The sequence below is a fragment of the Mesocricetus auratus genome, unplaced genomic scaffold, assembly GCF_017639785.1.
Source record: "Mesocricetus auratus isolate SY011 unplaced genomic scaffold, BCM_Maur_2.0 Super-Scaffold_100037, whole genome shotgun sequence".
Classification (NCBI taxonomy): Eukaryota; Metazoa; Chordata; class Mammalia; order Rodentia; family Cricetidae; genus Mesocricetus; species Mesocricetus auratus.
This window is the reverse complement of record NW_024429215.1, coordinates 8,870,742-8,942,830: the sequence shown is the minus strand read 5'-3', so window position 1 is coordinate 8,942,830 and position 72,089 is coordinate 8,870,742. Positions and strand designations below refer to the sequence as shown.

The following is a 72,089-nucleotide window of genomic DNA, read 5'->3' as shown; positions in this document are numbered from 1 at the left end:
CACGGAGAGGCAGTGTTTGGCAGTACACCTGCGCCATCTGCTGGCCATGCGCGGTAACTACAGGTATTTTATTCTGAGACAAATCAAGAGGTAACTTTTCCAATTTAGGAATCACCAATTGGTGGTAGGAACATCTAATTATAACATGGCAGGTAATTTAACACTGCAGGATTTTAGAGATTTCGTTACCAACATTATGGATTATGCAGTAAAAGACAATTATGACATTTTCATATGTATATGTGTGCCATGCTTGTGATTAGTGTATTAATACTTGTAATCACATGGAAGAAACATGAGCTTATGATTCGAAAATTAAAGTCAAAAGTTCAAGAAAAATGTGATTTAGTTACCAAAACAGATAACTTGGAATTTGATCAGAACAATCTTCGAGGCACTTTTAATTCAATGTCTACTGCATTTATGGCTAAGACTGAGTCTAAGCATGTGGAACTTTCCAAATTAGCAGAGTCAGTTCAAAATTTAGAGTAAAAAATTCAGGAACAAGGGGATTTAGTTAAATTTGATCAGGACAATCTTCGAGGCACATTTAATTCAATGTCTACTGCATTTATGGCTAAGACTGAGTCTAACCAGGTGGAACTTTCCAAATTAGCAGAGTCCATTCAAAAATTAGAGTCACAAATTCAGGAAGAAGTGGATTTAGTTAAATTTGATCAGGACAACCTTCGAGACACATTCAATTCAATGTCCACTACATTTATGGCAAAGATGGAGTCTATTCAGGAGGAATATTCAAAATTAGCAGGGTCAGTTCAATCTATGTCTGACAATAATGACTATCTAGCAGACTGAATGTGTTTTCTGGAAGGAAAAATAGATGCCTTTGGGGTTTTTAGGAAGGATGGTATGAAAAGCTTGAAATCACATTTAACTGAGCAGTGCAAAGACCTAAAACAATTTTTAACACAGGAAATCCAAGACCTCAATGAACAATCCAAGGACTTGGAACAAATTTTAATGCAGGAAATCCAAGACCTAAAGGATGACATGGTTGCAAAATTTCAATCTTTAGAGGATACATCCTCTGAAACATCAGATGGTGAGTCAACAGATGCTAAGCTAACAGGAAATAAATGACATATGGCTACTAGACATCTTAGGTGCCCTATCCAGTAGCCATGGTAGAAAGGCCAGCATCGCAGAGAAACCAAACTGGTTCCACTACACATAAATGGGAACCTATTCCCATGAAAGAAATGAAAACTATAAAGCAAGCGATAATGTCCTTTGGGATCCACAGCCCTTATGTAAAACAGTTACTAAGCACATGGGTTACTACCAATAAGATAACTCCCTCAGATTGGAATGATTTAATATATGTAGTGCTGGACCAGTCTTCCCAAATACAGTGGAAAACTTTGTGGAGACAGGAAGCCAAGTCCCTTGAACTTCAAGGTTTGAAGAATGGCTTTGAAGCTTCCAAAAGTAAGTTTATAGGGGGAAGCAATTTTCTGACCCGCAGGTCCAAGCTGGTTATGATGAGCATATATTTGATTTATGCAAAACAGCAGCACTAAATGCTTTGGATAAGGTTGGTGAACCAGAGGAAACAGTTGAAACATATTCAAAAGTGATACAGAGTCTGAGAGAAAGATTCTCTGAATTCTTACAAAGATTATCCAGAGCAGTAGATTTACAAATAACTGATTCTAATATTAGGCTACTTCTTACAGAATCTTTGGCTTATGAGAATGCAAATCCACATTACAAATAGATACTGTGGCCATTAAAGATAAGATCAGCACCATTATAGGAATGGGTCTTTTATACAACTAATGTTGAGTATGACAATCCAGAGGCAGGAACCTGGATAGGAGAAGCCATTTCTAAAGGATTTAGGAAGAATCAGGATGAAAAATGGAATACCCAAGAGGAGATACCAAATTGGGTAGGGGAAGCAATCTTCAGAAGTTTCAAAAGACATCGAAACCTGAGATGTTTTAATTGTGGTAAAATAGGACATCTTAGTAGGAACTGTAGACAAGGCATAACTAGAAATAATGCTTTTACCAGGAATGCATCAAACAGAAGGCCTCAGCCTCCTGGTCTCTGCAGGAGGTGTGGAAAGGTAAATAATTGGACTAACGAATGCTGGTCCACTAGAGATAGAACAAGTAGATCTTTATAGCCGGGAAACGGGAATCGGGACATCAAGCAGGCCCCGGAAAGAAAGATTATCAGGTCAATCCTAGTGACAGTGGAGGACAGCCTCTCCTAGGACAATTAGACGATCCACTGCCCATTGTAAATAATATGGTACTGGATAATACATTAGCTCCAGAGGAAGAATCAATTCTATCAGGAGGAAATACAAAACATATATTTTGTCAAACTTCTATACAATATCATAGACCCAAGTTGCCAGTTAAAGTAAATAATATGGTGATTAATGACATCTTAGACACTGGATGTGACATCACCATCATTAATCAGAAGTCCTGGCCCCCAAATTGGCCTTTAAAAGAGGTTAACATTCAATTCTTAGGGATTGGAATCCTGTCTGAAGTTAAATGGAGCATTAGATGGATTGACTTTATTGGGCCAGAAGGACAGAGAGGAAGGTTAAAGCCATATGTTGCACATATTGCTATAAACCTCTGGGGTCGTGATCTATTACAGCAATGGAATAGGCAGACTAACATTCCTCCTGTATCAGCTAGAAATTATAGACAAGCTCTTAGTGGTAGAAAGAATATAGTAAGGCAGAGCAACCAAAATATCTACCCTTAAAATCGCTGACAGATGAAACTGTCTGGGTGAATCAATGGCCTATGACATCTGAGAAGTTAGAGGCTTTGGAGAAGTTAGTTCAGGAAGAGCTAGATGCTGGACATATGGAGGAATCAACTAATGCATGGAATTCACCGGTTTTTGTTGTCAAAAAGAAGTCTGGTAAGTGGAGAGTGGTTACTGATCTTAGAGCCATCAACAGAGTAATTCAGCCTATGGGGTCTCTACAAACTGGGATGCTGTTACCTTCTTTAATTCCTAAAGATTGGCCAATTATAGTTATAGACTTAAAAGATTGCTTCTTCACCATACCGTTACAAGAAAATGACAGAGAAAAGTTCGCCTTCACGGTACCTACCTATAATAATTCCCGTCCGGTACAGAGATTCCAGTGGAAGGTACTACCTCAAGGTATATTAAACAGCCCAACTTTGTGTCAATATTTTGTGAATAAACCTCTAGAAATAATTCGTAAAAAATTTCCACATTCGTTAATATATCATTATATGGATGACATATTACTGTCTGATTCATATAAGGATACTTTGGAAAAGATGTTTGAAGCAGTAAAGGAAACTTTGCCTCGCTGGGGATTACAAATTGCCTCAGAAAAACATACAAAGAGGAGATTCTATTAACTATTTAGGTTATAAAATAGATGCTCAGAAAATTAGGCCGCAGAAAGTACAGATCAGAAGATATCATTTCCAGACACTTAATGATCTTCAAAAACAATTAGGAGAAATCTCAAAATTACAGACAATTATCACTGTAGATTGGCATGATTTAAAACACCTGAAAATGGCTTTAAAAGGAGATAAAGACTTAAACAGCCCAAGAGTACTATCAGCTGAGGCTGAAAAATAATTAGAAGGGGTACAAAAAATATTGGAAGCACTTGTGGACCGTGTGGATCCAAAGCTGGACTGTATTCTGGTTATTTTACCATCTAGAGAATACCCCTCAGGAATATTAATGCAGAGGGAAGACATCATACTAGAATGGGTATTTCTGCCACATAAACAGAATAAAAAATTGAAAACATATATAGAAAACATCTCCGATTTGATATTAAAAGGTAAGTTAAGGCTTCGACAACTGACTGGGAAAGAACCAGCTGAAATTATTGTACCTTTAACGAATGAGGAAATTTCCTCCTTATGGAAAGATAAGGAGTATTGGCAAATATCTAGCAGTGACTTTTTGGGAACTATTAGTAATAACTATCCCAAAACAGAGAGAGTCAATTTCATAAAGAAAACAATTTGGATTCTTCCGCGTATCGTGAGGCAAACACCTATTTCTGGAGTTCTTACCTTCTACACGGATGCAAACAAATCAGGTAAGGCAGGGTATAAATCAGGAAATATAAGTAAAGTAGTTTAAAGCCCTTACAACTCTGTATAAAAGGCAGAGTTATATGCCATTCTCATGGTACTTAAAGACTTTACAGAGCCTCTCAATAAAGTCACGGATTCTCAGTATGCAGAAAGAGTTGTGTTGCACATTGAGACTGCAGAATTTGTATCTGATAGTACAGAATTAACCTCATCATTTTTACAATTACAGGAAACCATCGCAAACAGGACTCATCCTATATATATAAAACACACATCAGATCCCATACAGGTCTGCCAGGTCCTCTGGCACAAGGCAATGATGAAATTGATAGTTTATTAGTAGGTAATGTGTTGGAAGCTTCAGAATTTCATAAGAAACACCATGTTATCAGCAAAGGTTTAAAGAAGGATTTTTCTATCACCTGGCAACAAGCCAAAGAAATATTAAGAAATTGCACCACGTGCTCATTCTACAATCAAACTCCATTATGAGCAGGATGTAATCCTAAAGGTATTCACAAAAATGAACTTTTGAAAATGGATGTATTTCACTTCCCAGAATTTGGCAGTTTGAAATATGTACACCATACCATAGACACGTTCTCAGGCTTCCAATGGGCTACTGCCCTCAGCTCTGAGAAAGCTGATTCTGTTATTATGCACCTCTCAGAGGTTATGGCTGTTATGGGTATACCTAAAACAATAAAACCTGACAATGCTCCAGCATATATCTCCAGTAAATTGGAATAAATTTTCAAATATTATAATATAAAACATGTAACTGGTATACCTTACAATCCCACAGGACAAGCAGTGATTGAAAGATCTAACTGAACCTTAAAAGAGATACTTCATAAACAGCAGGGAGAAGAAAGACCCCTAACACAGGTTACATAATGCTTTATTAACATTGAATTTTCTTAATGCTGATTGAAAAGGACAAACTGCAGCACAAAGACACTGGACTACAGAGAAGACTTCTGAACTGAACCAACCGGTGTATTTTAAAGATGTTATGACCTCAGTCTGGAAACCAGGATATGTGTTACGTTGGGGAAGGGGTTATGCTTTTGTTTCCACAGGAGAAGAAAAGTTTTGGGTTCCATCAAAATTAAGATTCGATCAGAACAGAAGACATCCCAGGAGGTGGAAGATAACAGCTCATCTACAAATTCATATTCTACCATGGGTAAAGTGACCTCCTAAAAGGAAAGAGAAGTGTTTTGTTTTTTGTCTACACAGGCAAACTCAGCAAAGAATACTGGACATATGGATTCCTGAAGAAAAATGAATAGCTACCCTGACGACCATCAAACAAACAGTAACTCACTGTGTGGTATCAAAGTCTAAATCTCTCTATATTGTTTTCCATAGTACCCTTTTATCTTTGTTTCTTCACATACTTCAGTCCCCATTCATTTAACTGAAGCTGGCTTTGGAGTTGGATTGGCTCTCCTACTCTAAATTCAAGCATATTATTTAAATAAAATTAAGAATTTCTGTATTATATCAAAGAGCCATTGATACAAGACAAAAAAATCGGGACTATCATCTGTGTATATTTGGTTCTTTTCTAAAACTCTTATCTCCTTCATGTGTATTATCTTCCTTAGGGTTGCCTTTCCCAGTATTCATACACATAAAAGTTAAAAATTTCTGTGCTAATATTAATAGTTACGTTTTCCAGACAAAATGGGATTTCTTGACAGCGATCTTCAACTGCTTCAGAAAGAGAATGTAGATTCACTTCCCCGACACTGCCTGATTCAACTGGATACATCTAAACTGCGCCACATCATCGACACCACCTGACAAGCACCATCCTGAAACCAGCTTGGATCTACATCACTTGGCACATCTTCAGGCCAAGGAACTGATACAGTGTATCTTCTACAATCTGATCAGAGCTTCAGACAAGAGCTTCAGTCAAAGTTAGAACTCTAATCCAGAACTTCAGTCAAGCCTCTCCTGCCAGAGACTAATTCACCTACTTAAGACTCTTGTTACTCTAACAATTTCTTCCCACAAGTCCGCATGATTGTCAGTGTCCCACTTCAGCAGGAAGTAAATTTGAGAATTCCACGTCCCTTCTCCCTACTATTGATATTAGAGGATAGTTTACACCTGTTAGTGTTAATTTACAATTATTTTAGGTTTCAGATTTGAAGGAGGTGTTCAGACATCCTTTTCAGATAAGTTTAGAATTTAGGTGGAATGGATATTTTTAGCTTAGGATAAGTAGAGTATAACTTAATTATCACCCTCTATGTAGATGTGTTGTATATGTTTGAGTTTGTATCAAATTTAAATCTTCTATTTAGACTAAAAGGGGAATTGTAGGAGTGAACCCCACAAAGCTATCCACCCGTGAGGGTGGGGACATGTAAACTGACACAGGTAGATATAAAAGGAAGTGAAAGGAAAAGGACCCTTCCCTTTTCTCTTGGAAGCCAGCCATGCTTCTAACTCCTAGCTAGTGTGACTCTCTCTCTGGTAAATAAATATATTGTTTTCCTTATAGCATTGAATATCCTCATTAAAGTAGTCCAATCAAGTGCAGTTTCTTGCCCAAATGACTATTTCTGCCATCTCAAAGGCAGACTCAACACTGAGATTCTTTGATGCACATCTTCCTTCCTGAAATAAATGGTGATGCCAGGAGCAGTTGTGTCTCACCATCACAAAAAATCCTAGAGCATTTTAAATGACATAATCTGAAGGCCTTTGAAAGGTTTGAAAAATATCTGTCCATCTCAAGTATATCTCCGTATATCTAGAAAACTTAACTAACATAATTATAAGTTTTTACTATTATAGGTTACTACAATTTGCAATTAATTATATATTACATTTATTAAAGAGCTGTATAAACAAAATGCCTCAACAAGAGGAAAAGTATCCAAATAACAAATTTGACCTTAAATTTGTATTTATAAACCAACATATATACCAATGCAAATTACTCATTTCTATATCATATTACCATTTTGTCCTTTAGAAGGAGATTTGTTGTGATCATTTACTACTCATAACCATCACCATTTAAATGAAAATAAATATTCCTAAACAATATCAAGGAATTTGGTGTCATTTTCTTTCCAAAATGCTTCCTGCTGTTTTTTTGGGTGGTGCACTGTCACTACCATGTGGTTCTGTGAAAACCAAGAAATCTGGCTATAGCATGGCTGTAGTGATCTGCAAGGTTGCATCACCCCAGCTTTTTTGAATGTTGGATCACATGGGCCAATGTTTGGATGGGGAGCTTCCTTGAATAACCATATTAGTCTTGAATTCACAGCTTTTAGTTTTCTATGAAAACAAAAACAAAGCCTCTTTTCAAAGGAAACTGTACTTAGACTTAAATTTTCAAGTGAAAAAATTTTCAAAAAGTTTTTATTTTATTTTAATTTTCTTAAATTATTTTTTATTTAAATCAGAAACAAACTTGCTTCAATTTTGATTCTAGCTCCCTCTCCCACCTTTCCTCCCCCAACCCATCAAGCCCCCTCAACTCCCCATCCCATATGCTCTCTACTCCCAAGGGATGTTGAGGTCTTCCATGGGTTGATCTTCAAAGTCTGTCATATTATCCCAGGCAGGGTCTAGGCCCTCATCCATGTGTCAAGGCTAAGAAAGGATTCTTCTATGTGGAATGGGCTTCCAAAGTACATTAGCATCTCAAGGATGAATACTGATCTACTACCCAAGCCCCAAAGGCTGCCAAGGCCTCTTCACTGACACACATTTTCAGAGGGTCTGGATGACTCCCATGCTGGTATCTCAGTCACCAAAAATGTGTCCATGAGCTCCCCCTTGTTCAAGTCATTTGCCTCTGTCGATTTCAACAGCCTGGGACTGACTCCTTTGCTCATCTCTCCTCCCTCACTGCAACTGGCTTCCAGGAGTTCAGTTCAGTGCTTAGCTCTGTATGTCTGTGTCTGCTTCCATTATCTACTGGATGAAGGCACCAGGATGGCATATAAGGGAGTCACCAATCTCATTACTGGGGGAGGGTAAGATAGTCATTCCACTATTTCTTAGACTGCCAATTGGTATCATCCTTGCAGATCTCTGAAAATCTCACTAGTGCCAGCTCTGTCCTAAAATCTATAATGACCCCAGACCGACAGTGGGGAGGCCAGCATGGGACTGATCTGGACCCCCCCAAATGTGAGTGTCAGTGAGAAGGCCTGGGCAACCTATGGGGCCCTGAGCTGTGGATCAGTGTCTATCCCTGGTATACAAACTGTCTTCATGTGCCTATAGCACAAAGAGAGATGCTCTCTCAGCCTGGACTCTTAGGGGAGTGCCTGGACCCTACCAAGAGTAAAATGACAGACTCTAGATATCTCCTATGTGGAAGGATTTGGCAATAGGGTGGGAGGGAGGGGGAAGGGGAGTGCGGGAGGATGGGAGGGAGAGGGAACTGGGATTGACATGTAAAACAAGCTATTTAAAATTAAAATAAAAAATGATAAAAAAAATCTATAATGGCTCCCTCTATTATGGTAGGTCATCCTACTCTCCTCTATTCTTTCCCTGAATCAACCTTCTTGGTCCCCCACTTCCTGCTCTCCCTGCCTCTTCTCCTCCTCTCTTTCTCCCAACTCCTTCTCCCCTCACCTCCCCCCATGCTTGCAACCTCCTTAGGAGATCCTGTTCCATTCCCATTCTCTTGAGTACCATATATATCTCTCTTAGGGTCCTACCTGTTTTCCAGACATTCTAGTGGTGGGATTATAGGGTGACAGTCCACTGTTTCATCTCTAAAGTCCATATATGAGTGAGTACATACTATGCTTGTCTTTTTGGGACTGGGTTACCTCATTAAGGATGTGTTCGATCCATTTGAATGTAAATTTCAAGATTCCATTGTTTTTTTCCCACTGAGTAGTACTCCATTGTGTAAATGCACCACATATGCTTTATCAACTCTTCAACTGAGGGGCATCCAGTTGCTTCCAGGGTCTGGTTATTGCAAATAATGCGCTTTAAACATAATCGAAGCGATATCCTTGTATGAATGTGCATCTTTCAGTTAGATGGCCAAAAGTTGAGTTGCTAGATCTTGTGGTAGACTGATTCCCATTTCCCTGAGGTATTTCCATATATATCTGCAAAGTGACTGTAAGAGTTCACACTTCCACAGGCAGTGGGGGAGTGTTCCTCTTTCTCCACATCCTCTAAAATGCCTGAGCGACACTTAAGAAAGTGCTCAACATAATCATCCACTAGGAAGATGCAAATCAAAACAACACTGCGATGCCATCTCATGCCTGTCAGAATGGCTAAAATGGAAAATACCAATGACAGTTTATGCTTCATAATTTAGAAGTTGGATTAATCCAGCATCATTTATAGACAAATTTTTATAGCAGCTATTGCTCTCTCCTCATCAATCAAATAATTTAAAGAATACACATACAGTATCAAGGCTCTCTGTGTACTTTTCATCTTTACTTGGCTTCTTATTTTTAATCTATTTCTTTTACGTTTATTTTTTATTCCTCCAGACATCATTGCTCTGTGTACTTTTGTCTTTCCTCAAATACACCCCATGGACCAGACTTGCCTGAAAATAACAGAGGTGAGTGTGCCTCTGCCTCACAACTGCTGGGATTAAAGGTATGTTCTTGCACATCCCAGCTACTCTATTTCTTTTTTAACCACTTTGTCATTTTTTCCTCCCAAGCTCATATATATCTTTAAAAACATTGTAAACCCTTTACAAATTTTTCTTCACCTGAATCTGTCTTCACTGTATATTTCAATCTTTTCTGGCCACAAATCTTTTATATGCTAAATAGAATGGTTATGATTGAAGCAGATGTTTTAGCTGCTGGCTCTCCAAAATTTTGGTGGTACTTTTACCACCAACATAGGAATTATGCTCACAGGCTCAGTGTATGCAAACTTCAATCAGCATGCTGCTGGCTACTCATAAACACCATTTGTTCAGTAGCATGGCCACTTAAAATAGCCTTGCAATTTTTTCCAATAACTCTGACTCAGGAAAACTCACTTAAAGGAGCCATAAGCCTCTGCTTGTCTCTAGCAAAAAGAGGCCACATCAGAAAATGCTGCTACCAAGAAGCCATGCTTGACTTTGTTCTTTTGTTTAGAATCCCTTTTATAGATTTGTCATATTTTAGGTGGAATATCTCTCTCCTGCAGTGTCACCATTTAGAGACTTCAATTCAATTCCATTCATCTACCTGTCTGTTTTTATGCCAATTCCAAACTATTCTCATCACTGTAGCTCTATAATAGAGCCTGAAGTAAAGGATGGTGATTCATCCAGAAGTTCCTTTATTGGCCAACCATGTAGAGTTGTAAAAATATCCTGGGTTTTTAGTTTTCCCCTGTAAATGTGAGTATTGTTCTTTAAGGATCTGTGAAGTATTGTGCTAGAATTTTGATGGGGATTATATTGCATTTAGTAATATTGCCATTTTTACTATTTTGATCCTATCCATCCAAAGGCATGGGAAATTTTTGCATTTTCTGATGTCTTCATTAATTTTTTTCCTTTATAAACTTGAGGAATTTAATGTTGTGGGGGGTTATTGTGAAGAGTGATGTTTCTCTGATTTTTTTAATTTGGGGGTTTTAGATGACTGCTTCTATTTCTTTAGTGGTTAAAAATCAATTTAAATTGCTTATCTGTTCTTGATTTAATTTTGGTGAGGCATATTCAGAAAACTGTCAGTTTCCTTTAAATTTTCGAATTTTCTGTAGTACAGGTTTTTGATGAAAGACCTGATGGTTCTCTGGATTTCTTCAGTGAGCACAGTTATGTCCTCTTTTGTTTCCACATTTTATTAATTTGCATATTCTTTCTCTGCCCATACATTATTATGGATAAAGATTTGTCTATGTTGTTGAAATTCTCCCAGAACCAACTCTTTGTCTCATGAATTCTTTGTATTGTTTTCTTTGTTTCTACATTTTTTATTTCAGTCCTGAATTTGTTTATTTCCTGGAGTCTACTCATTCTGGGTGACTTTTCTTCTTTATGTTCTGGAGCTTTAGGTGTGTTGTTAATTCTCTATTGTGACTATTCTCCTATTTCTTCATGTGGGAACTTAGTGCTATGAACTTTCCTCTTAGCACTGCTTTCCAAGTTTCCCACAAGTTTGTATATGTCGTGCTTTCATTTTCATTGGATCCGATGAAGTCTTTTTTTGGGGATCTTATAAAGTTCTTTCTTTAATACTTTCTTGACCCAGGAGTGATGCAATTGAGCATTGTTAAGTTTCCATGTGTTTGAAGTCTTTCTGCAATTTGTGTTGTTGCTGAATTCCAACTTTGTACTGTGGTGATCCAATAAGATTATTCCATTTTTTGTATCTGTTGAAGTTTGCTTTGTTGCTGAGTATGTGGACCATTTTAGAGAAGGTTCTATGTGGTTATTAGAAGTTATATTCTTTTGTATGACATATATATATCACATGATATACCAAATTGAGTCATAACTTCTGTTAGTTCCTTAATTTCTTTCTTTAGTTTCTGTCTGGTAGTCCTGTCCAGTGGTGAAAATAGGATGTTGAAGTATCCTACAAGCATGTGGGGTTCCTGTATGATTTAATTTCTAGAACTGTTTCTGATATGTATGTGAGTGACTTTGTGTTTGGGACCTAGATGTTCAGAATTGAGACTTAACCTTGATAGATTTTTCCTGGCATGAATATGAAATTTCCTTCTTCATCTCTCTTGATTAACTTTAGTTTGCAGTCTAACTCTTTGAATATTAGGATAGTTACACCTGCTTTGTTCTTAGGACCATTGAATCTGAAAATCTTTTTACAACCCTTTACTGTGATGTAACATGTTTCTTCACAGTTGAGGTGTGTTTCTTGTATGCAACAGAAAGGTGGATTTTGTCTTTGTATCGAATATGTTATCATGTGTCTTTTTATGTGCAAATTAAGACCAATGATATTAAGTGACATTAATGTCCATTGATTGCTTGTTCTTGTTAGTTTTGGATTTGTTGGTGGTGGAATTGTGTGTGTTTTCCCTCGATTTGGATTTTGGTAACATTGGATTATCTACCTTTTGTCAATACATTTGGGGCAGGGCCTAGGCCCTCCCCTGTGCATCAAGGCTAAGAGAACATCTTCCATGGGAAATATGCTCCCAAAGTCTGTTCATGAATTAAGGATGCATGTGCCAGCGGCCCCATAGACTGCACAGTCCTCCTAACAGGCACCCATGTTCAGGGGCCCTGGTTTGGTCCTATGTTGTTTTCCCAGATCTCAAACTGGGGTCCATGAGTTCCCACTTGCTCATGTCAGGTGTTTGCGTGGATTTTCCTAGAGTAGTATTGTCTCCTTTGTTTGTAACAACTCCCTCTCTGAAACTGGAATTCTGGGGCTTTGGCTCAGTGATTGGCTGTGGATCTCGGGTCCTGCTTCCATCAGCTACTAGATCAAGGCTCTAGGATGGCATCTAAGGAAGTCATCATTCTCATTATAGGGCACAGGCATTTAAGGTAGCCTCTCCACTTGCTTAGGGTTGTAGTTGGGGTCATCCTTTTGGATCTCTGAATAATTCTCTAGTACAAGATTTCTCTTTAAACCTTTAGTGGCTCTCTCTTTTTATGTGTCTCTTTTCTTGCTCGCCTCTATTCCATTCCCACTAAATCTTTCTGATTCCTCATGTTCTTCTCCCCTACTCTTTCTCCTTCCTTCCTGCTCCCTAACACCATACTGTTTAATTGTTCAGAGGCTCTTCTCCCTTTCTGCATCAATTGGGGAACCCTGTGTTTCTCTCTTATGGTCCTCCTTGTTCCTAGCTTCTCTGGAAATGTGGACTGTCGGCTGGTAATTCTTTTCACTAACTCTATAATCAATATATGAGTGATTATATACCATGTTTGTCATTCTGTGACTGAGTTACCTCATTTAGCAGGGGTTCTTCTAGTTCCATCCATTTGCCTGCATATTTCAAGATTCCATTGTTTTCTTTCCCACTGAGTAGTACTGCATTGTATAAATGTACCATATTTTCTCTATCCATTCTTTGGTTGAGAGCTATCTAGGTTTTTCCAGGTTCTAGCTATTAAAATAATGGTGCTTTGAACATAGTTGAACAGATGTCTTTGTTGCACATGTGCCTATGAGTGTAATTGATGGATCTTAAGTTATACTGGTTCCCATTTTCAGAAGTAACCACCATACTGATTTGCAATGTGGCTGTACAAATTTGTACCCCCCTCCAGCAATGGATAATCATTCCCCTTTTTCCAATCCTCTCCAAAATAAACTGTCCTTGGTTGATTTGATTTTACCCATTTTGAGAGGTTTAAGTCTATATATATATATATATATATATATATATATATATATATATATATATGTCCCGCGCTACCGTCTCGCCAGCAAGAATGACGCAGAACACTCGGATCCTTCTGCAGTAAAGCTTTAATGCATCTTGAGAGATAGATGATCAGCTTCTTAGAGGGAGACCCCAAGCTAAGAAACCCAGCCCCTTATATAAGCCTAGGAGCTCCGAGTGAGACGTGTAGAGCCGGGATTGGTGGTTTGCACATCACCCCAGATGACGCCACGGGAGAGGCACAGCTTAAACGGTTAACTCCAACTGACAGCAGATGTCAGCGCCATCTTCTAACGGTTAACTCCAACTGACAGCAGATGTCAGCGCCATCTTCTAACAGCAATAGCGATAGCGAGGGCGGCTCCTCACATCTCCCCCTATTCATTTATTTTTGAAGCAATAGGACACCCACAACTTTGGAGTGGAGATAGAGGTCAAATCCCCATGTGCAAATTCGGAACATGTACAAAGCTCCTCTCCAGGGTCTTATCCCCAGAGAGAGCCCTGACCAGTCCGATGTCATTTTTCTGGGGGAAGGAGATCATGACATAGAACCTTCATGCAAGATGACTTATCTCCCAGGAGAAAGTCGTTATACCGCAGACCTCTCCTGTGCAGTGCTTAGCCTTGCAACTCCTTGGGCTGCTGAAGCCTACCCACTCTATCCCGTGCAATGAGACTAGCCTCGTGGGGTGCAAGAGCCGGGAGGCCAGCGACCTATTGCTTTAACATGGTTAACCAAATGTCAGGGGGAGGCTCCGTGTTCTAAGGCAGCAAGTGCTTGTGCCACCACCACTTTGTCTCTTTTGTTTGGGCTCTGAGCTTACACACCATCCAAAGCATCAACACTATTCCACAGCAGAGAACTAGGCTAAATGATCCTACCCCCACCCATTCCTTAAACTAAGAAAATGCAGATGAAATCCAGGAGGAGAGGCCTTCCATCAGAGAAAGATCCAGATGCGTCGAATTCACTTGCAGGATCGCCATTCTCAACTCACGGAGTGTCTGCTCAAACTCAAAAGTCCAATTTTGGCCTCCATCCTTCTTATTCTGGAGTTGTGAAGGAGCTCTTCGAGTGAGTCTTTCAGGGATCCACAGGGGGTTTTCTTCCTCCTGTGGAAAAACACACACAGCTCCCCTGGATCTTATAAGAATAGGATCCGGGCCTTTCCATTCATTAGTTAGCACATCTTTCCATTTTACAAATTCTTTTGGCCTATCAGGCTCTAAACTGTGGCGATCGGCCGCAGTGTGGCCTTGGGCATCAGAGTTCAAGAAATTAAGGGTAAAAAGTGCCATGGATACAGCAACTCTTGGTACCGAGGGTAGAACATCCTCAATACTCCCCTTTTGTTTAATCAGATATGATTTGAGTGTACGATGGGCACGTTCCACAATGCCCTGTCCTTGAGGGTTATAAGGTAGGCCAGTTAGATGGGTAACATCCATTTGCCGACAAAACTGTCGGAATTTTTGAGAGGTATATGCTGGTCCATTGTCTGTTTTTAAAATTCTGGGTTTTCCCCAAGCACTCCAGGCCTCAAGGCAATGTTGAATCACATATGAGGCCTTTTCCCCTGTTAGGGGTGTGGCGAACATTATGCCAGAACAGGTGTCAACAGAAACATGAACATATTGAAGCCTTCCAAAAGAGGGAATATGAGTAACATCCATCTGCCACATCTGCAATGGTCTAATGCCATGTCAAAATTTTACCCATTTTGAGAGGTTTAAGTCTATATATATATATATATATATATATATATATATATATATATACCTCAGATTTGTTTTTGTTTGCACTTCCCTGATGGCTAAGGATGTGAACTCTTCGTCAAGTGTCTTTCTGCCATATTACATTCCTCTATTGAGAACTGTACCCCAGTTTTTAGTTGAATTATTTGACTAGCTTCTAGATTTCTTTGTATATTTTGGAAATCAGCCCTCTGTCTGATGTGGGGTTGGTGAAGATCTTTTCACTTTCTGTGGGCTACCATACAGTTTTGTTGACTGTGTCTTTGGCCTTAATAAATTTTCTCAGTTACAAAGGGTCCCATTTATTAACTGTGAATCTCAGTGTCTGTGATACTGGTGTTATGTTAAGGAAGTGGTCTCCTGTACCAGTTAACTCAAGAATACCTCCCACTTTCTCTTCTGTGAGTTTCAGTGAGGTTGGATTTGTGTTGAGATCTTTGATTCACTTAGACTCAAGTTTTGTTCATGGTTATAGGTATGGATCTCTTTGCAATCTTATACATGTCAGCATTCAGTTATGTCAGTACCATTTGTTAAAGATGCTTTTTTTAAAAATCCATTGTTTATTTTTAGATTCTTTGTCAAAGATCAATTGTTGATAGGTGTGTGTATTAATACCAGGGTCTTCAATTAGATTTTATTCGTCTACCTATCCATTTTCCTGCCACTAGCAAGTTGTTTTCAGTGCTATAGTTCTATAGTAGAGATTGAAGTCAGGGTTGGTGATGCCCCCTGAGTTTCCCTTATTGTACAGGGATGTTTTGGTAATCATAAGTCTTTTGTTTTTCCTTACAAAATTGAGGATTTTCCTTTCAAGGCCTGTGAAGAATTGTGTTGGGATTTTGATAGGAATTGCATTGACTCTGTAGATTGCTTTTGGTAAAATTGTCATTTTTACTATGTTGATCCTACCTATCCATGAGCATGGGAGTTCTTTCCATTTGCTGGTATATTCTTTGATTTCTTTCTTTAAAGACTCAATATTCTTGTTATACAGGTCTTTTACCTGTTTGGTTAGAGTTACTAAAAATATTTTATGTTGTTTGTGGCTATTGTAAAGGGTGAGGTTTCTCTGTTTTCTTTCCCCTTTATTTTCTATGTATGGTAGAGATACTGATTTTTTAGTTGATTTTTCTCTCCTGACACTTTGCTGAAGGTGTTTATCAGCTGTAGGAGTTCTCTGGTATAATTCTTTGGGCCACTTATATAGACTATCATATCATCTGCAAATAGTGAAAGTTTAACTTCTTTTCCAATTTTTGTCCCCTGGATCTCCTTTCCTTGTCTTATTGCTCTAGCAAGAACTTCAAGTATAATATTGAAGAGATGCATCATTTATTAACCTCCCCCATATAAGTCTCAGGGATTATCGTGAAAGATGGGGTAGACATACCTTAAGAGCTGGGGGGTGGGAAGAAGCACTATGATATTCTGTCTTTTGGACATGATGATTTTATGCATCAATTTACAGTTGAAGCTGAAGTTGCGGGCATAAGACCTTCATTAAAAATTACAGCATGGATATAGAAGTGACTCTGAGATGCAACACCCTGTGGAGGAACTTGTAGTATTTGAGGCTTCTTAATGAGAATGACTCTTAAGATTTGGCTGCTGTCCAGCCCTAGTGGATGACCCGATACACATAGGCATGAGGTCAATAGGACTTACAGTCAGGGAGTTATTAATTGATTAGAGTGTACTTGGGAGTTGTTGTTTGTTAGTGGAGGTTTGAGTAGGTTCAAAACATGCTGTATATATGTATGAAAAATTCAAAGACTAAAATTTATTATTAAAGCTAACTGCTGGGCTAGAGTGATGGCTCATTGGTTAAGAGCACTAGGTGCTCTTCTAGATATCTAGAGTTCAACTAACAAAACACACATGCTGTCTCACAGCTATCTTAATTCAACCACAAGGAATCTAATGCATTCTTCTGGCCTTTGCAGGCAACAGGTAGCCATGTGGTGTATAAAAATACATTCTGAGAAATACACACAAAACATTTTTAAGAAAAATTTGTTATTGAAAATGTGTTTCGCCTTGAGAGACCATTAAAATTACTTACACAAAGTATGCTATGTATATGAATTAATACTTATAAATAATTTTTACCTTTTTATTACCTTTTGTTTTTTCAAAGTGTTTTATGATTTCCATATATTAAATTTCTCTGTGTGTGTGTGTGCGTGTGTGTGCATGTATATCTTATATACTAGGATTGGTATATTTGTGAGAGCATGTACTTATTTTCTATTCTGAGATTAGGTGACCCTTTTGACTATGGTCTAAGTCCACTAATTTTCCACAAATGTTTTGATTACAGTTTTCTTTAGAGATAAATAATAATCTTTTTTGGATTTATAAATGGTGTTTAATACATACACTATTCCAAAGATAAAAGTCATTAACATTAGTGTTTCCATTATGAAAGAATGTTAAATTTTGAAATCCTTAATTTATTCTATTCATTAACATACAAAGCACATCTTTCTTCCCCTTTTCTATTTTCTACTACACAGTTATCTATCTCCCAAAAATTCTTTCCTCAATATATCTTTTTATTCAAATTAGAAACATGAATGCTTCACATGTCAATCCTAGCTCCCTCTCCCACCTATCCTCCCTTGTCCCTCCACCAACCCCTTTAGTGCCCCACCCAATCCCCACATCATTCCCCAGAGAGGGTGAGTTCCTCTTTGGGTGATCTCCAAAATCTGTCATTTCATCCAGGACAGGACCTAGGTCTTTCCCCATGTGTCCAAGATGAGAGAACACCTCTCTATTTGAATGGGCTCCCAATGATCATTCATACACCATGGTCAACACTGATCTACTACCCAACGCAACAGTGATTTCTCTGGCCTCCTCACTGACACTACATTCATGGATGTGGTTCAGTACATAACCTTTCAATAAGCCAATTTTTAAAAGAAAATGTCTGACGATATTTTGAGTAGTCACCCTGAGCAGGGGGTACCCATGAATGAATAGAAATCCTTGGATGGTCTTCAATCTTCTAGAGTACAAAGGTGGCCCTTTATATGACAACTCCTCCACCCAGAGTCAATGGGACTGAGCTTGAGCAAACCACCACAGAAGAGGTTGCTTTGAAGTAACTCTCAATCCTGGGAGACAATGAACTCTCACCCCAGCACCTTCAAGTTACAGTCTCTGTGATTCAATGCCTCACACAGGAGCTCCAGACCATTGGGGCCAAAGGTCATCCAGTCCAGATTCAGGATAGTCAGCGTTTTGAATATGGTGAGAGCCAAGGCTAGGTGTGCACAAGAGCCAGTGGTAAAAACATACACGTCTAACCTGTGACAGGAAAAATACCAGAAAAAGAATGTGGTAATTGGTGACAGTTATAGGTATCAGAGCAAAGAAATCATTAGCTCCAAATCTCGACAGTAAGAAAAAACACTAAACAAATCAAGGTTTCATGGAACTGTATTTATAATTATTTGAGGATTTTATGCATGTATATACTGTGTTTTAATTATATCGGTCTGGTATGAACACTTCCTCTCAGACCTCCCTATTCCATACCCAAAACAATTGCAACATCTTTTTTCTATATTTTTATTTAACTTTTTATGCATGTCACTTTCAGTTCCCTCTCCCTCCCCTTCTTCCCCACCCCCCAGTTCTCCCAACCCTGCTGCTCCTGCTGCGCAGCCTGTGTCTGAGAATCTGCAGAGGGTGTCGGGATTGATGACACAGAGACCTGTTGGTGGCTTCCAGAAGGCTCCTCAAGAAGGCTCTACTTTATTCCTACCCTGCTTGGTTATTATATAACCGGCCACCAGAGGCGGCGGTGGGTGGGTCAGAAAAAGGTGGTTAGTCTTTGGAAAATGTCGACATCAGGAACTTATTGCCCCGGACACTGTATTGTTTTTACTAAACGTGATTTTACTAAACATTGTCTTACAGCTGCCTGCTCCCAGGCTAGTGAGGAAGTGGGCCTCCGTCAAAGGTCTGTTGTTCCCACACAGCCCCTCACTCCATTCCTCCTCCACTCCCCAGGATGGGCAAGGGCTTCCATGAAGGATTTTCAGAGTCTGTCACAGCATCCAGAGAAGGGCCTAGGTTATTCCCCATGTGTCCAGGCTAAGAGAGAGCATCCCTTCACGTGGTATGGGATCCCAGATTCCTTCTGTATGCCAGGAATAAATACTGCTCTACTCTCTAAGTTCCCACAGATTGCCAAGGCCTCCTCTCTGTCACCCAGGTTCATTGGGAAGGATGTCTGGATCAGTCCCATGCTGGCTCCCAGTCATCAGTCTGGGGTCCATGTGTTCCCCCTTGTTTAGGTCAGCTACCTCTTTGGGTTTACCAGCCTGATCTTGGTTCCTTTGGTCATCATTCCTCTTTGCAAATGGGCTCCAGGAGATCAATTTGGTTCACAGCTGTGGGTGTCTGCCTCTGCCTCTCAGCCATTGGATGAGAGTCCTAGGATGGCATATAAGGTAGTCATCATTCTCATTAAGGGAGGGCATTTAGGGTATCCTTAATGCCAGTTAGTATCATTCTTGTAGATCTGTGAAGATCTCACTAGTGTCAGATATCTCCTCTAAAATATACTGGATCCCTCTTTTATGGTATCCCCCATCCTTTTCTCCTCTATTCTTACTCTTGCTCAACATTCGTGCTCTCTCATGTCCTCCTCTCCCCTCCTCTTTTCTCACTTTCTATCTCCCATCTCCTACCCTCCAATTCTCCCCCCCCCCAATCCAATTAGTGATCGCATCCCTGAACGTTTCTCCAGATTAGCATAAATCCTCCCTGTACCCCAGACATTCTGGCGGTGGGATTGTGGGCTGGTGATGCCATGACCCACGTCTAAAATACATATATGTGTGAGTACATACCATGCTTGTCTTTTTGTAACTGTGTTATGTCACTCAGGATGGTTTCTTCTACTGCCATGCATTTGCCTGCAAATTTCAAGATTCCATTTTTTTTTCTGCTGAGTCTGTCACATCATCCAGAGAAGGGCCTAGGTTATTCCCCATGTGTCCTGGCTGAGTAAATGTACCACATTTTCTCTATCCATTCTTCAGTTGAGGAGCATCTAGGTTCTTTCCAGGTTCTGGCTATTACAAATAATTCTGCTAATAACATAGTTGAGCAGATGTCCTGATTGAATGAGGGTACAACATTTGGTTATATGCCTAAGAGTGGAATTGCTGGATCTTGTGGTAGACTGATTTCAATTTTTCTGGGGAATCTCTATACTGATCTCCAAAGTGGCTGCACAAGTTGGCATTCCCACCAGCAGTGGAGGGAGTGTACCCCTTTCTCCACATCCTCTCTAACATAAACTGTAATTAGTGTTTTTAATTTTGGCCATTCTGACAGGAGTGAGATGGTATCTCAGAGTTGTTTTGATTTGCATTTCCCTAATGGCTAAACATATTGAGAACTTTCTCAAGTGTCTCTTGCCAATTTTGGGCTCTTCTATTTGGAATTGTCTATTTAGTTCTATATCCCACTTATAACTTGGTCTTTGGTGTTTTGGAGACTTGTTTTTTTGAGTTCTTTGTAAATTTTGGAGATCATCCCTCTGTCAGATGTGGGGTTAGTGAATATTTTTCCTATTATGTGGGCTGTCATTTTGTCTTGTTGACTATGTCCTTTGTCCTGCAGAACCTCCTAAGTTTCAGGAGGTTCCATTTATTAATTGTGGATCTCAGTTTTTGTGCTACTTGTGTTATGTACAAGAAGCAGTCTCCTGTCCTATTCATTCCAGTGTACTTCGGACTTTCTCCTCTAAGAGATTCAGTGTGGCTGGATTGATGTTGAGGTCTTTGATCCATTTGGACTTAAGTTTTGTGTATGGTGATAGATATGGATCTATATGCACTCTTCTACATGCCAGCATCCAGTTATGCCAGCACCATCTGTGGAAGATGCTTTTTTATCCATTGTTTAGTTTTAGCTTTTTGTCAAAGATCAGGTGTTAAAAGTTTTGTGGATTGATATCAGGGTCTTCGATTCAATTACATTGGTCTATCTCTCTTCTTTTGTGACAATACCAAGCTGGTTTCAGGACTATGGCTCTATAGTAGAGTTTGAAGTCAGGGATGGTGATGCCTCCTGAAGTTCCTTTATTGTACAGGGTTGCCTTGGCTATCCTTGGCCTTTTGTTTTTCCATTTATATTTGAGTTAGTGAAAAATTGTGCTGGTATTTTGATAGGGAATGCATTGAATCTGTAGATTGCTTTTGTTAAGGATGCCATTTTTTCTGTGTTGATCCTACCTATCCAAGAGCATAGATCTTTCCATTTTCTGGTATCTTCTTTAATTTCTTTCTTAAAAGACTCAAAGTTCTTGTTATACATGTCTTTCAACTGTTTTGTTAGAGTTACCCTAATATATTTTATGGTGTTTGTGGCTATTGTAAATGGTGATGTTTCTCTGATTAATTTCTCATTACCTTTATTGTTTATATATTGTAGGGATATTGATTTTTTTAGTTAATTTTGTATTCTGGCACTTTGCTGAATGTGTTTATCAGATGTAGGAGTTTCCTGGAAGAATTCTTTGGGTCACTTACATAGACTAACACATCGTCTGCAAATAGTAAAAGTTTGACTTCTTCCTTTCCAATTTGTATCCCCTTGATCTCTTTTGTTGTCTTATTTCTCTAGCTACAACTTCAAGTACAGTATTGAAGAGACATGGAGAGAGTGGACATCCTTGTTTTGTTCCTGATTTTAACGGAATTGCCTTTAGTTACTCTCCATTAATTTTGATGATGGCATCATCCCTGGGTAAAGGAAGAAATAATGAAAGAAACAAAAGACTTCCTAGAATTCAATGAAAATGAAGGCACAACATACCCAAACTTTTGGGATACTTTGAAAGCAGTTCTAAGGGGGAAAATTAATAGCACTAAGTGCCCACATGAAGAGACTGGAGAATTGCCACATTGAAGAATTAACAGAACGCCGGGCGTTGGTGGCACACGCCTTTAATCCCAGCACTCGGGAGGCAGAGGCAGGCAGATCTCTGTGAGTTCAAGACCAGCCTGGACTACCAAGCGAGTTCCAGGACAGCCTCCAAAGCCACAGAGAAACCCTGCCTCGAAAAAAAAAAGAATTAACAGAACACCTGAAAGATCTAGAACAAAAAGAAGAAAACTCACCCAGGAGGAGTAGATGCCAGGAAATAATCAAATTGAGAGCTGAGATCCATAAAGTAGAAACAAATAAAACAATACAAGGAATCAATGAAACAAAGAATTGGTTCTTTGAGAAAATCAACAAGATAGACAAAGCATTATCAAACCTAACTAAAAGCGAGAGAGAACATGGTAATTAACAAAACCGGAAATGAAAAAGGGGACATAAAAAGAGATACTGGGGAAATACAAAGAATCTTCAGGTCATACTTTGAAAATCTGTATTCCACTAAATTGGAAAATCTAAAGGAAATGGTTGATTTTCTGGATAGATATCACTTACCAAAATTAAATCAAGAACAGAAAAACAATTTAAACATATCTATATCCCCTAAAGAAATAGAAGCAGCCATAAAAAGTCTTCCAACAAAGAAAAGTCCAGGGCCAGATGCTTTCAGTGCAAAATTCTACCAAAAATTCAAGGAAGCGCTAATACCAATACTCTTCAAATTGTTCCACACAATAGAAGCATACGGAATAATGCCAAATTATTTTATAAGGCTACAATTGCATTAGTAGCCAAACCACACAAAGACACAACCAAGATAGGGAATTACAGACCAATCTCCCTCATGAACATTGATGCAAAAATACTCAGTAAAATACTGGCAAATCTAATCCATGAACACATCAGGAAAATCATACACCATAATCAAACCGGCTTCATCCCAGGGATGCAGGGATGGTTCAACATATGGAAATCCATCAATATACTCCATGTACTCCAGCATGTAAACAATCTGAAAAAGAGAAATCATATGATCATCTCAATATTTGAAAAGGCCTTTAACAAAATCCAACACCCCTTCATGATAAAGGTCTTGGAGAGATCAGCGATAACGGAACATACCTAAACGTAATAACAGCAATATACACCAAATCAACAACTTCATAATCTTTTAAACCCACAAAGTTAGTGATGTTCAACCTGTAAGTTACCATCCCTTTCAGGTCAACTGACCCCTACACAGGGGTCACATATCAGAGAGCCTGCAATCAGATATTTACATTGTGATTTATAATAGTATCAAAAGTACAGTTATGAGATAACAACATACAATATCTTATGGATAGGGTCACTGCAACATCAGGAATTATATTGAAAGCTTCACAGCTTTAGAATGTTTGAGAACCACTGCACTAAGTTCAATTAGCATTGCCTTAGGTGCTGGGGTTTAGGATAGTTCACTGAAGCACATATAACCATGGGCAACACCTCTCCTTTCCCAAGCAGCCATGAGCTGCAGATAGCTTCTCAGCTAGGGCTAGGGCTTCTGCAGAGCCTCTGCCTTCCATTTTGTGATTTTCACTGGCTTGACTCATGCCAGGTACTGTAAATTGGTGAAAATCCTGTGGCTGGGAAAGTCTTATGACCTAATGGAGAACTCATTACTACTGCTTTGCTTAATGGACATAACAAATCTACCTTCTAAATCAGTGATTCTTAACCTTCTTAATACTGTGACCATTTAATATAGGTCCTCATATTGTGCTGACACCCCGTCACAAAATTATTTTTATTGCCACTTTATAAATGTAATTTTGCTTCTTATATGAATCATGATCTACATTTTCTGATGATCCAAGTTGACGCCTGTAAAAGGGTCATTTGACCCCCAAGGCAGTCGTAATCCACAGATTGAGAAACACTGTTCTAAATTATTAGCATTATTCCTATTTTAGTTAAGCTTTGAAGCACCATCATAGAAGCATCATTTTGCAACAGACTGGTTAATACAGAGACGCACAATTGGTCAACATTTTGACAGTGATTACAAAGAACTCAGTCTCAAATGGAACATCTTTATTACTCATTAACCCAAAACTCACAAACATCACATAAGAGTGGCCAGAGAGAATAGAAGAACTAGATAATGTGGTGTGAAGAAACATGACAGGACCATTATTCTCAAACCCAAAACAGCTCTGAAAGTTTTGCTTTACATGGCACATGTCATAGAAAATGATTTTCATTATGATAGGTATCTTTCTCCATGTGAAAAATTACTCTGTTTGTGTGTGCTTGTGTGTTGTGTGTGTGCTTCACTGATATGTGTAATTAGGCATACTGCATTAAACACCATATTTTAGTGATGGGATTGTCTGTGCATTTAAGGCCATGGCTTCTACTCATTGCATTCCCACAACACCCTATTTCTATTGGTTTTTGTGACCAACAATAACCTCACCAAACATTTCTAAATGGATCTTTGAGTGTAAAAGTCACACATAGTTGAAAAACCACTGTAATCTCCTCAGCCATGGTATTTTGACAGTTTACAGTTGAAGACCATGTATATCCCCTGTGGAGTAGTCATCATAATCCAATCGAAAAGGTGATTGCCTATTCCTACAACCACAATGCCAGTATTATTCCACTGGTGACATCTTGATCAGTCCGTTTCATATCTCCTAGGAAACACAATCACACAGTCAAGGGCTACCATCCTACTTACAAACACTGCTCCCCCACAAACATTACCCATAAATGTTTACCCCAGCCTAGAGAACTTACTCCATATGTGCAGGTTGATTAGATGAGTGCCTGTGAAGATGTGTGGGTGAACATTCTGTGAGAAAAATTGTTCATGACTCTGCCCTGTTGACTTGGATTCTACACTGGGTCTGTAAAGACTAATGTGTAAGAAAGAATGATATTCTGATACATATATATATATATATTATATATATATATATATATATAATATATATATATAGTGTGTGTGTGTGTGTGTTTATGTATGTGTAGGTATGTCCCTGCCTTCTAGGAGAATCATACCTCCTCTTCATACTTAATACATTCCTCTCATTCATTACTAGGGAATGTGACAAAGACAAGTATTCATAGGGGTAAAGAGAGCAATGATTGCCACCAAATTGTAATGATGATATGGTTCATTCCTGAGCCTGACAACCTGGGATCCACAGAGTGTAAAGAGAGGATGAACTCTCCTGCACTGTCTTCTGACCTTCACATGTGCACTGTAGCATGTGCCTGTATAAATATATAAAATTGGTCTATGTAATAAAGAGAACACATTCCTTTTCAGTCCATACTGGACAAACCTATATTTTATAAGGAATCACAGGTTCCACTGCACGACTTGGAAAAGAAAAATAACCCCAATATTTTGCATTATCCCTTGTTGGGAGCTGCAGAGTAACACATCCATAAGATGACACCAGTTTCCGCATTCTGCCAGCCTGACAGCGAGTGCTCTCAGTAAGTAAACAACTCCTTATTAGGAGTAAGGCCACATATCCTTCTAGATCTGCTTGGTGACAACCTATCCTAGCATGCCACCTGGGTGTAGTTGATTGGCTACCGCTGAGTATATTAAGCACTGACTTCCTGGGGTCGGGGCCACTCCCAGTAAGCAAGTTTCCCAAAAAAACTGTGAGAAGAAGATTCCTCGTTGCCGAGTCATTCTTGCTGGTCGAAGGTATTCTCGACAAAGTGGTGGCCCATACGGGGATGTCAGAACTTCTCACAGTCGGGGCGGTACCAGTAAGTTCCTGAGGTAAGCAGGACAATAAGGACCTCAGTAAAGAGGCAATAAGGACCTCAGTAAAGAGGCAATAAGGTCTCTGGTTAGGAGCAATAATGTCTCCGGTTAGGAGCAATAAGGTCTCCTGTTAGGAGCAAGACAGTTCACAGCTAAGGTGAACTGAAAGTAAAAGACCTCGTGTCTGCTTTAGCTTGCAGAGTGAGAGTAAAGTAAATGGACCCCGCTTATGTGGTGATAATTTGGCTAATGCTTAACATTGTAGTGTAGGCTCTTGTCTTTTGGTGCTGTTATCCAACTTGCACACCTTCAGAGTGCACCAACTAAAAGAGTAGACTTTAAAAAGGCATAATGGGGTCGCCACAATCACACCCAATTTTTCTGGTTCTTCAAGAGCTGCTTCTTTCTAAAAATTTAAACTTAAGCAAAGCCACGTTGCAGAGGTTTTTGAGTGAATGCGATGCCATTGCACCCTGGTTCAAAGTTTCAGGGAACCTCTCTATGGCTAGCTGGGATAAGCTGGGAAAAGACCTGGAGTTTGCTTGGAAGGAAGGAACGCTGAAAACATTTCGGCCAGTATGGAGGCTGATACGCACTTGTCTGGAGGATCAAGAGGGGAATAAAAAGTCTATAGAGAAAGGACAGGTTGCCCTCGAGATGCTCCAGGAAGAAAGATCAGAACAATCGGAAGGTGAGGTTAGGAAGAAGAAACAGAAAGGGAAAAAGAAACAAATCTATCCCTCCTTAAGGGAGCTGAGGATAGAATTAGAAGAATCGGGGGGAGATTCAGAAACAGAGGAGGACCTCGCAGAGGATGAGGAGGAAGAGATTGTCGAGCTAATAGGAAAACATTCTTTAAGAATGCCAGAGACGCAGCACCCTAAAATGGTGACTGCAAAGCAAGAGCACCGCCCTACTGTTCCTCCACCCTACTGTTCACCAGAGGAACTACAAGTTCCTGGTTGCAATACTTTCTGCCCGGAAGTGTGACACACTGTTCGTGCCGAGTTTCAGATTACTCAGCCACTGGCTTATCCAGTTTTCCAGGATGGTAACAAAACAGAAATATCATGAGCTGCTTGACTTTAAAATATCCAAAGCCCTGGCAGAGTTGGTACACACCTGTGGGGTGAGGGCAGCCTTTACAATTGCCCAGGTGGAAGCACGTAATCGCTTCTGCATGGCGATTGGATGAATTTGGTAAGAGCTTGTCTATCGCAAGGACAATATTTAGGTTGGAGAGCTTCCCAAATTGAATTTGCCAATGATTAAGGTGCTGCTAACCACGCAGCTGGTAACCCTTCATGGGATGTAGACATGTTACTTGGTCAGGGTTGTTTTGCGAAACAACAAACAGGATATCCTCCTCAAGTGTATGATCAGGTTAACCAAATAGCCATTAGGGATTGGAGGTCTCTGCCCAATAGAGGTGAAGTCAGTGGAAACCTAACAAAGATATTACAAGGCCCTATGGAACCCTTCTCAGATTTTGTGGCTCGAATGGTAGAAGCTGCAGGAAGAGTGTTTGAGGATCCAGATACTGCTATGCCATTTATTAAGCAGTTGGTTTATGAACAGTGCACAAAGGAATGTAAGGCTGCTATAATCCCATATAAAGGTAAAGGCCTTGAAGTCTGGATGAAGGTCTGTAGAGAGTTAGGAGGTGCACTGACCAATGCAGGCCTAGCAGCTTCAGTGATGCAGCTAACTAAGAAAGGAGGAAATGCAGGGGCCTGTTTCAACTGTGGCAAACAAGGACACCTTAAAAGGCAATGCCCTGAAAGAGGAAGTAGTAACAGAGGCAGTGGTCCACCCAGTGGCCTAAGCTGGGGTTGTACCCTAGGTGCAAGAAAGGAAATCATTGGGCTAGTGCCTGTAGATCAGTGAAAGACATTAATGGACAGCCTTTTGCTCAGGATATAGATAAGCTCGTCCAAAAAATGGACAGCAGGGCCCACGACCCCAGGGCCAACAAATATATGGGGCCATGGAGAATCAAACCCAAGAGCAGAACCCTGAAACATGGCCCTATCTTCGACATCCGAGGGACCGAGGAGAGCCACTTCAGGTTCCACGGGGCTGGACTTATGCACCACCATCAGACTCATATTAACACCCAGGATGGGGGTCCAACTTGTAGACAATGACTTTAAAGGACCCCTTGAGCCTGGTACAGTGGGCCTGCTTCTAGGGAGATCATCTGCAACCATAAAAGGGCTACGAGTACATCCAGGAGTGATAGATCCTGATTACACAGGTGTGGTAAAAATTATGGTAGAATCCCCTAAAGAGACTACAGCCATTTCTCCAGGAGACAGGATAGCACAGCTGCTGCTTCTGCCAAGCCTACATGATAAATTTCCAGCTCAAACCAGGGAGAGGGGAGAAGGAGGTTTTGATTCCATTGGGATCAAACCTGACCTTCCTTGCCCTAGATCTCGACCAGTACCCTACTTTAGAATTACTAGTAGATGGTAAGAGAATTCTAGGTTTATTAGATTCTGGAGATGATAAGAGCATCATAGCCACCAAAGATTGGCCTCCTGGCTGGCCTATACTACTCTCCTCCCAAACTTTACAAGGGTTAGGGTATGCTAAGGCCCCTGACATCATTGACCGACAGTTGTCTTGGAGAGATCAGGAGGGGAACTCTGGGACATTTCAGCCTTATAAATTAGAGTTACCTATTTCACTGTGGGGTAGAGACTTACTAAAAAACATGGGTTTGAAGCTCACCCATGAATATTCCGAGACATCTCAAAACATCATGAAAGAAATAGGATACGTCTCAGGTCGGAGTCTCAGAAAACATCTGCAGGGTCGCACTAGTCCCATTATTCCACAGCAAGGACCAAAGAACCTAGGTTTGGGTTTTTCCTAGGGGCCACTGGGGGAGGTATTCCCATTACCTGGAAAACGGAGGAGCCAGTATGGGTTCCCCAGTGGCCACTGTCCTCTGAAAAGCTGGAGGCTGTCAGAACTCTAGTGCAAGAACAGCTAAATTTGGGACATATAAAGCTCTCTGTGTCTCCATGGAATACTCCCATCTTTGTAATTAAGAAAAGTTCTGGCAAGTGGAGATTGCTTCAGGATCTTAGAGCTATTAATCAGCAGACGCACATGGGCCCAGTACAACGTGGCCTTCCACTTTTAACCTCTTTGCCCACAGCCTGGCCTATTATTTCTATAGATATTAAGGATTGTTTCTTTTCTATACCTTTATGTGCCAAAGATTCAAAGCGCTTTGCATTTACATTCCCTTCATGTAATCATGAGCAGCCCAATTTGAGATACGAATGGGTAATGCTGCCTCAGGGAATGGCCAATAGTCCAACTATGTATCAATTGTTTGTTGAGGAGGCTATTGCCCCTTTAAGGGAGGAGTTTCCAAACATTAGATGTATTAATTATATGGATAACATTCTATTGGCTGTTAAGGATGAAGAAATGCTCAACAAGGCATACTTAGAATTGGTGAAATTACTTGAGATAGGTAACTTAGTCATAGCTTCAGAAAATGTACATAAAACAGTTATTAATTATCTAGCGGCTAAGATTTTCGCTCATACAGTTATTCCACAGAAGATAGAGATTAGAAAAGATAATTTGAGAACCCTTAATGATTTTCAAAAGTTGCTAGGAGATATAAATTGGATCAGGTGTTATTTGGAATCACCTAATTATGAGTTAAAACCATTGTATAACATCCTTAATGGGTACTCAGCTTTAGATTCACCTAGGCCGTTAACCAATGAAGCCCGAGAAGCACTAAAGAAAGTAGAGACAGAATTATAAAATGCCAGCCTTAAACGCTAGCGAGAAATCATGGATATTCTTTTGTGTGTGCTTCCAACATTTTCTCAGCCTTCTGCCTTGCTATGGCAAGATGGACCATTGCTATGGATTCATTCCTGATCCTCCCCGGGAAAAACTGTTGAGCATTTTCCAACAGCGATTGCAGAATTAGCACAAAAGGGAATACAACAATGTCTCCAATACTTTGGGAGGATACCGAGTAAGATTATAATCCCATATAGAGCTCAACAAGTTAGGGTCCTTTGTGGGACAGTAGATGAATGGGCCATTCTATGCTGTGGATATTCAGGAGAAATAGATAATCATTATCCAAAGCATCCTTTAATGTCATTTTTTAAGGAACACCTGGTCATTTTTCCTAAGATGACTGTGACTGCTCCTATTCCTGGAGCCGTAAACATTTTCACTGATGGGTCGAAGACAGGCTGCGGGGCTTATATGATAGAACATCAGGATCCAATACAATTTCAGTATCCACCTGGTTCCCCCCAGATTATTGAGTGTAAAATTGTTCTTAAAGTATTTAGAAATTGCCCGTTTTCCTTTAATCTGATTTCGGATTCAGCATATGTTGTGAATGCCTTTAGAGCCCTAGGGGTTGCAGGGTCTATTAAACCAAACAGTACAGTTTGCAAGCTCCTACTGGAGTTGCAGGGGTTGATATGGCATCGCGATCAGAAATTTTTTATACAGCATATTAGGGCTCATACTAACTTTCCAGGACCTTTATCAAAAGGCAATGAAGCTGTAGATTTGTGAACTAGAAGAGAATATGCGTTTTTGCTTCCCCCGCGGAGCAAGCACAGCAATTTTATAAACAATTTCTTGTATCTGCGAAAACTTTACAGCAAAGATTTCAGCTATCCTGAGCAGAAGCTAGACAGATAGTATTGAATTGTCAACAGTGTGTAACTTTCTTGCACCCCCTTGGTGTGGGAGTTAACCCCAGAGGGTTACTACCCTTGAAGATTTGGCAGATGGATGTCACTCATTTTTCTGGGTGTGGGAATCTTAAATACATTCACATGTCCATAGACACATGTTCAGGCATTATTCACGCTACGCCTATGAGTGGAGAAAAGGCTCGCAATGTCATTGGGCATTGCCTTGAGGCGTGGGCTGCCTGGGGTAAACCTCAGCAATTGAAAATAGATAATGGACCGGCCTACACAGCTCAGTCTTTCCAATCATTTTGTAAACAGATGGAGGTTCAATTAAACCACAGCCTACCCTATAACCCCCAAGGACAAGGAATAGTTGAAAGAGCTCATCGCACATTGAAAGAATGTTTATTAAAACAAAAAGGGGAATAGGCCATGGTAGAACACCAAAGGAACAACTATCCTTAGCTCTCTTTACCTTAAATTTTTTAAATATGGATGCTCAAGGTCTGTCTGCTGCAGATAGGCATCAGAATCAGACCCCTGCGGAGAACAGGTATGTCAAATGGAAAGATGTCTTCACGGGACTATGGCATGGACCAGACCTAGTGTTAGCATGGGCGAGAGGTTCTGCTTGTGTTTTTCCCCAGGATCAACAAGATCCAGTGTGGATCCCAGAGAGACTGATGATGCGGTGCAACAAGCAAGTTGAAGCCTCCAATCATGTTCCTGTTGATGATGATGGCCCTGACGTCCCCGCTGCTGATTCAGGCCAATGAAAAAATGTTGTGGCCATAGCAAAAGCATGGCTAATTCCCTTACCTGTTCATTCTATGTCTAAGGTCTTGCCTGTTTTCTTTTCCACTAGTTGTGAATTAGGATTGCCCTGCGTGGATTTAGATCCCAGCAAGGCTATATATAATGCAACCAATGTTTCTCTCCAAGGAGCCTTATGCTTTTCCCTCATAAATAATTCTAATCCATGCATATGGTTGAAAAATGGCTCGGTTGGCAATTGGCTTGATCCCCTGAGTCAGAATCATATTCCTGTTGCAATGCTCAATGAAGCTTTAAGTCAAGTAAGTGCCGGTGCTTCCTCAGGTTTGGTCAATGGCAGTGGAGGTAGTAATGCTACGAACATTACTACCCTACTAATGCTGATGGAGGGGCTCTGACCCTCGAACTCACGATTTGGACTAGGGAATTCCACCGCCCATCAAGTATTACCCTATTGTGCCCCCAATCTAGAGTACCCTCCTCAATGGACGCCCTGCCATAGCCCAGATCATAAGGATAGGCAGATCGTGCCAGGGTTTGAGTTTTCCCCTCTTTTGGGCAAATATTATTATCAGACTAATCAAAAGACAAGTAAGAAAAATACTTGGCCCTGGTTTCAATAGGTACTATCTAATGAATGGGGAGCCTTCACATCCCTAGAGCCCTTAGCTGTTCTTCAAAATTTGTCTGTTTGGCTCCTTAACATCTCTGCTACTAGAGACCCGAGGGGTGTTTTAAGAATGTTACTATAAATAAAATCATGAACAATTTTAATGTTCCTGCCAGTCCAGTGTGCTTAAAAGCACCATTCTTCTTTTTGCTGGCTAATGTCACCAATGCCACAGGAGACGCGATCTTTTGTAATACATCTGAGGCAACCTGCATCACAAGTCAGTGCTGGAATGGTACTTATAATACAGCTGTGGTAATGAGAGTTCCCACATATGTTCCTATCCCAGTCAAAATAGATACTGGGACTTTCCCAATCTCTCACCTGCTCAGAATGAAAAGAGATTTTGGGATAACGGCGGCCCTAGTCATGGCAATAGCTGTGTCCACCGCAATGGCGATGACAGCTGCGGTTGCCATGGTTGTGACATCTCAGACTGCTGAGACAGTTAATGAAATTGTGGAAAAGACGGCCTCCACATTGACCACTTTAAAATCTATTGATGGTCATTTTAAAGCTGGCATCTTGACAGCAAATCAAAGAGTGGATCTTCTGCAAGAATAGGTGGAAGCCTTGGTAATATTGACCAACTTAGCATGTATTCATTCCCTCTCTTCTTTGTGTATTACCTCCAGGGTGGCTGAGAACTTCACAAAAAATAGTAACCTGAGCTGGCAATTGAGTGAATACCTCTGGGGGAATTGGAGTAAGGAGTTCGAGAACCTGATGGATACCCTGACTAGTCAGATCATTTCCCTGAATGCTACGTGCCTGGAGATACCCACTGTCAATGCTGTTTTAAATATGCTTAATCAAGCTTTTAGTTATATTAAGGAATGGGCTGGCGTGGGTGTTATGATTTCCATGATGTTGTTAGCCATTTTTGTCTGCCTGTGGTGTCTATGCAGGATTAGGAAGTCGCAACAATTCCAAGCTGCCATGTTGGTACAGGCCTTTGCTGCGGTGGAAGCAGCACAATCCCCTCAAGCATGGTTATCCATGCTGACAGACAAATAGACATCTGTCTCGCCTTTGCTGATTGAGTGATATGTATCCGATTCAGTCATGCTCAATGACGGACACCTACCCTTCTTGCAAAACGAAAGTGTTCCCTTCAACCTAAGACATGAGCCTGTGAGGGCAACACAGAGACTCTATGACGGGTAAGATAGGGACACTGGGGTTGAACCTAAGACAGAGATGACTGAAATCTAATAACAGATAGATACGGCTACTCCTCTTATATAAAAGCAAAAAAAGGGGAAACTGTTGGGAACTGCAGAGTACCACGCCCATAAGATGACACTGGTTTCTGCATTCTGCCAGCCCTACGGCGAGTGCTCTCAATAAGTAAACAACTCCTTATTAGGAGTAAGGCCACGTACCCTTCTAGATCTGCTTGGTGACAACCTATCCTAGCGTGCCACCTGGGTGTAGTTGATTGGCTATCGCTGAGTGTATTAAGCCCCGACTTCCTGGGGTCGGGGCCACTCCCAGTAAGCAAGTTTCCCAAAAACACTGTGAGAAGAAGATTCCTCGTTGCCAAGTCATTCTTGCTGGTCGAGGGTGGTCTCGATAATCCCTCGATCAAAGAGGCAAGCAAGAAGACATGTGCTCATCTTGTGTGAAACAGCAAAAATTGTCTTGGAAACAATAGCTTTTCCTTCATCATGTTTTTCCTTTATACACTGTGTCATATTGTACAACTGAGTATTTGATTCCAGGGTTGTTCTTTCAATGTGTCATGCTCCCACACTTTCCCTCACCACTTAGTGATATTTAGGTAGAATCATATTCAACAACTCTAAGCGTGTTTTGAAAACCAGAGTGATTCTTTAATGTCTGTCTCATAGTGTTAGAGGTAGAAATTGAAGAGACCCTTATCCTTTTACAGTTATGGAAAAAATTATGTTTGTGACATGTTTATATATGGTGCCATTCTCAATGTAGCTAACATGTATAATTCATTCTGTGACCCTAAAAGACAAAACATCACAGTTCAGAAACTAGCAAGAGTCAAGATAATCACTGGAATCCATATTAAAGGAGTTAGCCTGTGAAATTAGCATTGCAGGTTATTAAGCATACTCACTGTTTACTAGGATCTCAAAATCCAATGATATGAGTATAGAAGATTATTTCAACTGGTTTATGTAGAAAAGAATAATATTCTACTTAACTCTATATATGGCAATAATTATCTTTTTATTAGTGTGAAATAAATGTTAACATAGTAAACAATGCTAGGTTATTACAACAGTGAAGCATTTATTAATATGTATTGCTTTAAAATGCAATGTTTAGATGTAGAATTTTTAAATAATAAAAATTCCATATATATATATATACACATATGTATATATGTATATATATATATATGAGATAATCTCTGTACCTCCAAATTTAAAATCATGAAGTCATATTTTCTGAAAATGTGATCTGAAAAATTATTAGTCTAATTCCAAAGATCAGACCTAAGATTTGAACTTTATTCCTTCTAAGCGTGGCTGGAAAGTTAACTCTGTTGTTGAAAGTGCCCCCTGCTCTTCAGAAGGCCAGATTTCAAACCACAGCACCTACATTGTGTGGCTTAAAACTGCCTGTAACTCCAGCTCTATAGTGTCTGACAGGCTCTACAGGTTTCCACAGAAATGTATATGCAAGCACACACAGACTAACATATACACAGACACACAAATAAGAAAACACTAAAACTTACAATTTTACACATTAACTGTTAATCACTATTTCATTTGTTGTAAGTCACAAAAAAGAAGTCAGTCCTTTCATACAATGTTTTACATTTTAATAATCAAAAGAAGCAGTTCTCAACTTGTGTGTCACAACCTCAAAGGTGAATACATACCATGTATCCTGCTTATCAGTTATTTGCATTACAATTCATAGCAGTAGGAAAATTGCAGTTATCGAAAAACAGCGAAATAATTTTAATGTTGGGGGTCATCAAATCATGAACCGCATTAATCAGTTGCAGTATTATAGAACTCATGAACCACTGAATAATTAGATTATGTTTTCCTTTTAAGAAAGCATTTACTTCAAGGAGATGCGTGTACCAGGTGTGTCACAGGGCATCATATCTCCTGGAACTGTAGTTATAGGAATCAGACTTGAGTCCCCACCTGGAGCAATTAATACTCTTAATGTCTGAGCTTTTTCTCCAGTCCTCATACTATTTTTCAGTATTACAAGTAAAATACTTTCTAGTTCATTTAAGCTTTTGAAATAGAAATATCTGACTTTTCCCAACCCTAATAATTCAACTTCAACTTAACTGATACAATTAAAATAGCACAGATTATTTCTTAACCTAATGGAATCCCTCCTCTTTAATTTTCTATTAAATTGTTGTATGTGTGCACATGAGAAATGTTGCCTTGGAGGACACCAGAGAGCACGAGATACCTTCGATTTGGAGTTAAAGGCAGCTGTGAGGACCTGGTGTGGGTTCAGGCTAAACCACATCTTCTGCAATAGCCATGGTGCTTTCTACTGCTGACCTGCTGCTATAGCCCCACCTATTTTGAGATCTACCTAGAAAAGTGTTGACAACTCATGATCTTCTAACTATAGAGTTAAATCTCAGGCAGACATGTACTTTTCTCTGTCAAACTTTTTCAATATCAGTGAAATTCATCATTATAGTTTTTTTTCAGTGACAATAAATTGATGTTTTAGTATGAATACCTTGCTTGAATTTCAGGTTTGGAATCTAGGTACAGATGTGTCTACTCTAGACTCTATTAAGTTTTTTAAATACTTATTTTGGTATGAATTTTGTTCTTTGGGTCAACTCAAAATTATGGTATTCTTGTCTTCATTTCATTCCTGTGAGACGTTTTTAGGGGTTTATTCAGGTTATAGGTCATTCATCAGGAAAAACTGAGGAATGAACTGAAATGGAGATCATGGAGGCATGATGCTTACTGGCTTGTTTCCTATGTCCTTCTCCATATGGTTTGCTCAGATTGCTTTTTTCATACCTCCCAGACACACTTTCCCTAAGAATGGCACCACCTTCTGTGGGCAGGGCACTCCTACCAACCAATCTGATAGGGCCATTATCTCAATTGAAATTTCCTGATACCAGATGTGTAATTTGCATCCAAATGACAAGACAAAAAAGCACATATAGATTTTTAAGTGTGAGTAGAGAACAACAAGAGTTCTTAAAACTAACAGAGGGACAGTGGTGGTGAATGTCTTTAATTCCAGCACTCAGGAGGCAGAGGTTGGCAGATCTATTGTTTCAAGGCAAGCCTGCCTAATGTGTGAATTACAGGACAGCCAAGGCTACACCAGGAATCCCTGTTTGGGATGGAGGGGAATCAACAGTCTTCCAACCAGGGGAAGAGACTAGGATCCAGGCTTGACATCTTATCCTGATAGACTTTGTCAAAGGCTTCACTTTGAGCCACAGTGAATTGATTCTTCCAGTCCCCACAAATGCCTGTCAAACACAGAAGGAAAGTTCCAGGAAAGTGAACAAAAATCTTCGATGTGCAGCCAAGTCTGTGACAGTCTCACCTGATCATTCTAGTTAATTTCTAGAATAAAATGAGTCATCCTATATTTTTCTATTCCATACCATCTCTCAATTGTCAAAACTACATTATCACAAATGAACAGAACATGAGCCTATTTCAGTGTGACATCTGTGAGCATCAGAAATGTCATATGGAAGATTCTAGTCTTGAAACTTTGAAGGAAAACTGAGGATGTTCTCAAAACTGAACTTCCATCACACCACCCACCAATGAAAAAAATAACAACCACATGATAGAGTACCAGTTCATAGAATTGGCAACCAAAGTATTCATCTTTAAACTATTCTTCCAACAAAGGTTGTATTAAAGTTAAGGGAATATATACACAATGCTATGATGAGAAAATAAAATCTCCCTAGAGAAATGGATGTGTTCTACCTCACTTTTCTCCATATGAGATGTTTTTAAGCCATTTCCACTGAAATACATAGATAGTCCTCTGTCACAAACACTTCCTACTACTTCAGTCAATATCAGCCATCAAGCACCATCAGCCTGGATACCTGAACATCAGCAAAATATTTTCTGTACCTGCAAGTGTTTTTTTTTATTTAATGAATGTTGTATAATATGACTTTTGTCACTCAGAATCCATCCAAATCGCTACATGTGTCAATAGATTTATTACTGACAAATGTCATTCTATCTATCATGGATGTTTGGGTGTGTCAACTGTTATAGCCCCCCAAAACCCTTTGAATTGGAAAGACTTGTTACTGTGACTCTATCTGAGGTTTCTTACAGACTTGTACAACGTCACTGAGACAGGAATGGTCTAAGTGTGTAGGCAGGACTCATCCATTACAAGGACAGAGCCACAAGGCAGAGGTACCTCTCTTTCCTCCTCTGTTTAACCATGGTTCTAAGGATGTCAATAATGGATTTGTGGGCAGACTCTACTGAAAGAAAATGATGGGACTTGATGCTGGCTTCCAAGCACATCTACTTGATGCCTCATGCTGTATGAAAACATTGAAAACCTATTCATTCCTACAACACAAACTTGATGCTCTATCTTGTCTCACCCTTTCTCATCAATGGCAAAGTGAAGTCAGTCTCATCTTCTGGATTCTTTACCGTCACATTGTTGCACATTGTATTATCCTTCATGACTGAAAAGGATACATTTTTAACAGTAGATCCAAGTTGTTCTGAATTCAGTTGTTTGCCCAAAAATCGACACACTTTTTGTATGTTCCCTCTGAGGTCCTGTGGGTGGAAAGTGGGTGATCATGGGAGTAGAGACTAGCAATGATGCTGACAGAGCCCTTGAGTTCTCATCAAGATGTATATTCCCCTGGTGTTTGAGATAATATTGCATTTCAAACATCCTATATTATGTATTTTACATATAATACATACTAATATATGAATATATAATATATTTATAAATTTATAGTATATATTTATGTTTATTAATTATATTTGATGATGCATGTACTATAGAATGTGTTATGTAGTATGATGTAAAATAGAATTTTATGGTAAATTTATCCTACATAGTGTTTATTATAAATATGGATATGAAGCATGAACATGCAGTACCATCTGAGACAGGAAAATGTCAATGGATCCCTTTGGGTTACAATGAGAGGTGGCTGAGTGGCATGAATTGGGTGCAAGTGATCAAACCCAGGTCCTCTGAGAAGACAGCGTGTACAGTTAACCACATTACCCTTCCTCCAGCCTCCACTTCACCCGCTTTCGTACTCTGTCATACAATGTAAAAGGATAAAGTAGTTGTGCAAAGAAAACTTATTTCTTCATCAATTCTGTCTGCCAGCCCTAGATTGGGATTGGAGAAAATGGTTAGTGTGTGTGTGTGTGTGTGTGTGTGTGTGTGTGTGTGTTTGTAGGTATCCAAAGATGCCAAAAGAGGGTATAAGATTTCCCTGAAGCTATTGTTACAGGCAGTTGTCAACTAAGTGACTTGGGTTTGGGAACCAAAATCAGGTCCTCTAGAAGAGCAGTAAATTCTCTGACCTGCTGAGCTAACTTCAAGTCCATGTATTTTTCTTTTCAAAACATAAATTAACTGTACAAAATGTAAGATTTCTGCATGTCATATATATATATATATCATTGTACTGAGCTCATATTCACTTCATTACCCATCATTCTTTTTATGAATCTCATCCCTTCCTAGGATTCCTTCCCCTCAACTGAGTTGTCCATCTTAGAATTTGCCCTGTGTGCCCAGCACACTGCTAATCTAAATTTCATATAAGAATACATGTAATATTTTCTATTTCTCCCCATGATGATCATCATTATCCTTCAATGCCTACTTTGTATTAGCAAATTTTATTGGAAAAAGCAAGGCTCATGAATCTACAAAATGTGAACTGTGTTGAAATTTGGAGGTGGTAAACAAATAAGCAATTTCTAAAAACACTGTATACCACAAAATAATCAGAATCTCAGCTGCCTCTGGATTACATCAGCTAATAGAAATGTATTCTATTACATTTGAAAAAGGGAAAGAGTTATATGAAAAACCACTACTCTATGGGGCATTGTAATTGCTGCATACAATATGTAATTTACAATGGTGAGGTGCAGGTTGGCCAGTCCTTAGTTCTGAATTGGGACTTGAGCCTGGTACATTCTCTGAAAGTCTATATGAAAGGTCCTTTTCCTAAATTTTGAGTCCAGTAGTCCCTTTGAATGTCTATTGACCCCAGTTTGAAGGTATCAAGGTGACTGTCTTAAAGGTGTTGATGTGGTCAGGTTGTCAGGATTGGATCCACTGTGGTAAATTCCATGCACTAACAACATTGAGCTTGAAACCAGAGCATGTGCCAGGCTAGCAAACTGAAGAAGAGCCACCAGATTCTTACACAACAACTAAAGGAACATTTAGATGAAGCACATGAATTTAATAAGACATGACTAAAACTTATCAACTACACATTGCCATTGGCCATGCCAGAGGAGCAGAGTTGCAATTGAAGGTCCAGGCAATACTCTGATGGGCCAGTCTTCTTTAGGCAAGGTCACAGGACTGCAGAACCTGGAATGTCTTTTGTTTCTGATGTGCCTTAAATGTTTGCTACAGCTCTCTTTCTCTGGTATCTAGGAAGGTGAGAGTGGATGTGGGGAGATCTCCATTGCCTGTAATATAGTGTGTTAATCTCTTGGAAACATTCCATTCTCCTGGACATTTTAAACTGTGAATTGTCAAGAAAATTACACCTCCCTGTGCTGTACTGTCTAATTTAATAATTGTAATGATAGTAAATCCAGAGTTTGGGTGAATAAAAATAAATACAAGGATACTTCTCAAAGCCATGATCTGTGAGTTTTGCCTAATGAGCTGCATGGATTGTAGTTCAGGTTAAGGACATTAACTGAGTCCTAGTATCCCAACTAGTTTAAATTCTTTTAATCTTAATGTTGGGAGATGTGTTCACAGATCTCACAGTGCATCACAGTTGAAACATACCTTTGAAAATAAGAAAGTTAGGCTAAAATTTTAGAAAGGCACATAGTTAAATGTGAAGCATTTAAGGTCAGAGAATAAGGAAAAAAAGTAGCCCCAATTACAATTATTACTGGCTGACAGACTCTCCTTGCTAGGTATGGCTGATGAACAAAGGTGATGATTAATTCCTTATACCCACTTATACCCATCTTTTCACTCAATCTCAGATATATATATATGTATATATGTGTGTGCGTGCATGCGTGCGTGTGTGCGTGTGTGCGTGTGTGTGTGTGTGTGTGTGTGTGTGTGTGTAACCTAAAGGTATAAAGTAGAAGTAGTTGACTATATTTCATTTAAGGTTTCTTATTCTTGCAAGATATCTTATAAGATTAATGCTGTGTCCCAAGCTTCAGGTGAGCTTGGGTCTCCCTGGGAACACTCACCATCCCCCACCCATAACCCATCCCCTCAATCTTTCAGGGACCCACTCCTGGCATACAGAGGACCCGCCCACACAGGAAAAGCATCAGCTCTTCCAGTCCCCAACCTCCAGAGACCCCAGATTCAGGTGAGTTTGAGTCCCCCTGGGACCACCCTACCCCTGCATATCACCCAACCCCTCAATCTTCTGGGGGTTGCTTCTGGCATCTAGAGGACCCACCCACACAGGAAAGGCATCAGTCCTTCCAAACCCCAACCTCCAGAGACCCCAGCTTAAGGTGAGCCTGGGTCTCCCTGATGATACCCCCAACCCTGTCCATCACCCATCCCCTCAATCTTCTGGGCCCTGCTCCTGGCATCCAGAGAACCCACCCACACAACGAAGGTATCAGTCCTTCCAGACCCCAACTTCCAGCGTCCCCAGCTTCAGGTTAGCGTGGGTCTACCTGGGGCCACTCCAATCCCCTGGCCAATACCCATCCCCTCAATCTTCCAGGAGCCTACTCCTGGCATCCAGAGGGCCTGCCCACACAGGAAAGGCATCAGTCCTTTCAGATCCCACACTCTGATGTCCCCAGTTTCAGACCCCACTTTCCAGCATCCACAGCTTCAGCGTCAGGAAAGAAGGAGACCAGTGGAGATAGAAAGACCCCAACTGCACACACTGGAAGAAGAGATGGGAAGAATACGAAATAAGATCTCACTCAGTGATACAAAAAACAATATGACTCCACCAGTATCTAGAGACGAGCAAGACCTGAAAAGCACTACATAGATGAAGCAGAAGAGGCAGGTCTTAAAAGTTATTTTTGAAGATGATAGAGACCCTCAAAGAGGAAACAAGGAAATCCCTTAAACAAATAGAAGAAAAAAACAAACAAAAATACATGAAATGGGGGAAAAGGCGAACCAAATAACTCAAGAAATAAACGAATCTCTCAAAGAATCTAAAGAGTACCAAGAAAAAAAAAGAAACAACCAAATGAAGGAAACAACTCAAACAGTTGAAGGATTAAAAGCTGAAATGGAAACAATGAAGAAAACACAGAATGAAAGGATGCAGGAAATAGAAAAGCTAGGTAAACAATAAAGAACTACAGATGCAAGTATCACCAATTGAATACAAGAGATAGAAGAGAGAATCCCAGGTGTTGAAGACTCATTAGAGGATATACAGTCATCAACCAAAGAAAATCTTAAAACCAACAAATCCCTAATGCAAAATATCCAGGAAATATGGGACACCATGAAGAAGCCGAACCTGAGAATAATAGGTATAGAAGAAGGCAAAGAAATACAGCTCAAGGTTACAGAAAACATATTCAACAAAAACATAGAAGAAAACTTCCCTAACCTAAAGAAGGATATGGCTATGAAAATACAGGAATCTTACAGAACACCAAATAGGCTGGACCAGAAAATAAGTCACATTTCCACATAATAATCAAAACATCAAACCTACAGAATAAAGAGAAAATATTAAGAGCAGCTAAAGAAAAAGGCCAAGTAACATATAAAGGCAGACCTATCAGAATTACACCTGACTTCTCAATGAAAACCATGAAAGCCAGAAGACCCTGGACAGATGTCCTACAAACTCTGAGTAAACAAGTCTTGTAGCCCAAACTAATATATGCAGCAAAGCTTTCAATTACCGGAGAAAACAAAATATTCCATGTCAATTACAGATTTAAACAATACGTATCCAAGAATCATCAATCAATGGTCATTAATATCCCTCAATGTCAACAGTCTCCACATGCCTATAAAAAGACACAAACTAGCAGAATGGATACAAAAACAGAACCCATCCTTCTGCTGCATACAAGAAACACATCTGAATGTCAAAGACAGACATTACCTCAGAGTAAAGGGTTCGAAAAAGAATTTCCAATCAACCAGAACAAAGAAACAAGCGGGTGTAGCAATCCTAATATCTAAAAAACTAGATTTCAAATTAAAATCAATCAAAAGAGGTCAAGAAGGACATTACATATTCATCAAAGGAAAAGTCCATCAAGATGAAGTCTCAGTTTTGAACATCTATGCCCCAAATACAAAGGCACACACATTTGTGAAAGAAACATTACTAAAGTTCAAATAACACATAAAGTCTCACACACTAGTACTGGGAGATTTCGACACTCCACTCTCACTGCTAGACAGGAACTCCAGACAGAAACTGAACAAAATAAACAAAAGAACTAATAGAAGTCTGTTAAACTAGGTTTAACAGACATCTATAAAACATTCACCCAAACACAAAGGGACATTCCTTCTTCTCAGCGCCACATGGGGCTTTCTCTAAAATTGACCACATAAGAGGAAACATAGCAAAAATCCACAGATACAAAAAATTGGAATAACCCCCTATATCTTATCAGACCACCATGCATTAAAATTTGAATTCAACAATAAAACAAATCGCAGAAACCCTACGAACACATGAAAATTGAACAATGAAAAAATGAACCATCCCTGGGTAAAGGAAGAAAGAAAAAACTTAAAGACTTCCTGGAATACAATGAGAATGAATACACAACATAACCAAACTTATGGGACACTCTGAAAACAGTGCTAAGAGGGAAGTTCACAGCATTAAGTGCCCACATGAAGAAACTGGAGAACAGTCACACTAGAGAATTAATAGCACTACTGAATGCTCTAAAACAAAAAGAATCAATGAAACAAAGAGTTGGTTCTTTGAGAAAATCAACAAAATCGACAAATCGCTGTCCAAACTAACCAAAAGACAGAGAGTGATCATGCTAATTAACAAAATCAGAAATGAAAAGGGGGACATATCAATGGACACTGAGGAAATCCAGAGAATCATCGGGGCATACTTTGAAAATCTGTACTCCACAAAATCAAAAATTTAAAGGAAATGGACAATTTCCTAGATAGATATCACTTGCCAAAATTAAATCAAGAACAGATAAAAAATCTAAACAGACCTATAACCCTTAATAAAATAGAAGCAATCTTCAAAAGTCTCCCAACAAAAAAAAAGGCCAGGTCCAGATGAATTCTGTGCAGAATCCTACCAGAAATTCAAAAAAGAGCTAATTCCAATTTCCAATACTCCTTAAAGTATTCCACACAACAGAAGTGGGAGACTCACTGCCAAATTCTTTTTATGAGGCTACACTTACTTTGGTACCCAGCCCACATAAAAACACAACTAAGAAAGAGAAATATAGACCAATTTCCCTGACGAACATCGATGCAAAAATACTCAAGAAAATATGAGAAAATCGGATTCAAGAACACATCAGTAAGTTCATCCACCATGATCGACTAGGCTTCATCCCAGGAATACAGGGATGGTTCAACATTAGAAAATCTAAATCTATCAGTGTAATCTGCCATATAAACACACTTTGAAAGAAAAACCACAGGAACATCTCATTAGATACCAAAAAAGCCTTTGACAAAATCCAGCACCCCTTCATGATAAAAGTCCTAGAGAGATCAGGGATAACAGGACCATACCTGAACATAAGAAAAGCAATATACAGTAAACAAACAGCTAACATCAAACTAAATAGAGAGAAACTCAACACAAATCCTCTAAAATCAGGAACAAGACAAGGCTGTCCACTCTCTCCATATCTCTTCAATATTGAACTTGAAGTTCTATCTAGAGCAATAAGACAACAAAAGGAGATCAAGGGGATACAAATAGGAAAAGAAGAAGTCAAGCTTTCACAATTTGCAGATGGTATGTTAGTCTACATAAGTGACCTGAAAAACTCCGAAAGGGAACTCCTAGAGCTGATAAACACCTTCAGCAAAGTTGCAGGATATAAGGTTAACTAAAAAATCAGTGGCCCTATTATTTACAGATGATAAAGTGCAGAGAAAGAAATCAGAGAAACATAACCCTTTACATAGCCATAAACAGCATCAAATATCTGGGGATAATATTAACCACAGAAGTGAAAGACCTGTATATGTAGAACTTGAGTCTCTAAAGAAAGAAATCAAAGGGGATACCAGAAAATGGAAAGATCTCCATGCTCCTGGATTGGTAGGATCAACATAATAAAAATGGCAATCTTGACAATACCAGTCTGCAGACTCAATGCAATCCCTACAAAAACTCCAGAACAATTCTTTACACATCTTGAAAGAACAATAATCAAATTTATATGGAAAAACAAAAGACCCAGAATAGCCAAAAAACCCTATACAATAAAGGAACTTCAGGGCATCACCATACCTGACTTCAAGCTCTATTATAGAGCTATAGTCCTGAAAACAGCTTGGTGTTGGCACAAAAATAAACAGACCAATGGAACTGAATTGAAAACGCTGATTTTAACCCACACACCTATGAACACTTGATTTTTGACAAAGAAGCTAAAATTATACAATGGAAAGAAGAAATCATTTTCAACAAATGGTGCTGGCATTCCTAGGTATTGGCATGAAGAAGATTGCAGATAGATCCATGTCTATCACCTTTCACAAAACTTAAGTTCAAATGGAACAAAGAGCTCAACAAAAATCCAACCACACTGAAGCTCCTAAAAGAGAAAGTGGGAGATACTCTTCAACTAGTAGGTACTGGATACCACTTCCTGAACATAACACCAGTAGCACAGACTGAGATCGACAATTAAAAATGGGACCTCCTGAAACTAAGAAGCTTCTGTAAGACAAAGTGTACAGTCCACAAGACAAAAAGACAGTCCGCAGAATGGGAAAAGATATTCACTAACCCCACACCTAACAGAGGGATGATCTCCAAAGTTTACAAAGAAGTCAAGAAGCAAGTCTCCAAAACACCAAAGGATCCAATAAAATGTGGGGTACACAACTAAATAGCGAATTCTCAATAGGGGAGTCTAAAATGGCTGAGAGACACTTGAGAAAGTGCACAACATCCTTAGCCATCAGGGAAATGCAACTCAAAACAACATTGAGATACCATCTTCCTCCTGTCAGAATAGATAAAATCAAAAACACAGAAGACAATTTATGCTGGAGAGGATGTGGAGAGAGAGGAACATTCCTCCACTCCTGGTGGGAGTGCCAACTCGTACAGCCACTTTGGAAATCAGTATGGAGATTCCTCATGAAAATGGGAATGAGGCTACCACAACATCCAGCAAATCCACTCTTAGGAGTATTTCCAGAAGATGCAAATTCATACAATAAAGATGTCAGCTCCACTATGTTCATTCTAGCATTATTTATAATAGCCAGAACCTGGAAGCAACCTAGATGCCCCTCGACTGAAGAATGGATAGAGAAAATGTGGTACATTTACACAATGGACTACTACTCAGCAGAAAAAACAATGGAATCTTGAAATTCGCAGGTAAATGGATGGCAGTAGAAGAAACCATATTGAGTGAGGGAGGTAACCCAGTCACAAAAAGACAAACATGGTATGTACTCACTCATATCTGGATTTTAGACATGGATCAGGATAGTGCCAGTCTGCACTTCCACTGACAGAGAGTCTGGGAAACAGGAAAAAACCTAAGGGAGATATGCATGGTACCCCAAAGAAGAGGAATAAGGCAAGACATTCTGAACAGATTGGGAACACGGCAATGGGTGGGGGTAGGAGCTAGGAAGAAGAGAGGGGGAGAAGAGGATTAGAGAGTAGGTCATGGGGGAACAGGAAGGTTGAATGGGGGGTAGGATAGTGGGAGAACAGGATGAGAAATACCATCAAAAGGGAGTCATAGGTTACAAAACAAATGTAGCACCAATGAGACCTCTAGAGATTGAAAGGGATGACACCAACTGGAAAGCTAAGCAGTAGTGGAGTGACCACCTTAAATGCTTATTCCTGATAACGAACTTGACGTCTACACTATATGCATTCCTAGAACCTTCATCCATTAACTGACGGAAGCAGAGGCATGCACCCATAGTTAAACATCGAACTGAACCCATGGAACCCAGTGACAGAGAGGAGCCATGAGCAAATTGGCAAAAAAAAATGTGCTGGCAGAACCAGCAGAGACAACTGATCTGAACAAGGGAAACTCTTGGACACCAGGCTGACAACTGGGATGCCAGCATGGGACTGATCCAAACTCCCTGAATGTGAGAGTCAGTGAGGAGGCCTGGGTAACCTATGGGGCCATGGTCAGTAGATCTGTGTTTATCCCTGGCATACAAATGGACTTTGTGTGACCATAACACAAAGAGGGATGCTCTTTCAGCCTGGACTCTTAAGGGAGTGCCTGGCCCCTGCCCTGAATGAAATGGCAACCTCTGGAAATCCCCTATGTGGAAGGATTTAAGGATGGGGTGGGTGGCTGGCAGGATGGTGGGGGGACTGTGGGAGGAGGGCAGGGAGAGGGAACTGTGATTGACATGTGAAGCAAGTTATTTAAAATTAAAGTAATAAAAAGAAAAAAGAAAGAAAAAACAGATTAACTTTCACAATAAGTAAATAAAGACATTTGCTCTTTATAACTGCAAGATGCAGCATGCCAGTAAAAAACTTGACAAGAAAACCTTGCTTGCAAAATTGTTAATCTGTTTCAAGTTGCTTGGCTATGAATTTATGTGAGTTGTTGGAATAACTTCTTTTTCACCAATCATAAAATGCTTAATCATATGAGGGAGATATAGAACCTCCTTTTTTACCTATATTCATTCCCTTGATAAATGGAATGCAAATATTTTGACCAATGTATTTCCAGGAAGATGCTATTGTGGTATAAAAGCTATGAAAAAACTTTAGATACCAGATGAGAATAAGGAGAGAAAATAAAGAAAGAGGAGAATAACGAAGGAAACCATCAAGAGAGTTTGTGAGTTCCTTTTTCCCTAAACCTCCTCAGATAGAAGAGGTCATTTATGCTTTCTAGCTCCATGGATTCCGGTCAAAGCCCTGTATTTCTGGAGGTTGAACACTAGACAGCAGTAAAACATCCCATGACATTCACTCCTCTAGACTTTTGGCATTTTATTGTGCTGGTTGAAAGCTACTCTTTTTGTAGTTTTAGGAAAACAGTGATTCACAGGATGGGTTTAAACTTGTTGAGGTTATGTAGACAATAAACGGTTATGTTTTACACACCCTCTTTGTTTCAGATTGATTTTCTGTTTCCATGATAAAATCATGAAGAATAACAACCTAGAGGAGGAGTCATGAATCCAACTATGTGTTTTGAGCATCATTAAGAGAATCCAGGGAATCATGTTGAGGCAGGACCTGAAGCAGAGACCACCAAGGAATGCTGCTTACTAACTTACTCCCTCTGGCTTGCTCAGCTAACTTTTTTAAACAACCCAAGCTCACCTGCCTATGTATCTAGTGCCCAGAGAGGCTCAGCTCCCCTACATTAATCATTTATTATTAATCAAGAAAATGCTCCAACAGACATCCAGTATAGGCATTTTCTCCATTAATAGTCTCTTTTCCAGGTGTGTCAAGTTGACAACAGATTCTCACTATGACTGTTTCCTGATTGATGCCTTACTTGATTGTTTACCCCTAGAGATCTAGAAAGGAAAGAAGCAAATGCAGATAGGAGAATGGTAGTAAGCCCAGGAAAGGTAAATTACCCTTTGTAGCTCCTCATAGGACATTAAAAGGAAATTCTCTGTGTTTCTTCTTGTTAACCATCCAAGGATGTGATCAAACCAAGATCCGTAAGTCACTGTGGAGATAGGGGAGAAAAAGGAAGTGACTACTGAACTTACTACCTCATGAATATTTATTCTTATCCCAATATAAGATACTATTTACTTTGAGGAAGGTAATGGATGTCAAGTTGATACATCTAAATACAATTATGACATTGTATAAGATATCTCATTTTTTGTTTCTTTAGAGGAAAAAACTATATACCATTACTACCAACAGTTTTAAAACATTTTAAACCTCATTTCATGTGTATGAATGTTTGCTGGCATGTATTTATATATGTATGTATGCATGTATGTATGTATGTATGTATGTATGTATGCATGTATGTATGTATGTATGTATGCATGCATGCATGTATGTATGTATGTATGTGCACCACATGGGTGCAGTGTTTGCACAGACATGAAAAGGGCTTAGAATCTATTGGAATTGAATGTGAGGATATAATTAGGATGTAATAATATCACTAAACCCAAGATAAATGATGAATGTGTGTTTATTGGGAAGCAATTACACAGAAAAATACAAAGAATTCTGGAGCATTTCCCTGCTCTTCCTACCAGATCCGCTGAACCAACAGATAGAGAACATAAAGGAAAGCCATGCCTCAAGCCCCTCTCTTTCTAATTCCCTCTACCTGAACCCACACCCAAAGGGGTGTGGCCTCCATTACAGGTCCACAAACCAGATGCTTACAATTCCCCTTTTAGTCTGAAGACGAATGTTTTAACCTGATGCAAAAACTATATACAATGATAACAAATGTGAAATACACTCCAGGAAAAGGAAAGGTAAACATACACTAATTGAAACCTACTATCAGTGAGAACAATGTATGTATACACACACACACACACACACACACACACACACACACACACACACATATATATATATATATATATATATATATATATATATATATATGTCCAGTATACATATCCAGTATCCAGTATCAGGGTAAAGGCATAAAGGCATGAGAGAGATTACTCTGAAAGAAATCTGGAAAGTTAAATCTTGTCTATCTAAGATAAGATAGGATGCCACTGTGATTGTCTAATCTTCAACTTCATCAAAGATGTGAGAACAAAAATAAGAATGCTAGCGTAGGAAGGAAGTGCAAGCGTGTGATTTCCTTGTCAGTTCTAGAGTTTCTACATTATCCTTCTGTGGCCTTTGATAGAACTGAAGACAGATAGTCATGGTTATGATTTTCAAAGTTATAATGAAGAATAAGTTACATTTAAAACTTTAGACTCACAAAGATAGGATAATGTGAGGAGCCGCCCTCGCTATCGCTATTGCCGTTAGAAGATGGCGCTGACATCTGCTGTCAGTTGGAGTTAACCGTTTAAGCTGTGCCTCTCCCGTGGCGTCATCTGGGGTGATGTGCAAACCACCAATCCCGGCTCTACACGTCTCACTCGGAGCTCCTAGGCTTATATAAGGGGCTGGGTTTCTTAGCTTGGGGTCTCCCTCTAAGAAGCTGATCATCTATCTCTCAAGATGCATTAAAGCTTTACTGCAGAAGGATCCGAGTGTTCTGTGTCGTTCTTGCTGGCGAGACGGTAGCGCCGGGACAGGATAAGTGATGGAATATGTTCTCTAAATATAGCTATATGTTAAAGGACTAAATATTGTCACTATTGTTCTTACTTGATAGCTGTTTTGCTACATAGAATTGGAGTTATAGATGGTTGCAAGTAATCTTATGGGACCTGGGAACTAAATGGGGGTTCTCTAAAAAAATAGAAATCATGCTTAAACACTGAACCACCTCATCAGTCCTGGCTCTTTAAAAACAGCAGGATAAAATCCAAATGCCTTCAAGAAATGTTTTATCTAGCACTCATATTTATTAAATAATAATATTTAAGAAAGTACCAACAACTGATGAAATGGTTCGGGATTTAAAGACACTAGACTCAAAACCTGATGAAGTTGTAGGGTGCTTGCATCACTCCATATGACCAGAAGACACCTGATATGAAATTGCAGAAAGCAGTCTCACTTTCCAGAAAAAACAGTATGCTAGTTCCCACACAAATAGTCTTTAATCCCAATGGAGAGTAAAGCAGCCCCTTTTGAGACTGCTTAGGGAACCTCTGCTTGAGGTAAGTGTGGGCTCTGATCAGGTCCCCAACTCACAACACCCCCTTGATTGGATATACCTGGGCCTGCTACATGCCTAAAGTAGACACAACCCAACAGAAATGACCACCCTTAATCTGGACACACCTCTGACATGGCCTTACTCAGCCTCCTGCCCTCTGCTTGAGGTGAGTGTTGACTCCACTTGGGGCCCCAATTCCTGACATACAACTTCTTGGATCTTCCTGTGCCTGCCTTTGCCTAGAGTGTCTCAGACCTAATTTCACCCATTGGAGTATTGAACCTGCTTGAACCCACTGGAAGACAACCTTAGACCCATATTCACCAGGAGAAGAAGAGACTCCACAAGGTCACACTGGAAGAAGTGTTGGGAAGATGACAGTATAAAAAACAGTCAACAACAGAAAAACCAATATGATGCCACCAGAGTTTAGGGATTCCAAGCCAGGAAAACCTAAACATCCCAACACAGAAGAAACAGAAGAGAATGACCTTCTAGACAACCTCATGCAAATGATAGGGGCCCTCAAAAATATGCGAAAGTTCCTTAAAGAAATAGAAGAAAAAACAAACCAAAATGCAAGAAATCAACAAATCTCTTAAAGAAAGCCAAGAAAAAACATCAAACAGATGAAGGAAACAGTTCAAACAGTTGAAAACATGAAAATGGAAATAGAGACAATAAAGAAAACACAAACTGAGGGAGGCTGGAAATAGAAAATCTGAGTAAATGATCAGGAACTATAGGTTCAACCATAACCAATATATTACAATAGATGGGAGACACAATCTAAGGCGCTGATGATAAAGTAGAGGAAATAGATTCATCATTCAAAGAAAAGCTTCACTCCAACAAATCCTTTTATAAAAAGGAAATATGGAACATGGTGAAAAGACCAAACCTAGGAATAATAGGAATAGATGAAGGCAAAGAAGCCCAGCTCAAAGGTGCAGAAAACAGTCAACAAAACCATAGAAGAAAACCTTCCCAATCTGAAGAAGGGCATGCCTATGAAAGTATAAGAACCTTAATTAACATCAAATAGACTAGACCAAAAAATGTCCCCTTGTCACATAATAACAAAAACAACTAACATACAGAATAAAGAAAAATGTTAGGAGCAGCAAAGGAAAAAGTCCAAGTAACAATAAAGAAATCCTATCAGAATTATACCTGATTTCTCCATGGAAACTCTGAAATCCAGAAGGTCCTGGATAGATGTTCTACAAACAGGAAGAGACAACAGACTCCAGCTCAGACTATTATACCCAGAAAACCTCTCAATCACTGTAGATGGAGAAAACAAGATATTCCAGGCAAAGCCAGATTTACACAATACATATCCACAAATCCAGCCCTACATAAATTCCTGAAAGGAAAACTCCAACCCAAGGAAATCAACTACACTCACAAGAACATAAGGCAATATATAACCTCACTTTACCAAAGACAGAAATAGGGGAAAACTCACACAAAATACGACCACCAAAAACAAATACAAAACAAGCAAGAATCAACAATCAATGGCTGTTACTATCCCTCAATATAAATGGTCTTAACTTACCTATAAAAAGACACAAGCTAACAGAATTTATATGAAGAAACAGTTCACCTCTCTGCTGCATACAATGAATACATCTCACCTTCAAAGACAGTTGTTACCTCAGAGTTATGTGTTAGGAAAAGATTTTCCAATCAAATAGACCTATCAAGCAGGCAGGTGTATCTGTCATAACATCTAAAAAATTAGACTTAAAACAAAAATTAATCAAAAGAGATGAAGAAGATCACTTCATATTCATCATAGGAAAATCCTTAGGATGAAGTCTCAATTCTGAACATCTATGCTAAAAATACAAAGGCACCCATATTCATAAAAGAAACATTACTAAAACTCATATCACAAATTAAACCCCACACACTTATATTGGGAGACTTCAACACCCCATGCTCACCAATGGACAGGACTACAAGACAGAATCTTAGAAATGAAACAAAGGAACTAACAGAAGTTTTGACCCAATTGGTATTAAAAGACATCTATAGAACATTCCATCCAAACACGAAAGATTATACCTTCTTCTCAGTGCCACATGGAACCTTCTCTAAAATCAACCACATGCTTGGCAATAAGCAAACCTCAAGAGATATAAAAAATTAGAATAAGCCTCTGTATCTTATCAGACCACCATTGTTTAAAATTAGAATTTAACAACAACACAACTTGCAGAAACCCCACAAATTCATGGAAATTGAACAATGCTCAGTTGCATCACTCCTGGGTTAAGGAAGAAATAGAGAAAGAAATCAAACACTTCCTAAAATTCAATGAAAATGAAGGCACAACATACCCAAACTTATGGGCCACTCTGAAAGCAATGCTAAGAGAAAATTTCATAGCACTACGTGCCCACATGTAGAAACTGGAGAATAGCCACAGTAGAGAACTAACAGAACACCTGAAAACTCTAGAACAAAAAGAAGAAAACTTACCTAGAAGCAGTAGACGCCAGAAAATAGGCAATTTTGAGAACTGAAATCAATAAAGTTGAAACAAAGAAAACAATACAAAGAATCATTGAAACAAAGAGTTGGTTCTTTGAGAAAGTCAACAAGATAGCCACACCTTTATCCAACCTAACCAAAAGACAAAGAGAGAATATGCAAATTAACAAACTCAGAAATGAAAAGAGGGACATAACAACAGACTCATCAGGTCATACTTTGAAGACCTGTGCTCCAGAAAATTGGAAAATTTAAAGGAAATGGACAATTTTCTGGATAGATATCAATTAGCAAAATTAAATCAAGAACAGATAAATAACTTAAATACACCTATAACCCCTATCAAAATAGAAGCAGTCAGAAAAGTCTTCCAAACAAAAAAGTCCAGGGCCAAATAGTTTCAGTGCAGAATTCTACCAGATATTCAAACAAGAGCTAATACCAATACTCTTCAAATTGTTGCACACAATAGAAGCAGAGGGACCATTGCCAAACTCTTTTTTGCAAGGCTATAATTACCTTGTAACCCAAACCACACAAAGATAAAATGAAGATAGAGAGCTACAGATCAGTCTTCCTCATGAACAAGGATGGAAAAACACTCAATAGAATACTGACAAATTGAATTCATGAACACATCAGAAAAATTATACAACATGATAAAGTAGGCTTCATCCCAGGAATGCAGGCATTGTTCAACATATGAAAATTCATCAATGTAATCCACCATACAAACAATCTGAAATAGAAAAAAAACACATGATCATCTCACTAGATGCCTAAAATGCCTCTGACAATATTCAACACCCCTTCATAGAAAAGATCTTAGAGAGATCACATCATGATAACAGAAATAAACCTAAATATAATAAAGGGAATATATAGCAAAACAACAACCAACATCCTACTAAATGGAGAGAAACTCAAGATGATTCCTCTAAAATCAGGGACAAGACAAGGATCTCCACTCTCTCCATATTTCTTCAATATTGTACTTGAAGTACTTGGTAGAAAAATAAGAGAACAATGGGATATCAAGGAGATAGAAATTGGAGGAAGAAGTCAAATTTTTACTATTTGCAGATGATAAGATAGTCTACATAAGTGACCTGAGGAATTCTACCAGGGAACACCTACCACTGATAAACAACTTCAGCAAAGTGACTGAATACAAGGTTATCTAAAAAATCAGTATTCCTACTATATGTAGACAATAAGTGTGCTGAGAAAGAAACCAAAGAAACATCACACTTTAAAATAGCCACAAACAGCTGGGCGGTGGTGGCGCACACCTTTAATCCCAGCACTCGGGAGGCAGAGGCAGGTGGATCTATGTGAGTTCGAGGCCGGGCTGGACCGATAGCCTCCAAAACTTTACAGAGAAACCCTGTCTTGTAAAAACCAAAAACTAAAAATAATAAAATAACCACAAACAACATAAAATATCTTGGGATAACTCTAATCAAACAGGTAAAGGATCTGTATAGTAAAAACTTTGAGTCTCTAAAGAAAGAAATTAAAGAAGATACAAGAAAATGGAAGGAACTCCCATGCTCTTGGATAGGTAGGATCAACATAGTAAAAATGGCAATCTTACAAAAAGCAATCTACAGATTCAATGTAATCCCTATCAAAATCCCAGCATAATTCTTCACAGACCTTGAAAGGACAATTCTCAACTTTATATGGAAAAATAAAGACAAAGGATAGCCAAAACAACCATGTATAGTAAAGAAACTTCAGGAGGCATCACCATCCCTGACTTCAAACTCTACTATACAGCTAGATTAATGAAAACAGGTTGGTTTTGGCACAAAAATAGACATGTACACCAATGGAATTGAATTGAAGTCCCTGATATTAACCCACACACCTTTGACAAAGAAGCTAAAACTGTATAATGGAACAAAGAAAGCATCTTCAAAAAATGTTGCTGGTATAACTGGATGATGGCATGTACAAAATTTCAGATAGATCCATATCTATCACTGTTCTTAAAACTTAAGTCCAAAGGAATCAAAGACCTCAACATACATCCAGTCACATTGAACCTCTTAGAAGAGAAAGTGTGAAGTACCCTTCAACGAATTGGTACAGGAGACAGATTCCTGAATATAACACCAATAGTACAGGCACCAAGATTGACAATTAATAAGTGATACATCCTGAAACTGAGAAGTTTCTTTCTCTAAGTCAAAGGACACAATCAATAAGACAAATTGGTACCCCACAGAATGGGAAAAGATATTCATCAACCCCACTTCTGACAGAGAGCTGATCTCCAAAATTCAAAAAGAACTGAAGAAGCTAGTCTCTAAAACATGAAATAACCCAATTAAAAATGGGGTACAGAACTAAATAGAGATTTCTCAATAAAGGAGTTTAAAATGGCTGATAGATACCTATGAAAGTGCTCAAAATTCTTAACTATCAGAGAAATCCACTTCAAAGCAACTCGAGGATACCATCTTGCTCCCATCAGAATGGCTAAATTCAAAAACACCAATGAAATTTTAAGGTGGAGAGATTGTGGAGAGAGGGGAACACTCCTTCCCTACTGTTGGGAATGTCAACTTGTGCAGCCACTTTGCAAATCAGCATGGAGATTCCTCAGAAATATGCGAATCCACCACAAGACCCAGCAATTTGACTCTTAGGCATATACCCCAAATTTGCACATTCATACAATAAGGTCATCTGTTCCAATATATTCATAGCAGCATTATTTGTAATAGCCAGAACCTGTAAGCAACCTAGATGCCCCTCACCCAAAGAGTGGATAGAGAAAATGTGGTACATTTACACAATGGAGTACTACTCAGCAGAAAAAAAGCAATGGACTCTTCATATTCCCAGGCAAATGGATGGCATTAGTAGAAACCATTCTGAGTTAGGTAAAGCAGTCACGAAAAGACAAACATGGCATGTACTCACTCATTTGTGGATTTTTAGACATGGAGCAGAGGATTGTCAGCCTACAATCCTACTACCAGTGATTCTGGGAAACAGCGAGGACCTTAAGATAGATATGCATTGTACCCCAGAGAAAGGGAATGGGACAGGATATCCTGAGATTGGGACCATGGGTTGAGGTGAGAGAGAGTACAGAGAAACAGAAGAGAAGAGGAGGGGAGAGGAGGACATGGGGAAGTAGGAAATTTTAGTCAGGGGAAGAATAATGGAATGCAAGATTAGAGATATCATGATAGAGGGAGCCATTATAGGTTTGAGTAGAGATCTGGCACTAGGGAGATTTCCAGAGATCTACAAGGATAACACCAACTTGCAATCTAACCAATAGCTTAGAGGGTACCTTAAATGCCCTTCCCCGATACTGTGAATGATGACTGCCTTATACGCCATCCTAGAGCCTTCATCCAGTGACTGATATAAGCAGAAGCAGACATCCACAATTAAACACTGAACTGAACTCCTAGAATCCAGTTGCAGAGAGGGAGGTGTGATGAGCAAAAGGATCAAGACTGAGCTGGTGAAACCCACAGAGACAGCTGAGTTTCAGTGAGGAAACCTCAGCCATTTATTGGGCCTCAGGGAGTAAGTCAGTGTTTATCCCAGGCATTCAAATGTACTTGGGAAGCCCTTTCCATATGGAGAGACGTCCTCTCATGGGGGAGGGCCTAGAACCTGCCCCAGTGATATGACAGACTTAGGAGATTCCTCCATGGAGGGCCTCACCCTCCCTGAGGAGGGCTGGGGGAATGGGGTTGGGTGTTGGGAGATTGGCTGGGGTGGAATAGGAGGGGAGGGAGAAGGAGATGGAATTGACATGTGAAGCGAGTTTGCTTCTAATTTAAATTATAAAAGGAAAAAAGACTGCTTAGGGGAATTTCAGCTCTGGGTAAGTGTTCTTTGAAGTGGTGGGCATATACATTCATTAATACATGATCCATTTTATGATTAATCCATGGCTTCTGATCAGGAACTATGATTGTGGTGTCCAAGACCTGCCTGTTATGTTAGGGGTCTATCTGACTTAAAATGCAAGACAACTTTCTGCTTGTGGCAAGGTTGTTCCCTGATTAGCCATCAGACTGGATGCTCTTCCTGAGGATTTGGTTGAAGCCAGACATGGCTCAACATAGGTTAATATGGTGTAGAATTCTTACCAAACTGACCTGTGGAATAAACAACAGTCCTTGATCCCTTCAATGGAAGTTTGATTACTGAAACCCACACAATTAAAGAAGAGAGTGACTGACTCCCACAACTTGTTTTCAGACATCCACGTATGTTCTGTGGCATGTGTGTGACTGTTACAGAATTCTGGCCCAGGTCAGAAGCTGCCTCAGAGCCCCAAAATAAACACTGGGATGATATATTAGTTATAATACCGTTGGCCATTTGCTCAGGCTTCTTATTAGCTCTTTCTTAATTATTAACCCATGTCTTTCAACCTATGTATTGCCACGAGACTGTGGCTTACCCAGTAATGCCCAGCATGGTGTTACTCCTCTGACAGTCATGGTAACTCACTCTGCTTACACCTCCCAGAATCCTCCTCATCTCCTAGACCTTTCTATCTTGCTCCCCTATTGGTCACAATGTTTTATTCATCAACCAATAAGAGAAATATATGTACGGAAGACATCCCATCATCTCCTCTTTTCTGTCTAAATAAAAAGTAAGGCTTTAACTTTAGTGTAGTAAAATTCTATATACATATAGGAAAACAGTTACCAAGTAAAAACTATAATTACAATATTTAGTTTAATAACATTTAGTAAGATTTAAGAAATTATTCCATCATCTATCCTATCTTTGTGAGTCTAAAGTCCTAAATGTAATTTATCTTTTTATCATAACTAAGGAAAATAATAACCATAGCTATATGTCTTAAATGACCACAGGCAGATAATATATGAACCCAAGAACTGAAAGAGACGCCTTATTAACTGGCCAGTCAACCAAATTTCCTCTGTAATGTTGGAGCACTCATCTTCAGCCAAAAGTCACAGTGTGTATGAAAGACTTCTCAGTGAAGCGGTAAATTTTGAACTGCCCTCTTGTATTGGCAGTCTGTCAGTCATTTATCTGTGTCCTGCAGAATGTCTGGCAGACTCATCTATGAAGCAGGAACCCCTCATGATTGTCTTGTTTTACAAACTAAGCAGTCAATTTTCTGTGGGTCCTGCATGTCCAGTCTATACACTATCCAGTCAGAGTCCAAACATAAACAATTTCTTGCCCAAATGGTTATTTCTGCCATGTCACAGGCAAACTCCATAACAAGCTTCTTCAATGCCTATCTTCCTCTCTGACATAATTGGTGTTGCCAGCAGAGGTTGTGTCTCACTCTCATGCAATACCCTAAACCATTGCAAATGCCATATTCTGAAGGTCTTTGGAAGGTTTGAAGAATACCTATCCATTTGAACTATATCTCTATATATCTAGAAAACCTAACTATCATAACTATAAATTTTGACTACTATAGGTAACTATATATAATCTTTACTTAATTATATATTACATTTCTAAATGGAGTATACGAACACAAAACCCAAACCAGAGAAAAAGTATACATACAACAAAATTGACCTTAAATTTGTATCAATAAGTGAAAATCCATTCCAGTATGAAGTATTCATTTGTATATTCTAATTACCCTTTAAAAGGAGATTGGTTGTGATGATTAACCATTTATAATCAACCACATTTAAATTAAAACAACATTTATAAACAATACTTGAAAATAGGGGCATGGTTCTCTCCAAATTACTTCCTGCTGTTAGGGGCTGTTGAAATTCCATGGGGATCCTTAGAAAACACAGAAACCTGGGCAAGTCCTTGTTGTAGTAATGTATAAGGAAACATTGTCTCAGAAGTTTTCAATGTTGGATCACCTAGCTATGGCTTCAGGGCGTCTTGTTTAATCAAACAATATTAGTCTGGAAGGAATCCATAGATTTTCATTTTCTGTGATAACATCTGTTTTCCAAAGTCACATGTCCTTATACTTAAATTTGGAGGTCAAAGCATTTTCAATATGTATGTATGTATGTATGTATTAGATTATATATACATATATAGGATTAATCCAGCAACAATTATAATCCCATAACTTCTATAAATTGTTACTCCTTCCTCAGCAATCAAACAATTCAAAGACACTAATATAAACTACCCAGATTCTCTGTGTATTTTCCATCTTTATGTGGCTTATTTATTTATTTATTATAGATCAATTTCCTTTACTTTTATTTTCCCCTTTTTTAGACATGGCTTCTATGTTTACTTTTGCCTATCTTGGAATTCACTCTGTACACCAGGCTGGCCTTGAAATCACAGAGATTTGCTTGCCTCTACCTCCCAAGTGCTTGGATTAAAGGCATGTTCTACCACTGTCCAGCTCTCTATTTCTTTTTTAACCACTTATCCTTTCTGTTTTATTGCCCAAGCCTACGCGTATTTTTAAACATACTGTAAATCTTTAGAGATTTTATTTTTCCCTCTGAATCTTTCTTTACTGAGGATCTTCATTGTTTCCCGGCCATGTCTCCTAATCTGCTAAACGGCATGGTAAAAGAGCTTTCTTGCTGCTTTGCTAAAATTAAAGTCATGACTGTTTCAGCCACTGGCTTTCCAAGATTGCTGGCTTGAGTTTACTGCCAGCTCTGGGAGATGTGCTCCTTGCCTCAATTCCTAATCTTTTATGAATAAAATCTAAAGCTGCCATGCAGCATATTGGTCATTGCTGCTGCCAGCTTCTCGTACACACTATTTTTTGTTTGGTAGCAGGGTCTCTTAAAAGAGCCCTGACAGTTTTTGTTTTTTCCTAGGCTGAGTCAGGATACCTCCCTTAAAGGATTTGTGCAAGGCTCTATTTGTCTCTAGCAAAACAGAGCCTACCCAAGCAAAATGTTGCAACCAAGAAGCTGTGCTTGTCTCTGTTCTTTTGCTTCTAAAATCCTTATTGTATGCCAGAGATAAATACTGATCTACTGCCCAGAACCCCATAGAATTTCCAGGCCTCCTCGCTGACACTCACATTCGGGGGGTCTGGAAAGGTCCCATGATGGCCTCCCAACCATGAGTCTGAGATCCAAGACCTCCCCCTTGTTCAGGTCAGCTGTTTCTATTGGTATAACCAGTCCTATCTTGACCCCTTTGCTCATCATTCCTCCCTCTCTGTCTTTGGGTTCCAGGACTTTAGCTGTGGGTGTCTGCCTTTGCTTCCTTCAGTCACTGGATGAAGGTTCTAGGACAGCATATAAGGTAGTCATCAATCTCATTATCAGGGATGGGAATTTAAGGTAGTCTCTCTGCTGTTGCTTCGTTTGCTGGTTGGTGTCATCCTTGTAGATCTCTGGAAATATCACTCGTGCCAGATCTCTCCTCAAACCTATAATGACTACCTCTATTATGGTATCTCTCCTCCTGGTCTCCTCTATCCTTCCCCTTACTTAACCTTCCTGCTATCCCATGTACTCCTCTCTCCTCCTCTTCTCTCACATTTTTCTGGGATCCCTCTCCCTCCCTCCATGCCCCCAATCTGCTCAGGAGATCTTGCCTCACTCTCCTTCTCTGGGGGTACCATGCATATCTCTCTTAGAGTCCTTCCTGTTTCCCAGACTCTCTGGCAGTGGGATCGTGGGCTGTCACTCCCCTAATTCATATCTAAAATCCATAAATGAATGAGTACACACCATGTTTGTCTTTTTGTGACTGGGTTACCTCACTCAGGATGGTTTCTTCTAGTGCTTTCCCTGGCAAACAAATGGACTTTGGGTGCCCCTCCCACAATGAGTGATGCTCTCTCAGCCTTGAGACTTGGACAGGGCCTAGTCTCTGCCCTGAATGAAATGACAGGGTTAAGATATCCCCCATGGAGGACCTCACCCTCCCTGGGTCCCAGAGTGGGGATTGGGTGGGAGGATGGAGGAGGCAAGAGAGAAGGGGAGGGAGAGGGATCTTGGATTGACTTGTGAAGCAAGCTTGTTTCTATTTTAAATAAAAAAATCCCTTTTGAGTTTTTTGTCATGTTTTAACTACAAATTCATGCCAACCAGGTTGACAGCACCATTTTGTTATAGAGTTTCCTGCCCAGTTATGCAGCTGCATCAGAGCCTCCAAAGAAACACATGGATTTTATATTAGTTATAATACTGTTGGCTGTTGGCACTGACTTCCTATTGGCTAGCTCTGTCTTAATAATTAACTCATTTCTATCAGTCTATGTATTGCCACAAGAATGTGGCTTACCTAGTAATGCCAAGCTTGGTCTTACTCTTATAGCAGCCTACATGATGACTCACTCTGACTCCACTTCCCAGAATCCTCATCTCTTAGACCCACCTATCTGCTGCCCAATTGGCCACAGTGTTTTATTCATCATCCAATATGAGGAACATATGTACAGAAGACATCCCCATCATGCAACCCCTTAAACATGTACACTAACTGAGTGAATATAACATCTGAAAACAATTAACTGAAAAATGTAAAATTAAATAGTAGCTGATAACTCATACCTGCATGATATAAAAGAGTTGATTTTTGCTCTCTGGTATCTCCTGAACTGGGAACTACAGCAAGCTCAACTCACCCCAGAAGGACCGAGCTACCAGTAGCCAGCTGAGAGAGCCTTACTACTTCCACCCCCATTCAGGGCAAAGGGCAGAGGATAGAGGTGAGCTCCAGGCCCCCTTCCTGGTCCCCACTTCCTTCCAATAGCCCTTTCCAGGATCACCTGGATTGGGAACTGCATCAAGTTCCACTTGCCCCTGGAGGAACAAGCTACCAGGAGCCTGCTGAGAGAGCCTGCCTATGCCTACCGCTAATGGCAGAAGGTAGAGTGCAGAGTGCAGAAGTCTCATCCACTGGGTGAGGGACTGTCTGAAACACATCTGCACCCAACATGAGTCCCATAAAAGAATTGGACCTGCTTGCACCCACCAGAAGAGAACATAGGACCCACACTCACCAGAAAAGGAAGAGACCCCACCTGTATGCACTGAAAGAAGGAATGGGAAGATGATAATACAAGAACAAATTCAACGACAGAAAAGAAGTGACACAAGGGACTCTACACCAGCAAGATAAGAATATCACAATACAAATGAAACAGAAAAGAATGACCTAAAAAACAACTTCATGAAGATGATAGAATCCCTTAAAAAAGAAATGAGAAAATCTTTTAAAGAAATGGAAGAAAAAACAAACCAAAAAATGCAAGAAATGGAGGGAAAAAAACAAAATATGGAGGAAATGGAAGAAAAGACAAACCAAAAAATCTAACAAATGCAAGAAAGAGAGGAAAAGACCAAGCAAAATTGCAAGAAACATTTCAAACAGTGCAAGGCTTGAAAGGTGAAATAAAGACAATAAAAAGAAAGTCTGAAGCAATGCTGGAAATAGAAAAGCTGGACAAATGGTAAGGCACTACAGGTGCAATCATAACCAACAGAATACAAGAGATGGAGTAGATAATCTCAGGTGTTGAAGATACACTAGGGGGAAATGATTCATTGACCACAGAAAATCTTCAGTCTAACAAATCCATAACACAAAATATCCAGGAAATATGGAACACTGTGAAAAGAACAAACCTGAGAATAATAGGTATAGAAGAAGGTGAAGAAAACCTCCTCAAAGGGGTAGAAAATCATAGAAGAAAAATTTCCCAACCTAAAGAAAGACATGCCAATGAAAATACAAGAAGCCTACCGAACTCCAAATAGAGTTGACCACAAAAGGAAGTCCCCTCACCACATAATAGTAAAAACCCTGAACATACAGAATAAAGAAAGAATATTAAGAGCAGCAAAGGAAAAATGCCAGGTAACACACAAAGACAAACCTATCAAAATCACACCTGACTTCTCCATGGAAACTCTGAAAGCCAGAAGGAACTGGATAGATATGCTACCAACACTAAGAGCCCACAGATGCCAGCAAAGACTACTATACCCAGCAAAGCTTTCAATCACTATAGATGGAGTGTAGAGAGAAGCGTTTTCCTTGCCAGCCACTTTGGTTTTTCCCCACCAGTCGCCTTGGCTCTGCCTCATTGTAGTTCCAAAATAACACACAAGACGCTGTATTAATTATGAACCTGTGAACCTGTTGGCCATGCTTGTTTTATACTGGCTAGCTCTGACTTAAGTATTTACCCCATAATTGGTATTCTATGTATTTCTCTTACTGGAGAAAAGTTCCGAACTTCTGACCCGTATGGCAGCTACATCTTGACTCCCTGTGTTTCTCCTACCCAGAGTCCTCCTGGACTCCTAGTCCCACCTATCTTGCTTCCCTATAGGCCAACAGTGCTTTATTGACATACACAGGCCTTCCCCATCAATGGAGAAAACAAGATATTCCATAACAAAACCATACTTAAAAAATACATAGCCACAAATCCAGCCCTACAGAAAGTACTGGAAGGAAAACTTCAATCTAAGGAAGACAGCTATGCTCACAAAAACATTCAATAGATAATCTAAATTTACCAAAAGACAAAAGAAAAAGGAGAATAAATCCACACACAATACCACCAACAACATCAAATCAAAAACAAACAAGAATTAACACTCAAAAGTCCTTAATTTCCCTCAAAATTAATGGTCTTAATTTGCCTAAAAAAAGACACAGGCTGCCGGGAGGTGGTGGCGCATGCCTTTAATCCCAGCACTAGGGAGGCAGAGGCAGGTGGATTTCTGTGAGTTCGAGACCAATCCTGGTCTACCGAGTAAGTTCCAGAAGAGGCTCCAAAACAATACAGAGAAACCTGTCTCGAAAAAACCATAAAAAAGAAAAACAAAAAAAGACACAGGCTATTAGAATGGATATGAAGACAGCATCTGTCATTCTGCTGCATACAAGAACCACACCTCAACTTCAAAGCCAGACATTACCTCAGAGTAAAGGGGTGGGATAAGATTTTCCAATCTAATGGATCCTAGAAGCAAGTTAGGGTAGCTAGCCTAGTATCAAACAAATGAGACTTCAAACTAAAATCAATCAAAAGAGATGAAGAAGGTAATTTCGTATTCATCACAGGATAAATCCTTCAGGATGAAGTCTCAATTCTGAATATCTATGCCCCAAAAACAAGGGAGCCCATGTTCATAAAAGAAACATTACTAAAACTCAAATCACACATAAGATCTCACACAGTTATAGTGGGAAATTTCAACATCCCACTCTCACCACTAGACAGGACCATTAGAAAGAATTCAACAAAGAACCAAGAGAACTAACAGAAGTTATGACCCAATTGGGTTTAACAGACATCTATAGGACATTTCACCCAAACACAAAAGAATATACCTTCTTCTCAGCACCACATGGGACCTTCTCAAAAACTGACCACATATTTGGCAACATAGGAAACTTCAACATGTACAAAAAATTGGAATAACCCCTATTATCTTATTGGACCACCATGGATTAAAGTTAGAATTCAACAACAACACAAATTGCAGAAACCATACAAACTCATGGAAATTGAACAATGCACAATAGCACCACTCCTGGGTCAAGGAAGAAATAAAGAAATTAAAGACTTCCTAAAATTCAATGAAAATGAAGACACAACATATCCAAACTTATGGGATACTTTGAAGGCAGTACTAAGAGGAAAGTTCATATCACTAAGTGCACATATGAAAAAATGGAGAATATTCAGACTAGGGAATTAACAGCACAACTGAAACTCTAGAACAAAAAGAAGCAAACTCACCCAGGAGGAGTAGATGCCAGGAAATAATCAAATTGAGTCCAAACAAAGAAATCCATACAAAGCATCAATGTAACAAAGAGTTGGTTCTTTGAGAAAATCAACAAGATAGACAAACCTCTGTCCAAACTAACTAAAAGGCATAGAGAGAGCATGCAAATCAACAAAATCAGGAATGAAAAGGGGGACATACAACGGACACTGAGGAAATCCATATACTCTTCAGGTCATACTTTGAAAACCTGTACTCCACAAAATCAAAAATTTAAAGGAAATGAACAACTTTCTGTATAGCTATAACCTGCCAAGGTTAAATCAAGCTCAGATAGGCTATCTAAACAGACCTATAACTCCTAATGAAATAGAAGTGATCATCAAAAGTCTCTCAACCAAAAAAGCCCAGGTCCAGATGGCATCAGTGCATAATTGTACCAGAAATTTAATGAAGACTAATTCCAATACTCCTCAAAGTGTTCCACAAAATAGAAGCAGGAGGTTCCTTAACAAATTCTTTTTATGAAGCTACAATTACCTTAATACTCAAGCCACACAAAGACACAAATAAGAAAGAGAACTACAGACCAATCTTCCTCATGAACATTGATGAAAAATACTCAATAAAATATTAGCAAATCTAATCCAAGAACACATCAGAAAAATCATCCACCATGATCAAGTAGGCTTCATCCCAGGGATGCAGGGATATTTCCACTTTAGAAAATCTATCAATATAATTTACCATGTAAACAAACTGCAAAAGCATAACCACATGACCATGTCACTTGATGAAGAAAAAGCCTTTGAAAAAATCCAACACCCCTTCATGATAAAGGTCCTGGAGAGATCAGGGATAACAGGAACATACGTGAACATAATAAAAGCAATATTCAGTAAACAAACAGCAAACAGCAAACTAAATGGAGAGAAACTCAATGCAATTCTTCTAAAATAAGGAACAAGACAATGCTACCCTCTCTCCATATCTCTTCAATAATGTACTTGAAGTTCTAGCTAGAGCAATAAGACAATGAAAGGAGATCAAAGGAATACCAACTGGAAAGGAAGAAGTCAACTTTCACTATGTGCAGATGATATGATAGTTTACAAAAGTGACATGAAAAATTCTACAAGCTAACTCCTACGCCTGATAAACACCTTCATCAAAGTGGCAGGATAAAATGTGTACTCATGAAAATCAGTAGCCCTATTATATACAGATGGTAAATGGGATAAGAAAGAAGTCAGAGAAATATCACCCTGTACATTTAGGAAGCAGAGGCAGATAACCACAGCTAAACAATTAACTAAACCCCTGGAGCCCAGTTGCAGAGAGGGAGGTGTGAAGAGCAAAGGGGTTAAGACTGGGCTGGTGAAACCCACAGAAACAGCTGACCTGAACAAGGGGGAACTCAAAGACCCCAGACTGAGTGCTAACAGGCCAGCATGGAACTGATCCAGACCCCCTGGAAGTGGGTCTCATTAAAGAGGTCTCCGAATCCCTTGACGCCTCAGGCAATTGATCACCATTTATCATTGTCATCCAGATAGACTTTGGGAGTCCATTCCACATGGAGGGAATGCTATCTCTGCCTGGATACATGGGGGAGGGCCTAAGCCCTGCCCTTGATCAAATGACAGACTTTCAAAATCCTCCACGAAGGGCCTCACCCTCATTGGAGAGTGGTGTGGGGATTGGGGAAGAGGTGGGGGAGGGTTGAAGGGGGACATGATAGGAGGGAAGGGAGAGGGATCTAGGATTGGCATGTGAAGCAAACATGTTTCTAATTTAAATTAAATTAAAAATAAATTAATCTAAAAAGGAGTTGATTTTGTAAGTGAAAAATGCTTTAAATAAAAGTCAGAATATATTTGACTGTCCATAAAATTCTTGGCAACACACTGAGTAAAAACACAAACTTAGTAATTTATGCATCTTATTTCATGAGCATTGATTTTTTTTGCCTACACATATATCTGTGTGAGGGTGTCACATATTTTGAAATTGGAGTTACAGAGAGTTGTGTGTTGCTATGTTGAGTCTGGGAATTGAAACCTGATCCTCGTGAATTACTGTCAATGTTCTTAACCACTAAGCCATCTTTCCATTCCCAACATATTGAGCAAAATTTTAAAGTACTTGTTTTTATTACTTTTATTGCATCCATGTATATATCTGTGTGTAGGTTTGCACACATATGATTGTAGTATCTGTAGATGCCAGTAGAGGGTGCTACACCCCTGGGGTTTGAGTTACAAGTAGTTGAGAGGAACCTTACTTGGATGCTGGTAATCAATCTTGGACATCTGCAAAAGTAGCACATACTCTTGACATTTAAACCATCCTTCTAGCACCATACTGAATAAATTCTAAATTATTGTGACCCACAGATTTAGGTTTTAAATGTGCATCACAGATCTCTGATCAAGCTTGATTTTATGACATACAATTGGTGTTTCAGTTTCCACTTACAGTCACCATGGATAAATGCATGAAGATATTCATCAAAATTCCATTTACACTTTGATGCCAATAGTATATAATAAAGAGATGTAGCAACATCTTTTGGGTTCCTGATGATATAAATAATCTAAAAGAGAGAAAGAGAGTTTATTAGAAGCGTCTACCTGTCTTCACTTCAGCAATGCATATTTCTGCACATCTTAAAGCAAACTGCTAAAATCTTTACAAAAAGCCACAACGTACATGTGGAGGTCAAATAATGACCTGCATAATTCCCTGCATCTAAGAGTGTCTCAATGTAAGGTTGCCTTCTCTTCCACCAATTCCTTAACACTGAGATAAAGCATGTTAAGCTAAAGTTCCATCTGGGGATGTTTAATGAGCTGTCACAGGCATGCATGGCTCAGTGTTGTAAGAAAAGTTGAGGGGCTACAGAATTGTTTCAGTGGTTAAAACAGTGATTCTCAACCTGGATTCCCCTAAGATCATCAGAGAACACAGAAATGTATGTTGTTATTCACAGCAGTAGCTAAATTATAGTTACGAAGTGGCAATGGAAATAATCCTATGGTTGTGATTATTTCCCAACAGGAGAAACTGAATCAAAGGCTTCAGCTTTGTCAAGGTTGAGAACCATGAACTTAAAATGTTTGCTGCACAAAAAATTAAGATTGGAGTTTGGAATCCTCAAAAAACCACATGCGATGGCTATTCTTGGTTGTCAACTTGAATATATCTGAAATTAACTACAATCCAGAAATGGAGGACACACCAGTGATCTGGCTCTTGAAGCAGGGAAACAATATGCCTTTGATTCAGATTTTAAAATGGTATGATACATGCCATTGATCCAAATCTTGAGGCAGGAAGACATATACTGCTGTCATTCAGAAAAGCCTCCATTAGTGCAGGGATCAAAGGCAATCCATGGCATCACCACACTAAGACTTTATCTGAGGGAGTAAGCAAAAAGAAACACAAACTCTCTAGAGAGTTTCCTTCTGACACTTCCTTTATTCTTCTGTGTTCTTCCTCTACAGCATCCCTGGTTTTTCCATTCTATCCTTCTAGATGTTTTCTTCCTCTTCTGGTTTTCTTCTAACTCCCTCATTTTTTGGTTTTTCAAGACAGGGTTTCTCTGTGGTTTTGAAGCTGTCCTTAAACTAGCTCATGTAGACCAAGCTGGTCTTAAAATCACAATGATCCACCTGCCTCTTCTGCCAGAGTGCTGCGATTAAAGGCATGTGCCACCACTGTCTGGCAACACTCTCATTCTTGATGTTTTCTTTCTAACTTGCTTTATGTTTACCCTTACAACTTAATATTTCCCACCAAAATCTTTCAGCAGTATAAAAATCACAGTGTAGTTATATTTTATTTTATTATTCAAGGGTTGATTACAATAAATACAGGTATTTATTGTAAACATGTAAATACATGTTTTCCAGCAGCCTTGGTCCCCTCTTGCACCTGTAGAAGGTGTGTGTTTGGGCTTCTGGATAGACAGTACTGCTCTTTAGTCCTCATTGGCTGGTGGCACATTCTGATCCCCACTTTACCCAACAATGTCTCAGAGACCTGGTAGCAAAATCCCCACACACCCTACTACCACAACCACATAAGAGACTACTGAAACCTTGACACTTCCTTTACCAGGAAGGCAAGTGCCTGGATGGACATGATTTCTAGACCCTAGCCTCTGGTGTCGCATCCTGAGTCCTACCCTCATATTGAAGCACCACAGATCTGGAAGCTCCTCCACACACCACCTACCCCAAAATATCAACTACACTGGAGGCATGACCTAGCTTGCTCCTGAAGAAGTTATCATCTGATCCACAGCTCCCAACTGTACCTCCAAGAAGAGCAACCACCAAAGTCACAGGATCCACCTGCACCAACTGGAGGAAGAGGGACTCCCTGCACCAAATGCCCCACATACACTGATTGAAGGAAGAGATGGGTAGATGTCAGTGTAAGAATACATCCAACAACAGAAGGAGCAATATGGTACCATCAGAAACAACTTTTTCTAACTCAGAAACATCTAAACATCCCAAAACATATGACACAATAAAAAGACATTAAAATAACAGTATGAATATGATAAAGCACCTTAAAGAAGAAGTAAAATTTCCCTTGAAGAAGTGGAGAAAAATGAGAAGAAATCAATAAATCCCTTAAAGAAAGCAAACAATGCCAAGAAAAATAATCAAAGAGGTAAAGGAAATCATTCAACACCCAAAAAGTTAAATGGAGGCAATAAAGAAAACACAAACTGAGGGAATTCTGGAAATGGAAAATCTGGGTAAATGAATGGGAACTACACATGCAAGCAAACAAACAGAATTCAAGGGATGGAAGAGAGAATCTCAGACATTGAAGATAAAACAGAGGAAATACATTCATCAGTGAAAGACAATGTTAAATTCAATATATTCTGAACACAAAATATCCAGGAAATCTGGGACACCATAAGAAAGCAGAACCTAAGCACAATAGGTACAGAAGAAGAAAAAGTTCACTCCAAAGACACAGAGAATTTATTCGATAAAATCATAGAAGAAACCTTTCCCAAACTAAAGAAGGACATGCCTACGAAAGCACAAGGAGCTTACAGAGCACCAAAAAGACTGGACCAAAAAAGGGTTCCCTTGCCACATAATAATCAAAACACTAAACATACCAAATAAAGACAGGATATTAAGAGGTGCAAATGAAAAAGGCCAAGTAACATATAAAGGCAGTAGTTTCAGAATTATATCCAACTACTCAATGAAAACTCAAGAAATCAGAAGTTCCTGGACAGGTGTTCCACAGACACTAAGGGACCAAAGATGTCAGCCCAGACAACTATACCCAGCAAAGCCTTCAGTCAACATAGACAGAGAAAAAAGACAGTCCATGACAAAACCAGTTTAAATAATACCTATCCACAAATTCAGTCATACATGAAGTATTAGAAGGAACACTCCACTCCAAGGAAGGTAGCTACACCTCCCAAAACCACAGTCAACAGATAGTCCCACACTAGGAATATCTAAAGGAATGAAATACATACACACACAATACAACCAAAATTAGCAAAAGATAATAAAAGAAACTAACAATCACTTCTCATTAATATCTCTTAATATCAATAGACTCAATTTGTCTATAAAAATACACAGGCTAACAGAATGGATTCAAAAACAGGATCCATCCTTAAGCTTCATAAAAGAAACATGTCTCAACTTAAATCCAGACATAAACTCAGAGTAAAGGTTTGGGGAATATTTTTATAATCAAATGGATCTAAGAGACAAGCTGGTGTAGCTATCTTACCATCTGACAGTGTAATCCACTATATAATAAAAGGAACTAACAATCACTTCTCATTAATATCTCTTAATATCAATGGACTCTATTTGCCTATATAAACAGACTGATAGGGGAAAAAACACAAAACATCCCTTTAGATCTTGAAAAATCCCTTGACAAAATCCAACAGTCCTTCATGATCAAGGGATAGAAGGAACATACCTAAACATAAAAAGGCAATATACAGCAAGCCAACATCAAAATAAATGGAGAGAAATTCAAAACTAAAATCAGGAACAAGGCAAGGTAGCCTACTCTCTCCATATCTCTTCAACATTGTACTCAAAGTTCTAGCTAGAGTAATAAGATATCAGGAGGAGATCAAATTAATAGAAACTGGAATGGAAGAAACCAAGCTTTCACTATTTCCAGATGTTATGACAGTTTAAATAAGTGACCCAAAAATTCTACCATTGAACTCCTACAGCTGATAAACACCTTTAGTAAAATGTCCGGATACAGGATTAACTGAAAAAATCAGTAGCCCTACTATATGCAAATAATAAATGGGATGAGAAAGAAATCAGAAAAATATCACCCTTCACAATAGTCAAAAACAGCATAAAATATCTTGGGGTAACTCTTACCAAAATACTGAAGGACCCATGTGGCAAGAACCTTAAATCTTTCAAGAAAGAAACTGAAGAAGATATCAGAAAAAGGAGATATCTCCCATCCGCTTGGATAGGTATGGTAAACATAGTTAAAATGGCAATCCTACCAAAAGCAAAATATAGATCCATGAAATCCCCATTAAAATAGCAGCACAATTTTTCTCAGAACTTGAAGGAACAATATTCAACTTTATAACAAAAAACAAAAACCCCAGGATAGTCAAAACCACCACCGCGCAAAATATAGGAACTTCTAGAGGCATTGCCATCTCTCTATCTTCAAGTTCTACTGAAGAGCATTAGTAATAAAAACAACTTGGTAATGGGACAGAAACAAACAAGTATCCCAATTGAATCTAATTGAGAACCTGTTACTAATACCCTCACTTATGAACACATGATTTTTAGAGAGAAACTAAAATATTACCATATAAAAAATAATCTACTTCAACAAATGGTGCTGGCATAACTGGAAACTGATACATAGAATGCAAATAGATGCATATCTATCCCCATGCACAAAACATCCTTAGGCATCAGGGAAATGCAAATACAAACAATTCTGAGATACCATCTTGCACATGTCAGAATGGCTAACACCAAAAATTCTGATGACAGCATATACTAGAGAAGACATGAAGTAAGGAGAACATGCCTCCATTAATGGTGGTAGTGCAAACTTGTACAGCTGCCTGGGAAATCAGTATGGTGGTTTCCCAAAAACTGGGAATAAATGTACTTCAAGACCCAGCAATACCACACTTGGTCATATGACACAAAGGGTGCACAGAGACAGCAAGGAAAGAAATATCTTGATAGAAGAAGCCATTGTGGGCTTACTTGGAAACTGGGCACTAGGTAAATTCCCAGGAATCCACAAGGATTACCCAAGGTCAGACTCTAAATATATATATAAATCTAAATTAGAAACAAGGTTGCTTCACGTCTCAAATCCAGGTGCCTCTCCTTTTCTTTCCACTCCTCCTGTGCCCTACCACCAACACACCCAATATCCCTTCATTTCTGATGGGGGTGTCCATAGTCTGTTATTTCATCCAGAGCAGGGCCTGGACCCTCCCCAAAGAGTTCAGAGTGAGAGTGCATCTCTCATGGTTGGATGGGAGTCCAAAGTACATTTGAATATCCGGAATAAATACTTCCCAAGGCTCAATAGATTACCTAGGCCTCCTCACTGACACCCACATTCAGGAGGTTTTGATCAGTCCCATGTTGGATTCCCAGGCATC

The 72,089-nt window shown here is 39.3% G+C and overlaps 1 protein-coding gene across 1 annotated transcript; it reads right to left on the bottom strand.

The window, feature by feature from the left end:
• Positions 1 to 36,135: 36,135 nt before the first annotated feature.
• LOC106022335 (sulfotransferase 2A1) lies at positions 36,136 to 48,083 on the bottom strand. The gene is made up of 3 exons (XM_013123715.3): positions 48,007 to 48,083; positions 37,622 to 37,805; positions 36,136 to 36,499 (listed from the first exon to the last, which is right to left on the bottom strand). Exons 1-3 carry the CDS (start codon positions 48,028 to 48,030, stop codon positions 36,378 to 36,380), a joined length of 330 nt encoding a protein of 109 aa, XP_012979169.2. The 5' UTR covers positions 48,031 to 48,083; the 3' UTR covers positions 36,136 to 36,377.
• Positions 48,084 to 72,089: the final 24,006 nt, after the last annotated feature.

Bases quoted from the DNA above. Each gene is read 5' to 3' on its own strand.
- LOC106022335 (XM_013123715.3), bottom strand. From the start codon at position 48,030: ATGTCCTATGAGGAGCTACAAAGG. The intron at 37,806-48,006 runs GTAATTTACCTT...TTCCACCCACAG, and splicing joins CCTATGAGGAGCTACAAAGG to GACCTCAGAGGGAACATACA. The intron at 36,500-37,621 runs GTGAGACAAGAT...TGTGTTTGACAG, and splicing joins TTTGCCATTGATGAGAAAGG to GCATTTGTGGGGACTGGAAG.